Source organism: Lemur catta, chromosome 5 (assembly GCF_020740605.2).
Source record: "Lemur catta isolate mLemCat1 chromosome 5, mLemCat1.pri, whole genome shotgun sequence".
NCBI classification, from domain to species: domain Eukaryota; kingdom Metazoa; phylum Chordata; class Mammalia; order Primates; family Lemuridae; genus Lemur; species Lemur catta.
The window spans coordinates 53,692,425-53,764,176 of record NC_059132.1 but is presented as its reverse complement, the minus strand read 5'-3'; the positions used below and the strand labels follow the sequence as shown (position 1 = coordinate 53,764,176).

General features: G+C 45.3%; 2 long non-coding RNA genes across 5 annotated transcripts; one reads left to right on the top strand and one right to left on the bottom strand.

Moving 5' to 3' along the window:
* The first annotated feature begins 11,348 nt into the window (after positions 1-11,348).
* LOC123638290 lies at positions 11,349-60,600 on the top strand. 4 transcript variants are annotated; one of them, XR_006735295.1, is made up of 4 exons: positions 11,349-11,430; positions 38,640-38,747; positions 45,320-45,428; positions 59,592-60,600. It is a non-coding gene; the product is annotated as an uncharacterized LOC123638290 (long non-coding RNA). The 4 variants fall into 4 exon arrangements; XR_006735294.1 differs by lacking the exon at positions 11,349-11,430 and adding an exon at positions 13,929-14,195; XR_006735293.1 differs by lacking the exon at positions 11,349-11,430 and adding an exon at positions 14,447-14,593.
* LOC123638291 lies at positions 56,062-66,177 on the bottom strand. Its single transcript, XR_006735297.1, has 4 exons — positions 66,125-66,177; positions 62,964-63,083; positions 57,157-57,214; positions 56,062-56,217 (listed from the first exon to the last, which is right to left on the bottom strand). It is a non-coding gene; the product is annotated as an uncharacterized LOC123638291 (long non-coding RNA).
* Between the last annotated feature and the right edge of the window lie 5,575 nt (positions 66,178-71,752).

Genomic DNA, 71,752 nt, shown 5'->3' with positions numbered 1-71,752 from the left:
TTACAGAGTGAAGACAAAGCCTCCTGTGGCCACAGTGGTCTCCTCTGCCCAATCCCTGTTGCTCTTTCTAGCTTTACACCCGGAGTGACAACCCTAAACTGCTTGTCTTCCCCAGTACCCACTGCACCTTCGGTCACGTGGCCTGGAGTACCGACCATGAACCTGACTTCTATTAAGAGGCAGGGGAGCTTACATGAGAAACAGAAGACACTCTTTCCCTACTCCGAAGGCCCAAAATGTGTGCATTTTTGTACAGGTGGAAAGACAGTTGAGTAAACAGGAAGAAGGCTTTTTGACCACTGGGTCTGTGTTTGAAATCTCCAAAGTTGTCCTAGTGGATGTATTCTTTAGGGGGAGAAAGTGTTGACCAGTAGGCAGCTTGGAATTTAGCCCCGTTGTGTCCGTAGGGCATTACTTCAAACCTTGACGTCTGGTCAGAATAACCCATTCCTTCTCTCTTGACTGTGGATATTACCTGAACACTCTGCAGGTTCTTGTCTTCAGTGGGGAAAAGGCAGAGCTGCCGGTTGATTTGTGTCAGTATTCTTCCTCCAACATTTCAGTGTCTTCACGTGGTGGATTTGGTGAGAAATCTAACAGTGAACAGTTAGTTACAATTCTAGACATCTAGGAGTTAGGGCCAAAGCGTTTGAGGGCTAGATGAGACCGTTTGCATGATTTCTGGTTCCTGATGGCCATATGAGTCTCTGTTTTGGGTGTTGGGAAACTTTGATACTACAAGAGAGAGGCGCTTTGTCCATTTGTTTCAATTTCTTCTCTTTGCTCACTCCCCAGCCCAGTGCTAGTGGTCTCATGCTCCTGATCTAGTGAAGAATATTCCCGAATGTCTCGCCCATCACCTTGACTCTCTCTCCTTCCTAGCTTGCAGCTGTCGAACCTCCTGAGTTCTCCCTTTTGGTCTGTCTTCATCTCTGGTTAATTCCCACGTTAGAAACACACTCTGTCTTTTCCTTCCTTCACCTGTGGACAATTTCATGGACCTTCCATTATGCTGTGTGGTAGGTATGAAGACAAGTGAGACAAGGTTCTCGTTCCTGAATTAACAGCAGTAAAACCAAAAACCAAGCAAAGGAGATAATAGGAGTATGAATGAAATAGGCAGAGGAGGGAACAATTCTCTTATGCCTGTGGGATCTAGGGGAAGGAGCCGTCCCAGAGGAGGCAACTTTGAGCCTGTGCTTTCTGATTCAGGATCATCCCGACATAGACACCGAGAGGTTAATTCACCCCACCCCGATCCCGAGTAAGATTCTAGAAGCATCTGTGCCTATCTAGAAGCATCCATACCAGGCAGTTATTGGCACTGCCTGGATGAGTCATTCACACTGTTTCTCTAACTCTGAGGGTGGTGACAGTAAGAAGGTGAAGCTCAGACACAGTGGTGTTGAGGTCTTCTTCTTCACCTTGTGATCTTAAGCAGGGAGAGCAAATGGTTCAGCTTCAAGCTTGAAGCCTGCAGATCCTCAGGGCCTCACGGCCCGGCCTCTTCCCGGGACCACTCTGCCCTCTCCCGGGTGGGCTCCTGTTGCATTAGATGGGACCCCTCTCCTGTTCTCGGCTCCTGGCATCCATGGACCCTTGTGCTTCTCCGATGTGGAGACCCAAGGTCTGTGTTATTTGGCTTAAGGGCTGGTCAGGAGACTTTTCCGAGGAGCCATTCCATTTCTGCCCCTTAGGCTTATGGTCTCCCTACCTAGGAAGACCTGTAAAATGCAACCAATGCCTCATTAATTTTAAATGAATCTCCCCATGTAACCACTCATCTCTGATGGCCACAATTAACCTCTGCTCCATACTCCTTTCCCTTTGTGTTTGGCTGGCTGGTTCTTTACCCATTTGCCCTCTCTTAACTTGCACCCTGGAGTGTTGCAGGCGGTTCAGTAAAACTCCAGGAGGGAATCTCAAGTTTATAGCCTCTCCTTTCTCTACAGCTCCTTGGGCCCCCTCCCCCTCTCCTTCTGTGCCTACGACTTCCAGACCGTCTAATAATGCCTTAAACATGTTGAGTAATCAGACTTCCCCAGGCGGTCACTTTGACCCTGCAATTTCCTCTCTTACTTTCCTCCTTTGACTTTCAGATTTGCATTTTCCGCTGCCTGATGTGTGTGGGTCGTGGGTGATGGAGTGGGCTTCATCGGCTATGCATTCCCCACAGCAGGAAGGAGGAAATTCAAGAGTTGGTGTTTTCTTCACGGCTAACAAACCCCTGTTTTGCTTGCTGCTGGGGCCACGGGATTCCTTTGTCCTGCACATACCCCGAGTCCAGCTCCCTCTATGTTTATTGAGTGGATAAGGTCTGAAAATGTCACAAATTGCTGAACTTTCCCAATGGCCTAGAGGAACTGAAGGCTGTGGGTTTTTCAGATCTACTCTGTCTATCTTGTATTCATTTGCACTTTGCTCTTTGAAGGTTTCAGGCCGCCTTCTGCAGGTCCATTCAGCCCGTGACCGTGGACTCCCGAGGGAAGATCCCATTGCTTCGATGCTATTTTCTGCACCACACACACCCTCCCTGGCTTAGCCCACAGCACAGGCTTTGGGGAAAGGGAAATCACTGCTGACAGCTTGCAGGTGTGATTTACATCTTGGATGACGGGAAGACCGGCCTAGGACCCGATGAGGTGGGAGGAGGTGGTGGTGGACTTATTTCCCCAGGTGGGGAGAGACACTGCAATTGTGGTAAATGCAATGAGGTGTCTGGAGAGGTGCAACCACCTGGGTGCAGAAAGCCCAGCCTCTTGTTTTGGAGCTTGAGCAGGCCCAGTGCCCTGAGAGGCTTAGCGGCTGCTGCAATGATGATGAAACCTTGCTCCTTAACTCCCTGAGTCCTGGAAAGAAAACAGACTTTCCCCCCAGCACCTGATAGCAAGAAATCGGTTTCTCATCCATTCTTAACTTATAAGAAAATCGTCTATGGTGCATTGCAAACTCAGATTATCTTTTCAGACTAGCTAAGGAATTCTCCATGTCTGTCTGTCTGTTCTCCTTCCATCCTGCTGTTCCTCTTTCTCTCTCTCTCTTGCTTGCTTTCCCTTTACCTTCTTTCCTCGCTTGCTGCCTCCATGCCAAACTCGTCTCTATTCTTCCCTGTACTCAGGTTCCTTTCGATTCTCTCTTCCCCACCCACTTGATCCTGTCTCTAGTAGAAATGGGAATGGGAGGACACTCCGGGGTCAGTGTGGGCAAAGTAGATGACGGGCTCCCTAAATTTCTCTTTGCTAACTTTTCAAACAATGTTCTGGGTCTCTCCACATTGCTTTTGGTGAACCAAAGCCATGATGAGCAGGTTTGCAGGATTTGGCAAATGAAAATACGAGATGCTCAGTTATGTTTGGATTTCAGAGGAACAACAAATGAAATTTCTAGTACAAGGATGCTCATGCAATTTGGGGAACATACGTATACTAAAAAAAAAAATATTCCTTGCTTACTTAAAAGTCAAAGGTAATCGTGTGTCCTGACCTGTATCTGACAACCCACTCCATGATCCAAGGCCTCTGGTTGGTGGGCGGATGGGCTGATAGTTGTTGTCTGTCTCCTTTTCTCCTGTATAATCGGGTCTTCTTGATAGGGGACGATCTATTTCTTTTCCTTAGATAGTTTATTTTCTTCTCATTCTCAGTGTCAGCATAGGCAATATAGCCAGCTGCTCCTCGGCTCTGTCTAACCTGGAGGGTCACATGTCTGGGTTTAGGGCAATTGACTCTGGCATTGCAGCACTGGAGGGGCCCCCTGAATTGAGCACCAACTTGGTGGAGGCCTTGTGCCAGGCACCTCATGTCACATCCATAGCAAGTCCTCAATGCAGTTATTTCAACCCCACTGAACAGATCAGACTAAGAGTTTAAGTTTCTTTCTTTTTTTTTATATTTCAATGTATAAAGGGGGTACAAATGTTTTTGGTTACATGGATCACTTTTGTAATGCTTGAGTCATGGCTATAAGTGTGCCCATCACCCAACTAGCATCCATTATAGCAGAGTTTAAGTTTCTTGCTCAAAGACAGACTGGGTTTGAAGCCTAGGTTTCAGTTTGTTCCAAATTCCATAGTTTTCCCAATCTATGGGCACACACAATCACATCTTCGAAGGAAAACTCAGTGCAGAAGATTGTAAGGCACTCTCATTTATACCTTAATGTACAGTCATTTCCCAGGAGTCATAAAATAGACTAATTCCCAGTGTCCTGGTGGGAATTTCCAAAGTTTACTTCTATTTGGAGACCATGTCTGTCGTGGGAGGAAATCGAGTTCTGTGTTTCTGCACTAGGGACACCTGCTTGGATTGGAAAAATTAAGATAATCCTACAAGAAGCTCTTCAGGTTTGGGGGAAGGCTTAGCGGGTCCCTGACCCGGTACCCTCTGGAAGTCTGCTGCCCGGGGTGGGGACTCTAGGAAAGAAGGGTCCCCACTGGCAGGCGGAGCTCCGTTCTAGGTAGTTCCTCTGAAGCTCTGGTCACTGGGCTTGTTTCTCCTCCCTAGGGACTCCTCTACCTTCCCCTGCCCTTACATTTCCCGAATCTTCTGCAATCTCTTTCCCAGCCTGTCCTCCTGGCAGTGTCAGGAGAGAGCATCTACTCTTAGACCCCTGCTTATCTCACAGTGTTGCCTTAGCTTGAGCGTTTGACAGTTTTCTCTGATACGGGAATTTAATACTACTTTAAATCGTCTATCTCTGGCAAGGTTAGGTCCATGCTGTTCTATAACTTAAAATTGTATTAACATTTTCCTCATTTGTGTGAGTGCTGTCTTCCCATAAGCCATAAATACTCACCAGGAGATTTCCATGAACTTGGAACTGTTTAAAAGAAAAGAAAAAAAAGGGCTCCGTCTTTGTCCTTAGCATGGCGCAAGTTTGTTTTTCTAATGGAGAATTTTCCAAGCGCGGTGACTTTATGGAGTGAATGCATGGAAAGGGGCACACTTCCCATGCAGGCTGTCCTTGTCCTCTCTTCTGCTCCTCTGAGCTTTGCTTCTGAATACACAAAACCTGTGTTTGTGACTGCCCAGAGGCCCTCTACTGTGAGGGAGAATGCATTGTAAATCACTCTTTCACAGCCAGTTAACAGGGAGTGTCTGTCTTACCCATAATTATGGTTTTGCTTTGAGTTGAGAAGGTTGTTTTTGGGGCAATAAATTGTGATGTCAGTTATCCTTCACTCCCTCGCATGTGATTCCTCGGTCGGAAATTGGTGTTCTTAACAGTTGGACCTCTGGGGTCTCCAAGGCTTTGCAGCTGAAAATCTTGGAGTCCTCTGCTTTGGAAAGAGGAGAGAGAGAGAGAGAGAGAGAGAGAGACAGAGAGAGAGAGAGAGAGAGAGAGAGAGAGAGAGAGAGAGAAAGAGAGAGAGAGAGAAAGAGATTCATAGAAGGTCCTTTTGTTTTCAACTTTGGTGACAGGAAATTTGAAAGTGGGGGAAGGGACCTTGGCTCGTATTAAAAATATTTTGTTAGAGATTTTTAATGAGGTTTTACACTAATAAAAATTCCTTTAAAAAATTTCAAAACTGGGTGCATCAGGGTCATGACCATGACTTTTTTGTGTGTGAGGGCCTTTGTACACCGCGCACGTCTTCTAAGAAGCACCCACACAGATGCACTTGCAAACGTACCCACACAAACGTGCCATTGTGTCACCCTGTGAACGCTCACCAGGAGAAAATTCCAAGTAGAATGAGAGAATCAGAGCTCTTCAATTCATGGAAATTGTTAGTGGAAAACTTCTTTCCCAATCTCAAATTTAATGTTACTGAGTGGCAGGCTATGATAAGAATAATTTTGACAATTAAAAACGTACTGTTTCTTAAGTCATCTCTACGAACGGTTTTCCTTATCCCTTTAGGTAATCGGTTATGAGGAATTGTTTGGCAACCTCCGCAAGAGAGAAAAGCCATTCACCCAGTTTTTAGGCAATCCCTGGTAATTGGTACAGCCTGCTGTGGCCAAGGCCAAGTACTTGTCGACGTCCAAGAGTGCGGCTTTGGGTCTTGCATTTCCCATGCAGGGGAGGGCTTATTCAAGTCACAAGGGCACGGTCCGGATGCAGCAATCTGCTGAACTGACGCAGGGTGTTGGCTTATTTCTATTTTATGCGTGGATGGGGCAGAGTGGAGCTGGGACAGCTTGACCCACAGAATTTCCAATGTTGGCATCTCAGAGGTTTTAAAGTGAGACAGTTGGGCAGCATGGTGAGGAGGATGAGCTCTTGAATCCAATCGATCCTGATTTGAGTGGGGGCTCTGCATTTATTTGCTGTATCATCTTGGGCAAGTTACTCTACCTTTTGCTTTCAAATTTATAAAACAGACGCATAATGATGCTAACATAATAGAGCTCTCTCTCTTCCCCTACCCCATATGCCAAATACCCCAAATCTGGGCAGCCCTGCTGCCTTCCACGTATGTCTGGAAGCTTGCTGCTTCTCCCACTCCTGTGCTTAGCCCAAGTCACCCGCATATTTCACCTGGATTATGACATCAGACTCTGAACTGGTTCCCCTTCCCCCCCTATATAGTAGCCAGAGCGATTCTTTAAAAAGGTAAGCCCTGAAAACTCTCCCATGCCTTCCCAGCTCATTCAGAATAAAGCCCAAGTCTTTGCCATGGGTTGGAAGACTCTACTTAATTTGTTTCCTTGTTACTTCTCTGACCTCACCTTTGAATACTTTATTTATTTATTTTTTTTGAGACAGAGTCTTGCTCTGTTGCCCAGACTAGAGTGCCGTGGTGTCAGCCTAGCTCACAGCAACCTCAAACTACTGGGCTCAAGCAATCCTACTGCCTCAGCCTCCCAAGTAGCTAGGACTACAGGCATGCACCACCATGCCCGGCTAATATTTTCTATATATTTTTAGTTGTCCGGTTAATTTCTTTCTATTTTTTAGTAGAGATGGGGTCTCGCTCTTGCTCAGGCTGGTCGTGAACTTCTAACTTCGAATGATCCTCCTGCCTTGGCCTCCCAGAGTGCTAGGATTACAGGCATGCGCCACCATGCCCGGCTAATATTTTCTATATATTTTTAGTTGTCCGGTTAATTTCTTTCTATTTTTTAGTAGAGATGGGGTCTCGCTCTTGCTCAGGCTGGTCGTGAACTTCTAACTTCGAATGATCCTCCTGCCTTGGCCTCCCAGAGTGCTAGGATTACAGGCATGAGCCACCATGCCCCGCCTAAATACTCTATTTTTGATCCAGCCATTTGGAACTCTTGGCTATCCCCAGGACACAAGAACCCCGTTCCTGGCTCTGGGAATTGTACTCGCCTGGAATATTCTTCCCACATATCCATCGCCAGGGCTGATGCCCCCACTTCCTGCCCAACCATCACCTGATCTGGGAGGCTGTTATTCTGCTTTATTTTTTCCATAGTTCGAATAGTTCTCACCATCCTACACACTACGTGTTTATTGTCTCTCTCCAACGTGGAATGCAAGCTCCATAAGTGCAGGGTCCCCGTCAATCTTGTTATTTCCCCAGTACCTGGAACAGTGCCTGGTTGATTAATATTTGATAAATGAATGAGTAGAATCTGCTTCATTTAGTTGTTTAAAAAAATCAAATGATATAATACTTCTGAAATGCTTGGCACTGTGCCCTACACATGTTAAGAATGTAATAAATGTCAGCTATTATTATTTTTACTACAGATTTTAGTAATGAGAAGTCCACTTAGGAGTGGAAAATGGGCATTTAACTGTAGTGAAATTGATGTGAGGAACTGTAGTGAAACTGATGGTGAGGAACTATCCAGACTCCCTATTGGGGCCTGGGTTAGCTTCATGGTTCTTCCCTGTAAGTGATTTCTTATTTGCCATCTTAATGGTAACACATGAGATAGAAAAGAATAATGAAAATGAGTTCAAAGGACACGCTAAAGCGGTTACCTCAAAGAGGATGGGTAAGCAGGGATAAGTAAGTATGTTTAAGCTGAGGTGGCTGAAATGACAGGTAAGTATCTTCTCTGACTGAGGTCACAGGCTTGGGCATTTCCTGGAAGGAGGCGTTGAGATGGTGGATCCTGTGTCCTGTCTAAGAACCATGGAGGTGACTCTTTTGTATCAGTTACTTAGTGCTGTGTAACAAATCATCCCCAAACTTAGTAACTTATTATTTCTCACAGTTTTGGAGGGCAGCTATGATGCTGTGCTCCTCCTATGTCTGCTGCAGTGGTTTATTCATCTAGGAGTTGCCTGGGGCTGGAGCATCAGGAGGGTTGTTGTCTGGGGCCTTGGTGCTGGCTGTTGACTGGAGGCTTCGGTTTTCTTCCATGTCACCATCTTCCAGAGTTCTCTCATCGTTCCATAAGTCATCTAGCGTAAGCTTCTTTACTTGGTGGCTGGCTTCACAGAGAACCAGCAAGGCCTTTTACCTAGGCCTGCAAGTCACACTGCTACTCTGCTGCTTTCTATTGGTCAAAGCAAGTCCCAAGGGCACGGGAATGGTCCCCCTCTCACTGTGAGGAGTGGCATGCTCATGTGTGTACAAAGTTGGGAGGATTGTCGGTGGCTGTCTTGGCCATACCCTTTAACTCGCACCAGAGGATAGCTCTTGTCTTGGGCTCCTCTTGGGTCTTCACTGCCTGGTGGGGAGCTGATGGCCTCAGTATTCAGGCCTGTGCAAAAGACCATCATACCTGGTGGGAGGGGCACAGTTCCTCTCTCTGCTTCAGAAAGGAAATGGTTTATTACTTGATTAGAAGTTAATCACTTGAGAGCTGTGTGTTCTGTGGTTGAGATTCTTTCCTTCTAGATTTCACAAGCATTTATTGCACCTGCTCTATGTGTCAGACACTGGCCAGACTCTTTACCATATTTATGTCACTTAATTCTCACAGCAACCCCAACAGGGTTTTGATGATTAAAATGGAAATTACTCACCCCATCTTTTGAATACAAGATGTCATTTACTCAGGGTCACATGGCTCATCAAGGGCAGAGATGAGAATTGACTTATGCCTCTCTTATTCCACGCTGCCTGTGTGTTCCACGACTCCACTCAGCCTCCCTTTCCTCTGGGCAGAGAAACTCACAAAAGAAGAACAAAGTTGGGGAATGACAATAATAGCAATTTTAGTCTGTTCTGTTGAAAAGAGCCATGGATCCACTAAATATACAAAGAGAGGAATGGACGTACACATGGACCTTTGAAGCCAAGCTGGATACATAGATATTGGCAGGATTTTGTTATAGAGTTTCTGGAAGTTCTAAGTTTTGACTCTCAGGCAGGTAATCAGGTAAGATTAGGTTTAGTCATGCATAATGAAAACTCTTAATAACAATGACTTAAATAGGTAGATATTTATTTATGTCTCATGAAATGAGCTCTGGAGGCAGGTGTTACAGGGCTAGCGTGGCTACCCTGTAAAATTCAAGGACCAGGCTCCTTCTCTTTGGTTCTTCTACCTCCCTTCAGATGTGCTTCCACTCATGGCCCAGTGGGCTCACAGGGTCCGATCCATTTGTATTTGGCCCTCAGGAAGGAGGAAGGGGTAAAGGAGGCAGCGCTCCTTCCCTGCAGGTGCTTCCCAGAAGCTGCCCAAGGCCTTTCTGCTTCTCTCCTCTTGGTTGGTCGCAGTTACAGGCCATATATAGCTGGAAGGTAGCTGGACCATGGCCTGCTAAAAATTGAGGGCTCTGTTACTAAAGAAGAGAGTGGATACAGGGACGATAGCAGCTGTGGTTTGCAGAGTGAGATTTTAATCAATGTGTGAAATAAGGCAAGTTTGGATTAAGTTATTAAGAAACATGAGTAAGAAAGATACTAAGTTTTTTCTTAGATTCTTGCTTTCTCTAACAGTAAGCTACACCACTGTTGTCTTTTTGACAGTGTTTGGGGTAATGTTATTGGGTGTGTAAACTTAGATGCTTTAACAAAGTGCTCTATTTTTGTAAACAAAGGAAAAGCCTGTTAATCACCATCTCAGATAAGCCATGATGCAAGCATAGGCCACTGCCACTGGCTATGACAGTTTCCCCCAATCCCTGCCAATAAGTAGGAGGAAACAAATGGGTCTATGTAGTACTGAATCTGTCCACCTAAACCTGTGAAATGAAAACCATAATGTATGACAATAGACATTATGATTACCAATGTTTGCGAAGTAAGCAATGTTTGAACAAAACTGTATGTCACATTTTGTTTGTTGCTGTCATGGTCAAGACAATGGGATGTATGGATTAAGCTGATATTTGGTAGATGAGTTTGTGTAATGCCTTTTGTATGTTTGGCTTCCATATATACACCTTGTGTTTGAGGGGATATACAAGAGTGTAAGATGCCTTCTCTGTTTTCTGTGTATTAGTAACGCAAGTGGGGACAAGATGAGAGTTTATCTGGACTTTGAAATAGGAGTAGGATTTGGGTAGAGAAGAGTTGGGTAGAAGAGACATCTTTGAGGTAGAGCCTTGGAGTTGATGAAAGTGTTCACAGCTGTGGTGCAGGGTGGCAGCGAGCAGCCTGGCTGGAGTACGGGGAGAGAGTGGGGGACTAAGTCGGCTGCTGGGGTCATATGGAAGACCTCAATGGCTGGGTGGGATAACAGATTGGTACTTTGTTCTAGCAGCAGCAAGGACTAGTGGGATATTTCAGAGCAGGTGATTGACGAGAAAAGCATGAGGATGAGGGATAATGTGAGTCCCAGGGATGGCTCACCCTCCTGCTCCTACCCTTGGGAGAGGACCAGCAAAGGAGACAGAAGGGAAATGCCCAGGTAGAAATAAACCCAGGAGGACAGAGTACCACAGACATCAAAATGGGGACATCAGGGGATGGGGGTGGGGTGGGTGTTACCAAATTGTGAAATGTTTCATAGAGTTAAAGGTGAATGAGAAATGAGAACAGGTTATTATCAGATGTGGTCAAAGATTACTGCTGACATCTGAGAGCTCCCAGTTCCAGAGACAGGGAGGTGTAGGCCAGATGGCTTGGGGGAAAGAAGGAATGAGTGCGTTTGAACCATGGCCATGGAGAGGACTTGGCCCTGGCTGGCTGAGCAGGAAGGAGGAAAGGCAGCTGGAAGGGGACTCCCCTCGTGCCCACACCCATGAGGAGTGCACATTTTAAGGGCCAGAATAGAGATGCAGGGAAGGAATGGTCAGGGAAAGCAGGTCCCTGGGGTGTTGGGGATCTAACGCCTAGGATGAGGGCTGGCTGTCCTGAGAGAATCTTCCTGGTCTCTTGGAAGAGCAAGACAAGAAGGGCGTGGCCAGCAGAGGGAGGCGCTGGGGCTGAAGCAGGAGGAAGGGTGAGAGGGCACAGGGCACTGGAAGTCCAGGGCCGCGTGCTGGGTTGGGCAGGAGTCCAGGGACCAGAGTGGAGCAGAGTGGCTTCTGCTGGACCCATGTCCTGGATCTGGAGCACAGCTGTGGGCCACTGTTTCTTCTCTGGGCCCTTCCACCTGTGCGAGGGTGGGGAAGGTAAGTGTGGGGGTGGCCTCCGTGGGAGACTGGCAGAGTTGAAGAGGCCTCTAGGAGGCACAGGAGTCCCTTGGCAATGTCCCTCTGGGGTGAAGGGGGTGAGAACCGAGTGGAACGGTTCCACCCCATTTCTCCTGAGAAAGGACCCCATAATGCATGTTGAGTCATCATTCTGTAAATGCCTCCAGGTGACTTTTTTTTTTGAGACAGGGTCTGGCTCTGTCACCCTTGCTAAAGTGCAGTGGTGCCATCGTAGCTCACAGCAACCTCAAACTCCTGGGCTCATACGATCCTCCTGCCTCAGCCTCTCCAGTAGCTGGGACTACAGGCGTGAGCCCCCACATCCGGCTAATATTTCTATTTTTAGTAGAGATGGGGTCTTGCTCTTGCTCAGGCTGGTCTCAAACTCCTGAGCTCAAGCGACCCTCCTGCCTCGGCCTCCCAGAGTGCTAGGATTACAGGTGTGAGCCACCGCCCCAGACCATTTTATTTCACAATAGCAGATGGTGAAAATAAGAGTTGGTTCCCTCTGGCCGCTTCCATTCTATGGTGCGTGCTACGTACAGTCATGAGTCGCTTAACAATGAGGATATGTTCTGAGAAGTGTGTCGCTGGGTAATTTGTTGCTGTGTGGCCATCGCGGAGTGCACTGACACACACCTAGCTGGTGTAGCCCACTATACACCTAGGCTGGGTGGTATCACGTGCTGTTCCCAGGCTACAAACCTGTACCGTGTGTTACTGTGCTGAATACCGCAGGCAACTGTAATACAGTGGTGAGTATTTGTGTATCTAAACACAGAAAAGGTGCAGTAAAAATATGTATTATAGTATTATGTGATCACTGTAGTCTGTGTGGTCCCTCGTTGCCCAAAATGTCATTATTTGGGGCACGACTGAACTAAACCGACTGTGAGGGAGGGCTGGCCATAAATAGCCTGCTCCAACCTGCAGCTGACCTCAGCCGTGCACCTTGTAATCTGTATGTTTGGGCAGTAGCTAGCATCTCTTTTTGTTCTTTATTTTAATTCCATTTGAGACCTTAGCCCATAGGACCTCATGGACATTTTTATATAATCAAAATGGCATTGGCTTCAGGCAAAAGCAGAGCCCGTAGATACTGCCTTTGAAAAGCAGTGTGGCTGTTAGTGCTTGCGCGTCCTGGGCAGACGACACGGGTCCACAGGCAGCCCGATGGCAGAGGTATTAAATCCTCCAGGCACCCTGGCTTCTGGGTGACTTTCAGAGAAAATGAGCAGAGACAAGGGAGAAAACAATGGCAGGTGGAACCTCCAGGTGAGGACACCTGTCCTCGCCTCCTGCCCCTTTCCTCCCACATTCAGCTGTCCTTTCACTGGGAGAGACTCTAACAGCTATGTTTGTTTCTCGGGCTCTCATTAAATTGGTACTCTGCCCCACAGAGCAAATTTGCTGCGGGCAGGTGAGTCAGAGTTCACAGCTGCAGGACGGGAACCCTCAGTTCTGGGCACAAAGCATCTGTGCCAAGCCGGAGCAAAGTCCTCCCGAAATCCTCGCCTGACAGCTGGCTGGCCTCATCTCCCCTTCCCTGAGCTGGGCTCTTAAGAGCAGGAGCTTCACTTGTTTGTGCTTCTGCAGGACACACTGATTACTAAATGGAGCGGAGAGTGCTGAATGAGGGTGCTATTAATCTCCCAAGTGAGCTGTGAATCCCAGCGAGGTTCTGCGGAGCTCTTGGGAGCAAAGTACCCCTGTGCTTTGCTGGGGACTTGATCCTTGAGATCTGGAGTTACCTGAAAGCTGAGGGTTGACAGAGTCTCCTGTTCCTTAGGAGCATGTAATTCTCCAGTTTACACATGGTGTTCAATCCACATTGTCTCCAGGAATCCAGAGTTGGTTTATTCTGTGCAGCTGGAGGGTGGGGTGTTAGAAACCTGAGCTGTTAGGTTTGGAGTGTGTGATCTTTTTTCTTAACCCCTGTGTTAGATCCTCTGAGATTTCCAGGAAGGTCTCATAGGGGATCACCTTGAATACTCTTGGAAAAAGAGCTGCTTTTATGCAATTTCCCTGAAACTCACAGTTTGAGATAAACAGCACCGCGAACGAGAAGACACAAGGTTGGGCGTTCGTGTTACCCAGGGCTCGGCCTCCGTCTGCTGGGTGACCTTGAATAAATCCCTCTACTCACTCACCCTTGAGTTGGAATGCGGGCTGATAGTACGGTCTGGCTGCCGGCGGGGGGAGCGCAGAGGTGCGGAGAGGCTGGTGGAGGTCCCTTGTGCAAAGGGCTTTAAACTTGCACAGAGAAGCATCATAAACAATGCTCAATTATCAATGTTCAGTTATGGTGTAATTGTTCCTTTAGGCTCCACTAGAGCCCAGAGACCTCAGATGAGTTCCAGCCTCAGAGTATAAAGCGTTGCTCAAGAATTCCAGCTTCCCCACCCCCCCTACTCTGTGTTGGTCATGCCCAGTGTCACACGAGCTCTGGTTTTTGTGTCAGTGGACGTTTAATTGGATTTATCTTGGTCCGGGTTAGGCCGGATGAAGTCAACTAGCCAACAAATCTGCCATTGTTTCTGAGGGGAAGAGGAGGCGCAACAGCAGTTCTCTAACCGCTTAATTACCTTCAGTTTTGGGAAAACGAAGGCTGGATTTGAATAGGGCATTTGCATATCTACACAGCTTTGCTTCTCCCCACTTCCTCCCAAAACTCGCAGGAAACTCCTGCTGCTCTGTCCGATATCAGGAACCTTTTTTTCTTTTTGGTCTTTGGCTAGAAAAGGGTGGGTATTAAGAGCCCTCAACTTTCTCTATTTTTGTTTTGCTTGTTGTTAATAACTGTTGGTCTGCTGGGCTGTGTTCTTGAATTTTGTATCTGTCTCCTTTATGCAAGTGTTTTTTTTTTTCTGGGATCTGATGCCTCAGAAATCAACTGCTGTTGCTAGTTTTCATTCTTGACCCGGGAAAACATTAGGTTAAATAACTTTTGTTGGCCTTTGACTGTGTGTTTTCTGTACAAGAAAGGCTGTATCGGAGGCAGGTGTTTGGGAGACTCCGTCTTTCCCGTAGACTGGAAGAATTCTTTTTATGGACCTTTCTACAATCAGCATGACATGGACGGTGGAAATCTCAGACTGACACCAAAATCGACCCATTGTCTGTCCTCTTCCAAACAACAACAGTGAGTTACGTTTCAGAGAAAAAGAATCCTGTGGTATCAATTGTCTTTTCTTTCCTGCAATTCTGACTCTGAGGCTATGCAGATCATTGCAATCTCCCTGCGTTGCTAAAAACGGTTCTAATAACTCCCCGGCCTGATCCATTGCCCTCTGTGCACGATGCGGGAACTACTTCCAACAGTGATTTAGCCTCGTTCCTGACATTACTTTTTGGGTCACAAGGAGATGGCATGTTCTATTTCTATATCCCCTTGACATTTCTTCTCCTTCAAGCTACTCCAAGCCGTTTCATGTATTTGGCCACAAAAATGTCTGCAAAAAGGAGCCTATAATCAAGGGCTCCCCTTCCTCTCCTCTCATTCGTTTCGCTCAGGCTCCTGCCTCCGTCACTTGCTTGCGATTGCTCTGGCAAGAGTCAGTGAGGACCTCATTGCCAGTCTGAGGATTGGGTAGGGGTTCCTAACCCGGGGGCTCTGAATCTGGATGGGGAAAATACTTTGTTTTCATTAACCTATCACTGAAATTTCACATTCCTTCAATTATGAGCCGGGCAACAAACCCTGGTAGCGTTAATAGTACCCACAGATATTTCAGTATCACGTTACGGTTACTGCAGACACCTTGAAGAATTGCTTTCTTTTATCACTACTGAGAAATTACCTCAGTTTATGGACCTACTGCTAGATCTTGTTACTTAATGCGTTAATAAAGAAGCACATTTATGGCTAGAGTGTGTTTTAATATTTTGATAATGATATTTCAGTATAAGTAGTGTTATTTAGTACCATGTGTGTCTTTTATATATTTAACAGTAGTATTTGGAGAAAAGATTCATAAGCTTCCTCAGACTGCTAAAGAGGTCCATGGTCAAAAAAAAGGCGGTGGGTGCAAAGAAACTCAGCTTTAACCATTGCCGATCTGATTTCTCTGGAGCGTCACTCACAGCGAGAGGAGCCCCTACTTCAAGCCCTCTCTGCTTTGCTGGAATGATACAACTTTCCCCCCATAGTTTTCATTTCTCTTTCCAAGCTCTTTTACTAGTTCTTCCTTAGTTCATTTCTTACAGTTAAGGGTTCTGAGGATTCCATTCTTCCTGCCTCCCTCCCTTCCACAGATATTTACTGAGTCCCTATTCATGTGTCCCCAACAGTCCTGTGGGGCACAGACAAGTAAGTAGGCCGTTACCATGCAGCCTGCTGTGTGCTGCAGGACACTTAGGGGACACTTAGGGGAAACACCTAACCCGGCCTTGGGAGTCAGGAAAAACTTCCCACTGGAGGCGACCCCAGGCTAAGTCCTGGAGGACCAAAGGCGTGGCGATGGGAACAGAGTGGCGGCTGCAGAGCATTGGTTGAATAGTCGAGGCAGGAGGGCGGGGGGTGTGGACAGGCTGTCTCGTGCTTTCCAAACCAAGCGAAGACTAGCTTCCAAAGGGTTTTAGGAGAACCGAATTTTAGAGAGATTGCTCTGGCTTGGAGTAAAGAAAGGATTGAAGGGGGAAGCCTAGAGCCAGGAGACAAACTAAGAGGCTGAGAAATGCTGCCCTTTGCTCATCCTTGGATGCGTCACACGTGTCCACTGTGCTCACGCTTTCCTCAGCTAGAGGTGTCTTCCCACTGCGTCCCGTGCTCCTGGACGGCCGCGGTCACCCTGCCAGGAACGGCCTCTCTTTAGAGTTCCCTGACTTTTTTGCTACATCCCTGGACAACACTTAGAGTTATTTTTCATGGATCTGTTTCTTACCCCTTCTTTGAGCTCCTTGGGGACAAGAACTGGGCCTTGCTTGTGTTTCTGGCCATGGCACCTAGAATATTGCTGGGCCCACAGTGGGTTCCCTGTGTCGAACCAGATGGAGGGTGGGGAAGTGCAAGGGGGTTGCAGAATTTGTCCACAGTCACACAGCAGAGAGAACCTAAGAAACCTGCCAGAGCTGCCTATAGAATCGTTGAATCTCAGAGTGAGAAGGTCATCCGGTTGCCCTTTCATTTTTAAAGTATAAGGACTTTGTTTCTGTACAGGAGAAATCTCTATACCTCCCCTACCACCCTCGGCCGCCACCAGTCCATCAGTGGATATTGCTAGAATTCTGAGGTGTTTTAATAGGACTGGAGGTTTTTACCTCTAGTAAAAAGGATGTTGTGGTCTTTTGTTTTTAGTGGCAAAGAGAGATATCCCCCCAGGATGATACAGAAGAGGCTAAGAAAAGTGGGTTGAGTCTCAGCCAAGAAAAACCAGTTTAAAAGTAGAACCTCAGAAAACCTGACCTGGTGGTGCAATGTGTCTCTCTGTGGCCCAGGCTCTACGGGGCGAGGACGCAATGGCAGCCCCATCATAGAGGTTTCACTGCAAGCCCGACAAAGCCCTTGAGCTGCTTTGAAAATTGGCAGAGGGATGGACAAGGTGGCCCGCACAGAGCCCCCAGCTTGGATGGCAGGTTGCAGATGACACAGGGGAAAAACAAGACACAAACTCTATGCATTGTTCCCTACAGCACTTACTCTCCTTCCCAGCTTTTCCCCGTGATCAAAATGGAAAAAATGCTAACATTTCAGGTTCAATATTCTTTACGCAGACAGCAGCCAAACAGGAGAGAACTCTGGGAGCTGAAAAGAATATTGTAAAGATGGCAGGTCATGCCTTAAGCTCTCTGTGACTGCAGGGACAGTGAGAAAGGGCTCCTGGCTGGCTGGGAGGGATGATCAGATAGATATGACAGACTGTCACTCCCTAGTAGGAAGGCCGTTGGCCAGAGTTCAGAACCAGGTTTCTTCCCATTTTTTTCAAAAAGCTGGAATAAAGGGCACTGGTCAGCTGTGGGGTGGGGTGGGGTGGAGTTAATCATCGAAGACACAAACAAAACAAAAACTTCTTCTAAAGGTCCTGAAAATAAAACAAACAAAGACCCTCCTGCCGGGGAGGAGGGAACCAGGGGAACCTGGTTTACATTCGATAAGTACTTCAACAGGGTTTTCTCATAATCTTGCCTCCGCCAGATTTGGCACAGAAACTTTGCTTGGTTCTCATCGGGACTAACTGGTGTTGCAAATTTTGTAAAGCACCTTGTTGAACTCTGTGGATTAGAGAAATAGAGAGGCACAATTTTAGAGGGAGTGAGAAGGAAAGGGGAAAAAGTCATGCTCTAAGGGAACTTTGAAATCAGATTGGACACCACCATCCTCGTCTTTTGTCCTGTGTTGATTCTTAGGCAGTTCTTGCTTTTTATCGCTGCGAGTGTTGAAAATCCGGCTTTGCAAAGATAGGATGTCATTGAAAGAAGCAGCACTGATGATAAAGCTGTGACCCAGCAGCGGTACTACATGAACTGTTGCATCCATGCTAAGCTGGTAGCCTTAGAGTTTGAGCTTGTAGTCCGTGCACCATCTGATAATGCTGAATAGCAAGTGTTTTCTTCACATTGCAAATACTCCAGAGCACCCGTCTGAGTTTGTTGTGGCTCCACGGCATGCCGCCCTGCACAGTTGGGAATTCAGTGTTAGAATGAGTCAGGCAGACCAGGAACACTGTAGAAAACCAGAGACGAGAAAGTCAGTGCAGGCCAAAGGAATCGCAAGAACAAAATCACCAAATCCTGTCCACCTTTGCCGATTTCATAAGACAGAAGCTCTTGAAGGCAGTGAACTGTAGAACCGTAAAATATTAGGGCCCGAAGACATGGACAGAAGGTTTAAAGCTGTGCTTAGCGCTAGCCACATGCACTTATTTCGATGTAAATTAATTGAAATGAAATTAAACTAAAAATTCGGTTCCTCAGTCACACAAAGCATATTTCAAGAGCTCCATAGCCACGGTGCAGATGTAAACATTTCCATCATTGCAGAAAGTTCCACTGGGCAGCGCTGAGCTGCGTTGAGGCCGGATGGGCAGACCACATCCCACGAGTCAAATCCGGCCGCTGCCTCCTCCTTTTGTACAGCCCAGGAGCTAACAATTGCTTTTCTGTTTTTAAATAGTTGAAAAAAATGCATGGAAATCTTTTTTGTTTCTTGTCATATAAGGACCTACAACTATGCTTGGTTTTGGCTCTTAGTCCATGAAGCCTAAAATACTATCTGGACCTTTCCAGGAAATATTTGGTAACCCCTGGTCTAAAGCATCTTCAAACTGCAGGTGAGGAAAGTGGGGCTTGGAGACAGAACGTGACTCATAGTCAATCACACAGCCCAGGGTCTCAACTCAGGCTTCTGTTGAACCGGCTTCTTTCCTGTGCCCTGATCTCTTCCCTTCTGAGGATCTCTGTGTCTGTCCATTCCTCCAGCAGGTAAAACAATGGGTTCTTTTAACTGCACCGTGAACTGGAGAAGGAATAAGCAACTCCTCGAGGAGACCTTGCTCGTCATTCATTTACAAGTCTCTGCAGGGGGCACCTGGGAGGCTCGTATGGCCAGAGCCCCATGTTCACGAAGGGCCTCCAATGTAGACACTGGGATTCCGTTCACTGGCGATTGCAGACACAGAAAGGCCCGGATGGAGTCAGAATGTAACTTAAAACTCGTGCTTTTTCTTCATCAGACCACACTGTCTGTGATGATCTATGAATTAATATTTTTAAAATCCTTTAGTTGTCTTATGACCAGCACCCATTATGTTGCATCATATTCGTGTTGTGAGTTAAAAATATTAATGTGTCAAATATAAACACTTAACATATACTGCATTTTAAACTTTTTGTTTTGTAACATATACTAACATCCCCCCAAATGAAAGTGGCTTGAGTGACCTTGAAGACTCACTGCCTTAAAGGATGTTGTATTTAGGCATCCAGCCTCGATTCCCTGCAGGAAATAGCTGGGCTACAGGAAGGAGTTCCAGCACAACCTATAGCTGACTCTCATTATTTGTAGGTCATGTGTGTGCAGATTTGCCTACTTGCTAATATTTATTTGTAACCCCCAAATCAATACTCTCAGTGCCCTCAGTCATTTGTGGATGTGAGCAGAGTGGGCACATTCCCAGCTGAGGGGGAGCAAGGTGACTCTCTGCTTTCTGGTTTCAGCTCATCCTGTAAACAAGTGTTTTTGTTTGAGACAGAGTCTTGCTCTGTCCCCCCTGCTAGAGTGCTGTGGCATCATCATAGCCCACTGCAACCTCAAACTCCTGGGCTCAAGTGATCCTCCTGCCTCAGCCTCCTGAGTAACTGGGATTATAGGCTCACACCACCACGCCTGGCTAATGTTTCTATTTTTTGTAGAGATGAAGTCTCGCTCTTGCTCAGGCTGGTCTCGAACTCCTGAGGTCAAGCAATCCCCCCCACCTCAGCCTCCCAGAGTGCTAGGATTATAGGTATGAGCCACTGTTCCCAGCCAAGTGTCCTCTTTGTGATCTATTGAGTGCCATGTTTTTCACATTTTTATGCTTTTTGTTAGTGAGTTCACTGTTTAAAATGGTCCCAATGCATAGTGCTGAAGTATTGTCTAGTGTCCCTAAAAGCCAGAAGGCCATGATGTGCCTTTCCGAGAAAATATGTGTGTTAGATAAGCTTCATTCAGCCATGAATTATGGTGCTGTTGGCCATGAGTTCAACACTAATGAATCAACAGTATATATTACATAAAGTGTCTTTTAAGAGAAACACACATAAAACAAGGTTATAGATTGATCAGTTGATAAAAACATTGTGATCAGAGACTCACAGAACCCTAAACCTGTACTTCCCCTAGGAGCAATGGTTCAGCATTCACTAAGTCAGAGTTCTGAGTGGCTTTATAGAAGAGAACTACCTCGAACGAGTATCAGCTATATTTGTAACACACATGATCTCGCTGAGCTAAGGACCCTGTGACCCTCACAGTGTCTGTGCTTCTTCTGGGGCAGTTCACTTGGGCTGGCCTTGGTGTCCAGCCTATATTTGAACTGGAGGGAGTTTAGTAGTTGGCACAGTGATGCACATGCAGATGTCCCCCTTCACAAGGATGGTGAGAACTCATTTCTCTAAATGGCAGGGATTCCTGACCATCCTAACTGGGAACACCTATCCTAAGGCTGAGCTCTTACAGCCAATTTGCTGCAGTGTCTCATGCAAGTTGCCAATTCTCTCCATGCCCCTGCCAGGGAGTAAAATGAGACTAATAGGACTGACTTAATTCCCAGGCAGGTCAGGTGGGAGATCTAGTTGACCATGAAGATCTCTTTGGCTATGCTACAACAATACAGGCTTGGATATTTGGCAGGGACTTTATTCCCCACCTGGAAATTACAGTGTGTACCAGATAGGAGTGTCACTGGATCCAGGGTAGGTTGATAGATGGGAAGGTTTAGTAAGAATTGCTTGGCCCTTGGGGAAGCCAGGACCACAAGAAAAGTATCTGAAGGGAAGGAGATAACAAGGTGACCTGTCTTTTGATTGTTCAGGATTTCATGTTTGGAATCCAACAGGTAGATAGATGTCTGGTCGGACCATCTCTGTGTTTCAGAAGCCTGCTGGTGGTTTAGACTGCACCACTGAGCATAGACAGAGGCTTTGATGATGTGTTCTAAGGAGGTTTCTTTTTAAATTTCTTTTCTTCTTTAAAAGGGGAAAAGGTTCCTTGAGGTTATTGAGAACACCAGGGTTTCTTTCTGAGCTCTTTGGAACATACACGAGAAATGAAGCTTGAGCATTTCTCCCTATTTGGCAGTGTTCCTGGAGCTGGCTTTATCATAACTTCAACTCATCAGTGTCATCGCCGCCTTCTAATTGTGCACTGTTTTCCGTGGCGTCTTCTGAATTAGCATCAGGTTTTCGTCAAACATGGAAATGTTCTTATCAGGGGGATGCCGCATCCTGAAGTCTCTGGAGTGTGTGTGTGAGTGAGTGTGTGTGTGTGTGTGTGTGTGTGTGTGTGTGTGTGTATTTGTGAGACAGTGGATGAACACCCCATGGGAATCCCAGATGAAGAGAGGTCGCCCTGTCTAGGACAGATCTGCCTGAGCTCTGGAAGAGCTAGAACCCACACTGGTGGCTCCATCTGTCATGGCAAAAGCAGCAAGTGCCATGGAACACCTAGCACTTCTCCTGCCCCAACCCACCTGGGCTGCTTTCCTATCATATTAGGGGAGCCCCCACCTCCCAGTTGCCCGAGCTGTCTTCTCTCATCTTCCATGTCCCATAGGTTCCTCCATCTTGCGTGAGGAGAGCCCACTTCCCAAATACTCCCATATCCGTGCATCCCCTCCAACAGCTGCCAGCGCCTGACTGCTCACCTCTCACATTGTCCCACTGCCCCTTTCTAAAGCCTTCCAACATGACTCCTTTCCCAGATCTGTCTCTTTCTCCATCGAGGTGGTCGGGTCCCTTTCTGATGAAGGCCTTCTGGTGACTCTTCATCACCCCAGGTTAGGGGCTGAACAGCCGTGCACAGGCGAGGCTCTGGGGGATGAGGCCCCTGTGTGTCAGCCCAGCCTCCCTCTTCGTAACTCCCCACCTTGTCTGGCAAAGCCCAGGGCTCCGTGCTTTCGCCTGTGCTGGTCTCCGTGTCCAGCACCCTTCCTAGCTCTTCCGTTTGAGGGACTCTCATTTGGTCTTGGAGATCCGTTTGAGATTTCCACCTTTCTCCCAGCGGGCAATCATAAAAATATTGAACAACTGTGGGTTCTGAGCAGTTGGGACAGACACCATGGAGGGCTGCTGGTGCAGTCAGGCCTCAGAGGGCCAGGAAATGGCATCTGGGTTTCACTCATCCTAGCAGCGTGGATCATGCCCTGCTTTGCACACGTCATTCACCTGTCATCATTCAACAAACATTTAACAACTGCCTACTCTGCTTAGACCCTGGCTGGGCGGTGGGAGCACGAGAATGAATGAAATGGTGTTTCTGCCTTTGAGTTGCTTGTGGTCTACTCAGACGGCACTTTTTTCCCCTTATGTGATTATCTTGATACGACTATGAGTTCCTTGGAGGGTGGGGACCAACTCTTTCATCTTGGTGTCCTTGGTACTTGCCTGGTGCCTGGCATGTAACATGCTCAGTGGGCATGTGTGGAATGACTGGGATCCCCAGTGTTTGGTCCACATTTCAGGGTGTCAAGGTGTTAAAATGGTTCAGGGAGTTGACTGGTTATAGGCTGAAGGGCTTCCAGTGAGAGGTGTAGGTAACAGTGTTTATTTATAAAGGTCTAACTTAGTTCATCTATACGGGCAGAAACAGTTCATTTGCCTTCCCTGTTCCTCCTAATTCAGCTCCCTCCCATCTTCTTCTAGTTCTTTTTTGAATGGAACAATGTCACCCACTCACTGGTTTTATATAGCTCCTATTGAAGTAGAATGCAGTGGAAATTGTGCCTATTAATTAAAAACTCAGAATGTGGGCAGTTTTTGAACTGCTAATTAAAGCTCTTACCAATCACGTTACATTTGCAGTTTTAAATCTTTTCCTTTTCCTAAATCTAGAACTTTGCTTACCAGAGAAGATGACTTTAAAAAAGGCAATTGCCAAGAATGATAGCATCATGTTTTAAAAACTGTTCCATGTACTTCCAGTGAAATCTTAGGATCGGTGTCTCCCTAGTACTTTGCAGGTTGTTGCTCGGGGCTGGAAAGGACACAAGTGACCTCCAGGTCCCCTCCCCTCCGCCCTCAAACGATTGTGGCCAGCTGCCGCTCTGTAGCTAGCACGGCTGGTGGCTAAGGGCCTGCAAACGCCTGCCTGCTCGGGCAGGTCAAGAGGAGAACATCTCATCAGTTTCTAGGAGCTTCTGGGCAGCGGTGGCCTCTGAAGTTTCAGCTCCTGCTCAGCCCATCGCCATAGCTGCCTGTGGTGAACTGAATGAATCCACGAGGAGAGATGACAGAAGGGTCTGAAGACTCTGGAGCTGCTTCCTGTTCTGCCTTCTTTCAGGGCCTGGAATTCTCCGCCAAGCCATCGATGCTGGTGTGGCTTTCTGGGCGCGGTGCCAAGGACTCACACAGGACTCCCTATTCAGCCCCAGACTGCACCCCGCCCTGGCTTTGGGGTGGGGCGGCCCAGCAGGGCTCCCCTCATGACTGCAGCCAGAGCTTGCGTGGGCTCCCCCGAGGCAGGCTGGGCCGGGGTCGTGAGGCTGCTCCAACAAGCGGCCCCATTGTTTCCTGGCCCGGGAGGGCACAGAGAGCGGCTCTGGCCATGGGAGAGCCCCGGAACCTCTGTAGGGTTTGATTCCACCGAGCCAGGCGAGGCCATGTGGTGAGCATGTGCTTGGGGCTGCCTGCGGTCAGGGCCACGGGCTGGCCATGTGCTTTGAGTTTGGGTTTCCTTTCTTTTTCAGAAGGTGTTGGATTCATGCAAAAATGCTTAACGATGCCTGCAATGCACCTCATGGGGGATTGGATCCCCTTTGATGTTCAGGGTCTTTTTGGAGGTTCCAAAAAAACAGTTCAAAAGGTTTACTTTGGACACCACACCTCCAGCACATGTCAAAGCCAAGGCCGGGCTCACCAGGCAGCACACTGGAGAAAACATTCTGTGCCGGTTTCTTCCTCTCTGTTTTGTCTTGTGCTGAGCACAGGTTTTCAGACTTCACGCTGTCCTGGTGGTGAAAAGCGAAGATTAAGTAAAGGAAAATAAATGGCTCTGAGCTTTTCGTGTGTCCAGGGAATCAAGAGTGCACCGTGCGCTGTGACTTCCAGTCCTGCTGCAAGTGGGTGGTGAGAGCGAGGCTGGTGATTTGCCTGCAGCGACAGACCTTCCCTCTCGGTGCCTCCTAAGGAAACACAGGCAGAAACGGGCCATCTGGCCGCCCCGTGGGGGTCAAACTGCAGCTCTGCCTGGGTTTGCTGTCCCTGCTGTCTCCCCTCCTCCAGGGACGGCTGGGGGAGGACGGGGTGTGGCTGCTGTGCGGGATGCAGGACTGGAGGCGCGTGAAAGGGAAGGTCGGGACCTGCAGAGAAATCACTGCCCTGAGAGGTTCCTTGTCCTGCCCTGTTCCCCGGGCGTGGGCTTGCGGGAGGCAGGCCCAGCTCTGCTCTCAAGCTGGAGGCTAGTGTGGTGGGATGGGGTGGGATTTCTGCCTGATTCTCTAGAGAAAGCAAAGCAAAAACACCTTTATCATAGATGTGGCCATGGCCTTGAAGTCAGGGGCTCAGGGAAGGAATTTCTTCCCTCTCTTCTTCTCTAACTATCAGGAGCTCCCGAGTCCCTGGGAGGAAGTCATCTTTCTGTTCTGTGGGCTGTTTACCCACTGGCCAGGGTGGATATTTCCACCGTGGCAAAACTGCTATATCCAAGTGAGGGGAGGCCTAGTAAAACCCAGGTGCCCTGACCCTTTATATAATTAGGAAAAAGGTTTTAAAGTCTACAAGTCCAGGGATGACACAGGCTCAGAATGGGCCCAGAGAGCCAAATCTGGAGTGTTTGCTAGCACAGGTATGCGGGAGTGTCCCTGGAAAAGGGATGACATAAGGAGACTCCCAGGGCTCTGCTATCTGTGCCTTTGGAGTTCTAGTTCTTTTCCGTCCGCATACAATGTAGGTCACTGCCCCCAGCGGTCCCCCACCCCTCGCCAAAGCTGGCATGTCTGAAACACTGCAAATGCTCAGTCAGCCTTCAAAGTGATTTCATGCAACATACGGAAGTTTCCTGGGGCCAACTCCGCAACTCTTCAGCAAGTGACAGGTATACAGAATTGCATACTCCTTTTTATGCAATTAACTCTGGCTTTTGCACCGCTTTCCAGTCCCCCTTCATAGGCTTTCCTCGTGGTGCTCCTCAACCTTGGTCACCAACCAAGTTCCACAAGGCCCCTCCCTCATCTGCGGATGAAAGTAATCCCTGCCGCCCATCAAGTCTGTTAGGCCAAGGCTGCCCCACTGTCCTGCTCCTAGAAGAACTCAGTGAATTATTCTTATCCTTTCCTGGGTTCGTGTCCTCGGAGATCGCCTCTGGTTTCAGAGCATCCTACACCTTTCTCTGTCACTTCGTGCTGAGGCTCTGCCCGTTTTCTCATGTTTTCTGAAATCTGTCCTTTTCAGAGGAGGTAGGTTTCTACCCAGGAATCATTTTCTTTTCTTTTCTTTTCTCCTTCTCCTTCTCCTTCTCCTTCTTCTCTTCCGCCTCCTCCTCCTCCTCCTCCTCCTCCTCCTCCTCCTCCCTCCTCCTCCTCCTCCTCCTCCTTCTCCTTCTTCTTCTTTTTCTTCTTCTTCTTGACATAGTCTTGCTCTGTTTGTTGCCCTGGGCTAGAGTGCGGTGGCGTCATCATAGCTCAGAGCAACCTCAGACTCCTCGACTCAGCGATCCTCCTGCCTCAGCCTCCTAAGTAGCTGGGACTACAGGCACACGCCACCATGCCTGGCTAATTCTATTTTTTTGTTGAGACAGGGTCTAACTCTTGCTCAGGCTGGTCTTGAACTCCTGGCCTCAATCGATCCTCCTGCCTTGGCCTCCCAAATTGCTGGGATTGCAGGGGTGAGCCACCACACCCAGTAGGAATCATGTTTTTAGTTTATACATCATATTCTGTGTTACTTTAGGTTCTTATTTTCATTTTAGAACAAATGTTAGCATTTTTAAGATGTCCATTGCTGATTGAGTTAGCAACTCCGGATCAGTTACTCTGGGTCAAACAGTGTGCTAGGCACTGTCATTGAATGAGGAACTTACAGAGAACCCCTCCATTGCTGTTCCATTTTTATTTTTATTTATTTATTTTTTTTTTTGAGACAGAGTCTCACTTTGTTGCCCAGGCTAGAGTGAGTGCCGTGGCGTCAGCCTAGCTCACAGCAACCTCACACTCCTAGGCTTAAGCGATCCTACTGCCTCAGCCTCCCGAGTAGCTGGGACTACAGGCATGAGCCACCATGCCCGGCTAATTTTTTTTTGCTATATATATTTTTAGTTGGCCAGATAATTTCTTTCTATTTTTAGTAGAGACGGGGTCTCACTCAGACTGGTCTCGAACTCCTGACCTCGAGCCATCCACCCGCCTCGGCCTCCCAGAGTGCTAGGATTACAGGCGTGAGCCACCGCGCCCGGCCAACTGTTCCATTTTTAGACATGAAAATACTGTCACTTGATAACTTAGATTTGTAGTAAGTAGTCGAGCAGCTCCTCTAACATGAAATCAAATTCTCTTTTCTCTGCATCACACATGGCTCCCTCAGAGCTAGATGGAGACCACTCTGAAATTCACGTATCATTTAGAAATGCCTCCAGTTCCCCCACATAACTGGCTTGGAGATGTAATAATCCAAAGGGATAAATGTAACTCCATTTTACGTCTGTGTGTGTTTTATTTAATGTTGGCCGATATTGTGGACAGACATTACCCTCTGCTTTAGTGAACAATGAAACAACCGATTAGTTTTAAAATCCAGCTCCAGATTCACTTGCCGGTGACATACGATGAAAATCAATCTGTATTCCTCCTCATTTCATCCACCTGACTCCTGATTTTGTTCAGTCCCGCCTATCTGTTCCTTTTCTAGTTTTGCTGCCCAGCTGATTCACACAGCCACTTTTCTCTGGCTCCTAGAAGCATCCATTGAGCATGAGGCACAGCACGGGCCAATAGGACAACACAGGAAGATTTGCTATTTGGGTGGCAGGAACAGAAGTGCTGAGAGATTATCTGCAACATTGGTAATGCATGACTTAAAAACAAAATATGCAATGGGTTGGGCCCATTTTTGTGTACTCTAGGAACAGAGAGGGGAAGATATTTAACATTTTGGAGAGGCTGGGAAGCCCAAGTCGTAAAGTCAAAGGGATGAGGACATTGATAGTCACATTGGGACCATTTCATAATTGGAGAATTTGAAGTAGAGGGTGAACGAGTGATAGAAAAAGTCAAAATGGATTCAAATGTCACACCATCTTGCTGGGAGGCCCCTTGGGCCTAGAAGAGTGTTAGTGATGAAAGTTTAAGTTGCATGGCTCTATGCTCACCATCAGTGTCACTTGTGTAGAGGTTAACAATGTGTAGCACTGCTTCTTGGTATTTTTGTGTCTGTTTGGTCTTCGTGGCTAAAGGATAAACTTTGAGGGCCGGATAATGTTATATACAGATGCTCCTCAACTTACTATGGGGCAATGTCCCAATAAACCCATTGTGAGTCAAAAATATGTTAAATTGTAAATGCATTTAATACACCTAACCTGCCAAACATCATAGCTTAATCCAGCTTGCCTTAAACGTGCTCAGAATTCTTACAATAACCTATAGTTGGGCAAACTCATTTAACACAAAGTCTATTTCATAATAAAGTGTTGAATATCTTATGTAATTTATTGAATATTGTACTGTAGGTGAAAAACAGAATGATTGTGTGGGTACTCAAAATATGGTTCCTACTGAATAACTGTTGCTTTTGCTCCATGGTAAAGCCGAAAATAATGAGTTGGACCATTGTAAGTTGGGGACCTATGTTTATCTTAGGGGCAAGGGCAATGTCTTTAATGGAGCAGATACCCAGAAATATTAACTGATTGGTAAGTCGACTGACATATAATTAAAAACTCAGGCCAGGTCCAGTGGCTCACACCCATAATCCCAGCACTTTGGGAGGCCAAAAAGGCAGGGTCACTTGAGGCCAGGAATTTGAGACCAGCCTGGGCAACACAGTGAGACTCTTTCTCTAAAAAAGAAAAAACCAAACCAAACCAAAATACCCCACATCAATTGGACAAGAGACTTGAATAAGTCACAATTTAAGTGTATGCCCTGAGTCCTGCCAGCAGTACTGTCAGCTGAAAGTCCTGAGCCCCTGTATTGTTAGGGCACAGGCTAAGGTATTAAAACAGAAAGATCCCAAACAACAGTGATGTAAACAGGATTGAAGTTTCTTTTTCTCTTATGTAACAGTCCAGAGGTCAGCAGGCTAGGGCTGGGTCCAAGGCAGCAGCCACAGCTGCAGCCAGCAGGAAAGAGGAAAAGAGCCAGGTGGGTGGGCTTGGGTTCTTTCCCTGGGGATGACCTGGAAATGGTACTCAGCCTTCTGCTCATATCCCATTGGCTACAACTTGATCACATGGCCACATCAACCTGCAAGGGAGCCTGGGAAATGTAGTCTACAGCTGAGGGGCTGTGCCCAGGTACAACTTAGGAGGTCCATTATTAAAAATGGGGAGAATGAGTATTAGTGGATGAGTGGCCTCTGGTATAGTCCTTAAGCTAAATTTTCTCTGCACTTAATCTGAATCAGTTGCAAAATAAATCTTCAGTGGGCCAGCTTTTGCTTTTTATTACCTGTGGGTATAGTACTTTTGCTTATTTTGATAAGATGGCTCTCATTTATGATGTCCAATTCCATGAAAAAATGGAGTTTTTTCAATTGTCAATGGACTAAACATTTATATTTTATTTTCTTACATGAAAAATACTCCTTCTCCATAAAGCCAATAGGAGCAGAAAAATTATACCCTCTAGCAAATTCCTATATGTTCTAGAATGGTAGATACCATAGTACAGGGATTAAGAAATTAATCTAGGTGGGAAATGTAGTCCTGTGCTAAGAATAAGACTTCTAGAGTTTGGAGTATCAGCTCTGCCATTTATTAGCTAGCTGTGTGGCCACAACCACATTATCTGTCTTCTCTGAGTCTCAGTTTTCTCATCTGTAAAATATGTATAATAATATCCACCCATTATAAGATTGCTCCCAAGAATAAAAGAAGTAGTAGACCTAAAGCACCTTGTGCAGGGTCTAGTTTGTAGAAGTTGCTTAATAAAACAAACCAACTAACTTACTTTCTTTCTTTCTTTCTTTCTTTCTTTCTTTCTTTCTTTCTTTCTTTCTTTCTTTCTTTCTTTCTTTCTTTCTTTCTTTCTTTCCTTCCTTCCTTCCTTCTTTCTTTCCTTCTTTTCTTCTTTCCTTTTTTCCTTCTTTCTTTCTTTTCTTTTTTCCCTTCCCTCCCTCCCTCCTTCCCTCCTTCCTTCCTTCCTAAGAAAAGGAATTGGCATTATCCTTGCAAGCAAGTGGAAGGAACCTCCTAAGAAGGCAATTCCTATGATTACCCAGTAATACTCCCAACCTGGGAGCAGTCCTTCACAAATAACTAAAGGAAATAAAATTTTAGCTGTGCTGATCTAACGCAGGGAAGTAACCAGAGGAGGTGGGAACAAGGCTCAGGCAACCAATGGCACAGGAGAGATTTCCCTCTCTGCAATGAATACCTCTTTAAGTGGTACCGATTCTGCTGAATTGGGAAATCAGGAGTTGAGGGCAATCACCAGGTGTCCAAGGAGCTGGAGAACATGATACCCAAGCTATTTAGAAGCTGTATGAGGAGGCTGAGAATGTCAGGGAGGGAGCCCATTATAAGCTGGAAACAGAACCCACCTGATGAAGGGTGGGGACACGAGATGGAAAACATATGGCCTCAGGAGGGAGCAGGCTTGGTGTTCTGGGCTGGCTCATCCATTGGCTGGTGGAGCACAAGCAAAGCAAAGGCCAGAGAGACTAGCCAAGCCTGGGCTCCAGAGTGCAGCTAGGAGGCAGGACAGAAAGGCTGGACGCCCCAGGAAGCTGGAAGGCCTCCCTCAGGGCTGCAGGCCCAAAGCTGTGTGGGCTCCCAGGGCCAAGGGAGGAAACCTGGAGGAAGTTAGACACAGTGGGAGATGGTGGATTTCTTCCATGATGAAGACATTCCTTCCCAGTGGCAGATGCTCTTGTTTATAGTGTAGATGGAGATACTTGCTTCTAGGCTCGATGTGCTGACTCTGTGGGGGAGGGAGGTGGGGAAAAAAATCCCCAGGAAGCAGCACATTGTGACAAAACTGGTTTTAAAAGCTTACAAACTTGAACCTATAATATTTATTCCTGATCTGTTTCCTTGGAGGCAGCCTTAGAAAAATAAGCACTGATTTGTCCCTCTTTCCTTCCTTCCTTCCTCCCTCCCTCCCTCCCTCCCTCCCTCCCTCCCTTCCTTCCTTCCTTCCTTCCTTCCTTCCTTCCTTCCTTCCTTCCTTCCTTCCTTCCTTCCTTCCTTCCTTCCTTCTTTCCCTCTCTCCATTTTTTTCCTTCTAGTATCCCTCTTTCTATGTTTCTGTCCTTCCCTTCCCTTCTAACAGACATTCATTAACCCTGATTACTTGCCAGATACTGTCCTAGGAGTTGGAAAACAACCAGTGAAGAAAGATTAAAATTCTAATTGAGGAGACAAACACTTAATGTCAATTGCTGCCTGAACATCTCTGCCTTTGTTGTCTCTAGGTCAAGTCTATACCTGGCCTTCCCTTGCTACATCCATAACAGGGCAGCTTGGAGTGGCATTCTTGTGGTAGTCCGTGGGGCGAGTTGTTCTTTTGCAAGGAGGTCTCAGGACATAGAGCAGTGACTGTTGAACACCATTAGCAAACCACCTGTATCCTACAGCTGTTGGCAGTGTAGAGCTATACCCAGAATCTGGAGTCTCCTTCCCTGGAGGCACATTAGAGACAGAGATGAAGTGAGATGATGAAATCTCCTGAAATACAGAGGCAAACCGTGGGAGAGCCAAAAGATTTCTGCCCCAGAGAACTGGAGTGATGTTGGTTGGTTGTTGGGAAAGCATTATAAGATGGGCACAGAATTGTGCAAGTTCTCAAAGCTCAGGGAGAACAGCCAAGTAGTCATGTTCAGCACTTAATTCTCTTGATTTGTATGGTGATGTTTTACCCATTTTAAAAATGAGTTCATAGACAATTTCACAAATGTAAAGTTACTCTTTTTTTTTTTGACTTAGGATTCCCCAGTATATATTGTAAATAGACCTGGAGCTGCTGAGATTTATCTTTGGTGCAGCGAAAGGAGCTTTAGACTTTGATTCAGAAGACTGGGATGAATCCTGTTTTTGGTCACAGCTGTTAATCTACAAAATGAGGATGACAGAAGCCAATTTAGACAGATTGTGGGGATTCAGTGTGACAAATCTGAAAGTACCTGGTCAACTCCCAAGCATTGTACAGAGCTAGGTTGTATTAAGACTATTACTACTCGAGCGTCAGCTTATCTTAAACAACTTTGAAGGGCTTGGTATCATCTTGGGCATTTTGACAATCAGCTACAAAACTAATTGTGGTGGTTGGATTGGGACTATAAAACTCTGTGCCTGGGCTCCTTCTGATGTAACAGATGTTCTGTAAAAGTATTTGGGATTGTCTTTTGAGATGTCTTCATGGTTCGTTTTCTTTCCCAAGGCATAAGACTTATACAGTTGTTTTGGGAATAAAGTACATTTTATAACTGGGAAAAAAAAATCTCTGCCCAGTAATGGTGAAAATACCAGGGGAAATTTTTGGATAACCATACTCATGTGTGACTTTTTCCTTCTCCCTCCATGAGAAGCCAACTTTAGAAATCTTGTGTCTAGGTGCCAAAGTTTTAAAAAGGGTTAACATGTTATCAAGGTTTACTTGCTTGGGGGAACCACCAGGGCGTTACTGTGTTACCTACAGAATGCTGAAAATAATGTCAAGATCAAAGGAAATCCATGATCAGTGCAAATGGGCGGTTTTTAAGGCTGTCGACCCAGAGTTGGTGATATAAAGCAAAGAGTCTGAAACCCACGAGTGTGTTCTTGGACAAAGAGCTCATCTCTTCTCTGTGTCAGAGCCTTCATCCGTCAAATAGGAAGTCCGTAGCTGGATTCTTATCTTGCAAGGTTGCTCTGTGGAGATGCTGCAAGGCATTTGAATGACTAAAGATGGAGGTTGTTTTCAAAACGACCTGGTCTTGGTTTAGATACTGCTTGGTTTCGTATGCTCCTCTGTGGGCTGAAAGAGATGTATTTCCAGCATTGGAATACGTAAAGAATAACTCCTTTGCAGCCCACACCTTCTAGGAAGTAATATGGACTGGAAACCAATGATCCATATCCTGCCAGGTAGAAAGCTGTGCCTTGGGAGCCAGCTGAGAATTCTTCCTGCCACTAACGTCCCATTTATTACCTTATAGAATATCCAGTCTGTTTCCAAAGAGCCAGCCCATTAAGTAAAATAAAACAAAATTAGCTCTATGATCTTGTAAATTGGTCTGTTTTGATGACAACAGATGATGATAGAGAGAAATTGCTACAAGCTATATAGATGTTCTAGTTATTGTAAACACAGGGCTGTGGTTTTCATGGGATTGCTAAATGAAGGAATCTCATTGCAGTGTCTGGATATCAATCCAGTCCTACTGCTATTGAATGCCACAGACTACAGTTTAAACAGCCAGGACCTTTAATACCCTCTGACAATCTGCCAATGGAGACCTGCTGTGTTCTGAGTTGCAAAATGGGGGAGGGAGGAGAGTAAGCTATTGGCTGGGATGTGAGATTTGTCCCTGCCTGTGGCATGGGTCCAGTTGGTAGAGAGGAGAGGCAGGAGGAATCTGGAGAGAGACACTGCAACGGGCTTAGTTCATCAGGCTAGGATAAGGGTAGATATTTGGTTTCTGACCTTTTTGGTGAAGCAAAACCACATTCTCTCGGTTCTGAGAAAATCAACCAATAATCTGAGAACCAAGCCCAGGGGAGACCCACTGAGAGTCGTACAGAGGCCAGTGAGTCTAACCTTACTTCTCTCTGCCCTTTGACTTGCCTGCATGGGGTTCAGTTCTGTCTGTCACCCCGGTACAAGGTCAAATGCCCTCTGGCTCTGAGCTCACTACACCTGCAGCTTGACACGCATGTTCCTATTTCTTTAAAATGCAATGTGCTCATGGCAAAATGTGCCTAAGGGGCAGGGCACTGTCCGCCCAAGTCTTGCAAGCACATTTCCCAATCAATACAGCTCATCCTACCACCTCCACCCAGAGGACCCATGTAGAAGGTCAAATCGTAAGGGACCTTAGGGTTCATTTATAGCCCAGACTTTTCACTTTTAAACATGAGAAAAGGAGGTCCAAAAGTTAAAGTGACTTGCCAAGATCACAGCAGGTCAGTGGCTGAGCTGACAGAAGAACCCTGTTTCCCGTGTCTTCTGTGTGAACATCCCTGTGGGAGCTGTGCTAGGATGCAATGTGAGTGGTGCTCTGGAGTTGTGTTATGACTCCTACTGCCGTTTCCAGGCTACGCCCCTGGGATTGTGGCCTTTGTCTCCTTTGTCCTTTTAGGGCTTGTCACTGCTATGGTTTGAATGTAGAGTTGTCCCTTGAACAATGGGGGAGTTAGGAGCATCAACCCCACTGTGCAGTCAAAAGTCCAAGTATAACTTTTGGCTCCTTTAAAAGTTAACTGTGAATAAGCCTATCATTGATTAGAAGTCTTACCGGTAACATAAACAATTGATTAACACACATTTTATCTGTTGTATGTATTATGTACTGTATTCTTACCATAAAGTAAGCTGGAGAAAAGAAAATGTTTTTAAGAAAATCATGAAAAAGAGAAAACATATTTACCATTTGTCTTAGTCTGTTTTGTGTTGCTGGAAAGGAATACCTGAGGCTGTGTAATTTATAAAGAAAAGAGGCTCATTTGGCTCAGAGTTCTGCAGGCTGTTTGAGAAGCATGGCCCCAGCATCTGCTAGGCTTCTGGTGAGCACCTCAGGCTGCTCCCTCTCAAGGCAGAAGGTGAAGGGGTACCAAAGTGTGCGGAGATCACATGGTGAGAGAGGAAGCAAGAGGGAGGGAGGGAGGTGCCAGGCGCTTTTGAACAACCAACTCTCAAGGGAACAAAGAGTGAGAGCTTACTCACCCCCTTTTAGGGAGGGCATGAATCTATTCGTGAGGGATCCACCCCCATGACCCAAAAACCTCCCATTATGCCCCACCTCCAGCACTGGGGATCAAATTTCAACATGAGGTTTGGGAGGACAAATGTCCAAACTATAGCACTATTTATTAAGTGAAAGTGGATAATCATAAAGGTCTCCATCCTCATCTTCTTCACATTAAGTAGGCTGAGGAAGAGGAGAAAGAGAAGCAGGTGGTCTTGGCGTGGCAGAGGTAGAAGAAAATCTGTGTGTGAGTGGACCCATGCAGTTCAAACCCATGTTGTTCCAGGGTCAGCTGTATATGTGCCTCCAGAATTCATATGGTGGAGCTTAAACCCCAAGGTGATGGTAGTAAGAGGTGGGGCCATTGGGAGGTGACTAGACCATGAAGGTTCTACTAATCTCAAGGGTGACATTAGTGTCCTTATAGAAGGTCCTGAGGGAGTGAGTTTGTCTCTTTTTAACCTATAGCTCCTTCTACTGTGTGAGGACACTGAGAGAAAGTGCCATCTTGGAAATATTAATAGAAAGTGGGGCCGGGCACGGTGGCTCACGCCTGTAATCCTAGCACTCTGGGAGGCCGAGGTGGGTGGATCCTTTGAGCTCAGGAGTTTGAGACCAGCCTGAGCAAGAGCAAGACCCTGTCTCTACTAAAAATAGAGAGAAATTATATGGACAACTAAAAATATATAGAAAAAATTAGCCAGGCACAGTGGCACATGCCTGTAGTCCCACCTACTTGGGAGGCTGAGGCAGGAGGATCACTTGAGCCCAGGAGTTTGAGGTTGCTGTGAGCTAGGCTGACGCCATGGCACTCTAGCCCAGGCAACAGAGTGAGACTCTGTCTCAAAAAAAAAAAAAAAAAAAAAAGAAAGTGAGCTCTTACCAGACACTGAATTTGCTGGTGCTTTAATCTGGGACTTCCCAGCTTCCAGAACTGTGAAAAATAAACTACTCTTATTCATATATTACCCAGTCAGAGGCATTTTGTTGTAGCAGCAGGAATGAACTAACCCTGTCACCTAATATCACAGAGCCTCTGTTTCCACAAAATAAGAATTTTTCACAAACTTATAAGGCTGGCTTGAGGTTCATATGAAATAATGAATGGAAAGTGTCATTTGTAATTTTAAAGCATTCTGCTGGTATAGGACGTGATGATATAAATATTTACCACATAACATCATCCATCATCATTCTACTTTTTTTTTTTTTTTTGGCCTAGAGTACCTTAATCCCCAGGTTAGCTTTAATTAATTTCAGGTATACGATTAATATGTTAATGATGCCCTCACTCAGTCTTGGGCACTTGATTGTCCTACAATGTCTCAAGCACCAGCTGTGCTCTGCAGACTGAAGGTTGACAGGGCTTTTGTAAAGACAGTCCATCTTTACTACATTTTGAAAATCCCCATTCCAACCAAAGATGCACCAAAGGATTGATCATTATTGTTGCAAATCGATTCCAGAGAACCTTTAACAGGAAGCTCTGCTGGTGCATAGAGAATGGCTCAAATTACAAAAATTCAGAGAAACATGTGACTTCCCGGGAACCTGACTATTGTTTAAAATCAGGAGAAACATGGTTTTAGCCTAAAATCATGGGGAATCTTAGGAATAGATAAGGGTGAATGGTGATCCTTGGCAGGGGTGAGGAAAGAGTTTAGAGTGATGTTAGTGACCAAGGACAAGTGTGATCCTTGACAAACAGACAAATTTTAAATCGATTCACATAGCTTGGTTTATGTTGCTTCAGTTCAACCTTTCGCTTTCCTCCAAATCTCCTCTTCCTGGCAACTCCGTGGATGAGTTGGGGTGACAGTTGTCTCTGCAGCCATCTGCTAGGACATCTACAGGCAAAAACAAAGAAGGAAATAAATAAAAGTTCTTGTTTCAAGAGATTCTTTCAGAATGCCGCTCCAAATGTCTGCTGTTGTCTTTGTTATTTTGCTCTGTAAGGATTTTCTCAGTCTCTGCATGTCTGGTTTGATGGATAATGTCTCCACTGTGGAGGAATACTTCAGACTGCAAACAGCAGTATCTCGGGCATTAGAAAAGCTTGAAGAATTCATTTTTCATACCCGCTGCAATGTGTTAATGACCAAGGGTTACACAAAACACGAAGTATCTGGATCTCCTGATACGGAAAGTTAGAGAAAATGCTTCATGCCATTTTCCATTGCTGTTCCAAGCTCACATCTGTTTGGAGCTGAACCGTAGCATGTGTGCTGGGGAACCTGTATGAAATTAACTTTTATAGCTGCCTTTACAAGCAGGATCTTTTATTGTCTACAACTTGGCTGGGATTCAGGAAGTTCCCAAAATGATTTATTGTCATATGTGCCTTTTCTATGGCGGTTTCTATGAAACTGATATATTATTGAATATATGCAGTCATTCTGGCTAGAGACAACAGATCATCTAAGCCTTTCATCCAAAAAGGGTCAAAGAATTCACATTGTGGAAAGAAAAAAAAAAAGTTGAGCATTTTGTTTTAAGTGAAATAATTACTTGCAGGAACAAAACATTTGTTACTAGTCCTGTAATTCTTTTCTGTTTGCCAACATAGTAAAAACTTATTAGAATGTAGAATACAGTCTTCAAATAAATATTTATGGTAATATTTCCCCAATAAATACTTGATTACATTCCTATAATATCTGAGATGGTTAGTTCAGTTTATTAGACCATGATAAGAAGAATCAAAGATCATGAATTTAAATTTCTTTCATGTTACTTAATGCAAACCCTCCCCCCAAACTTCTTCCAGTTTAACAGAGGGGCCCCTTTAATCCAACCAGGCATCTTCCATATGGTCACAAGAGGAATTTGGTGAAATGATGGGTAATGCAGTGGAGTTTCTAGTAGGAGAAAGCTTCAAGACCATGTATTTCTACTGATGAATCAAGAGAATTTTCATACATAAAAGACAACACATTCAACAACATAGCATTTGATTAAATTAGAATACAGAAAAGAAAATGATTAAATATAATTCTAGCATGTGCATTTATAGCATCTAAAACATTTAATCCCATGGTGAAATCTGGAGCTTCAGGATTCAATGTGTCCTTTCTCAGCCAGTTAGCTAACTGACACATTCGTATTTCGGTTGGAAATGGGTAGTCAGAGACCTGAGAGTTTCATTTGGAAAAGAAGCTATAAGACTCCAGCTCTTATAAGGCTATGTTAACCAGCGACAAGATTTAGATCCTATTTTCTAGTTACAGTGTCAATGGAAAATATTTGACTTATAGTGTCGATGGAAAACAAACAAACATAAATCCCTGGGTATTATGTACACATTGTCTATAGGGTCATTTATAAAGCTAAGGTGGGAGTGGTTACTTCAAAGGGAATTAGATCCAGTTGTTTTTTTTCCCTTTTAACAATGTAGTCACTCACGTTTTTGGAACAGAATTTGAAGCCTGGTTTTGGAATCCTGCCTAATCTACACTAATCCTTTTTATTCCAGAAGCATTTTCTTTTTAAACGAAAGTAATTCTTGTAATTGCCACTTCATTCATTTTCATAAGAAATTTAGGTAAAAACAGATATCATTAGCTTTCTACAAATAGAAAAACAGAGACTGAATTTAAGGGACTTAGCATTGATTACAAAACTATTTAATATTATACCCCAAATTCTGGCATGTTATTTCTGTCCATGAGCTGACTGTGGAACAAGATTGAGTCCTAGTAGAGTAAGTGCTTTGGTTCGAGTTAGAATTTGCTTTCACTCACCGTAATCTGTTAGTTAGGCTGATGGTTTGACAGAGTTACATATTGATAAGTTTATTTCCCAAACTGGTGAGTTATCTTCAAATAGTGAAATAACTTTTCATAACGGTGGATGAAACGCCTTAACTTCAGCTAATAATGTCAGAACAGAAGGATCCTGTACCACGATGGGTCAGGTGGAAATGGATGTCTCTACACACATTTAACTCAAGGCTGGAAGCCACTGAAACAATTCGAATGCACGTCTTCTCAGGCGAATCGTCTTTGTGTGTAAAGAAGGATAACACATTTTCAAAGGGCTTTGAAATACTTGAATGTGGGTAATGTTAATTTGGTGTAAAACTTCAAGTGGCATATTACTAATGCCAAAGAACAACGCAGTTGAGGATCTGGTAACTAATTACTAACAGCACTGTCACTATTTTATGTAAGTGTGAACAAGAATCATATGTTTCTTATAGTGCATCCTTGTCGATGTACTTAGGGTTACTGGTGAAAGTGTGATAATGAGCAGCTAGTTGATTATTGAGAGCTTCTGTGGACTCCTGTTGATAGCAGCATTTTGTGCCTGTGCCCAGAGGCCCTGGGGGCAGTGGACACTCTTTAAATAAATGAAACAACTTAATAGATGTTGTGATTTAAAAGCACTGTCACGGGCTTAAATTAGGAGACCTTGTCATAACAATCTGAGGCTAATGACACTGTGATTTTGTGTTGCAGGAAGCCGCTGAGACTACCAAGTGGAAGAGTGTAGATTTCACGTGCAACGTGGCTCGGCCTTCCCTGAGAGCGCTGGCCTTGCTGTAGAGAGAGAATGAATGGATATGGGTGAGTATAGGGGAGCTATTTAGTGCTGAGATTCCAGGAGGAGATGAGGGCTTTGATATCTGTTCAAGATCAAATCAGCCCCTGTGGATACCTGGTTTACTTTATTTTACTTTTCTAAAAGCACTTTGTTCAAGAATCTTGAGAAAATTTATCTAATGCCCATGATAGGACAAAAAGGACTCCGTTCTAAAACTGGATAATTATGGATTGAAAGGGCCCCAAGCCATGGGCTAGAGGTTTGTGTGTTAAAACATAACGAGGGATGTTGAAGATACAAGGACAGAGCAATTCCAAAGAAAAAACACAAAATCATAAATGAATCACCAAATCCTAAAATGTGGAGCTAAAAGGGACCTGAAGGTCATTGTCTCATCTGTTGCCATCTAGCTGATGAGGCGCAGTGACTGGGGGATCTTGTGGCCGGTTAGTGGGAGAATTAGGATTAGAATCAGCCTCCTAACTCTCAGCTGGTGCTCTTTCAGTACCTCAATTCCTTAAGAAAGTCTAACTGCTCATCTCTGAGCCCATCTTTTTCAAGAAAGCATCTGAGTGTGATTTGAGGTTTGGGTAGATTGATGGGTAGCTAACTGGTGTTGTGTCAGATGCAGCTCACTCTTCATGTGCCTCTGGGACGCTGGAACCACTTCCTAGGACCACCGGACTGACAATCAACAAATCTGAGCTCCAGCCTTGTTTGTGTCAAGTCTCTTAACCTCTCGGGTCTGTCCTCTTTATGTTCTCTTTATGAAGTCAGAAGAATGATGGGGTGATCCCTCAGAGTCCTCCCAGCTCCCAGTCGCTGAGATTCTATTTAAACACATTTGAAGGGGAGACAATGGGGCTATTTCTTGGACAGGATGGTGACTGTCTTTTTATATGCAAATGTGCATTGTCAGTTCCAAAAGGGCATGTGGCTATGAACTGCTGGTGGAGGAAAATGGACCCAGGTGGCTTGACAACACCAGTGAGCAAAGCTGGGAAAGGCCTAAGAGGTCTTTGAACAAAATGATGTTTAGACGAAAGGAATGACAAACGAACCCTGTAAACAGAGGATCTAGGTTAAGCTTGTTGAGAGTCCTTAGCTGCAGACATGGTAGAAAACAGATCTCTGAGTGTCTCTAAGTCTACTCTAATAATGTGATAGAAAATATTATTCTATGATCACATAAATTTTTATAACATTGGGTAAAACAAAGTTAAATTGGTTTCCTTATGAAGGACTTCTCAGAACCTTTAATATGATAAAATGCTTTGAGAATTTCCAAGGTGCAGAAATTCCCAGATTCATTTGGCCATGCAACGCAGTTTTGGGGTACATTCCGTGAGAAATGCTGTCCTAGAACTGACCTGGAGAGAGGGGAGAGGAGAGCTCAGGATGACACTTTAAACTTCTGGACACATGTGGATCAAAAGCTGAAAGGTGAAAACCAAGCACCCAACCTGGGGTCTTCCTCTAGATAACAAAGCAGGTTATGAGCATGTCTGAGCCTGGGACAGGAAACTGTAAGGTCGTGCAAATCTATGGGACAGACTGTGACCTTGAACGGAAGGCCCATGAGAAAATGCATGCCTTAAAAGGAGTGAGTGGGCCAACGAGAACTCCTTGACTGTCTCATGCTTTCCATGATTTCAAACTGGTCGTGTTACTTGAATGGTTTCTAGTTATTTCCTGGGCTGTCAATGCCATACACAGCAGAATACCCGCATCCTGCAGCAAAGATTCATTTTTATATGATTTTTTTTTTGGAACAGATTAACTTTGCAATGTGCAGTGTGTAGGTAGAAAGGGGGCAGGTTAGAGCACAGAACAAGATCTTGGATGAAGGCACATGGAATGTCTATGCTGGTAGGGACCTGGCGTTCTAACTTGAGGTCAATGGACATGCATCAGAGGATGCATCAGAGGATTCATGTGTGAAATTTTGTGGAGATGTGCCCATCTGCTGTTTCTTAGGAGCAGTGTCAATGGCTTCCATCAAATTCTCCAACGGGTCTCTAATCTCAAAAGCAGTTAACAACACCCTGCTGAGGCTCGTTTGAGAGGGGAAGAAACTGGGGCTCAGAGAGATGAAATAGTTGCTGGATGTCAGCCTAATTGTTTTTATCCTTGGTTGCTGGCAGTGAAGTTCCCCTGAGAGCTGAGAAGCCACAGGTGCAATAGGGAACTCACTGGATGAGCCTTCATCATTGGTTTGGAGGTTGCTCTTGCCCCTAGACCGAAGTAGGCTTTAGGAAGTACATTATATTAATACCTTCCACTTTATAGGTAGAACACAGACAATACAAATTATTCAGAGTTACCTAAAACTTGAACATTTGCACTAGAAACCCTGAGTCTTCATTCTCACAAGAAATTACTCACAATTAATATGTTACACATTCCATAGGTAACAAGCAAACAAACCCAGAAATGAATTTTGGTTTTAAACGTGCAATCATTGTGAAAGGGTTTCTTTGTGTTCAGGATCACACTCTGCTTTTTGCCTTGGATAGCGCAAAGATTTTGAAATCAAAAAGGTTTTCATTTTACCTTTTAGGAACATGGTATAATTTATCTGCATGATTGCATTTTAATTAGCACTCCCATTGCCTATTTAAACATGCAAAGATATAAAACAAGCCAACCAAATAGGAAGACATATAGCCAAGGTGTTTGCTACTGTGCTGTTATTGAGCACTGCCTTGGGAAGAAGCTCGTACCAGACTCAAGTTTAATAGTGTGAACTGGTTCAAAATAAACCCATTTGTATGCATAATATTTTACGTAAGGGTTAAGCTGTCTTAGCAATTTTTGATAATTATGGAATCTTTGCACAGCTCTGAGGATCTTCCAACATTCTTTGGGAGTAAATCAGCCATTCCCACAATTAAAAAAAAATGTGTAAAGAGTTATATAGAGGGCATTTTAACACAAGTTTTAGGTGGTTAGGCGATGACCCTGGGAACCCTAAAAACCACATCTAAGTTCTGCTTGTGTGCATGAGGCTGGGGGCTGGGGGAGCAGAGGGAAGGATGCAAACCACAAGCACAGACTTAATTTGGGAGGGAGGTTTTAATTCTCTTTATAGCACAGCACGAGGTGATAGCTCAGCGTGGTGTGTGCTGCTGTTCTCGGAGCCTCCACTTTTCAAAAATCTGAACTGGGCTATTAAGATAAAAAATAAAAGCAAAGCAAAGAGCTTTTGCCCTTCTGGAACCAACCTTGGAAGCCCCAGCCTGCAACACCTCTCTAAGGAAGACCTTTGTGGGTTTAGCAGATGGGGTCCCGGCTGATTGCTTCAGCCTTTTCAGTCGTGGCCACAGGGGGTCAAGTGAGCTATAGCTCAGGCTGGTGGTCAGATGGCTACAATTATCCACTAGCGATCAGCTCCCAACATTAAGTTGATAATTGATTTAAATAATAGTCTATGAATATTTTATAAAATATCTGCCATAGGATGAAACAAAATAATTATTATATGGCCTGCTCAGCTACCAGCTACTCAACTAAAACCAGGATTTGTTGGAATGAAATACATAAACCCAGTCACACCATGACTAAAATCTCTGGAGAAAAAATATCACATACCTATGTAGCCCCAAAGCGAATGGGAACAAACCTATGGCTGGTAACACAAGTTGTTCAGCAGCTCTGGTGTAACTGTGACATCTCATTGAACAGAACTGTTCAATGGACAGGACTAGGATCTTTTTGGTGTCATTCAGAATCGTGCTTCTTGCAAAGCGGGATATTTCCGTCTTTGTAATAATACATCATGGTACGGTCCATACAAAAATAATCTTGTAATGATTAGATTGCTCTAAACAACAAATATCAGTTAATAGTGTGCGATGCCCACAGTATTCTGGGCCCCAGGTATGATAAATAGTCAGAGACTTGGCCTCTGAACTCTTAATGCCTAAACAATGCACCCTCAACTCAATAACTGACATTGATGATGGCCAGGGCCCCAACTGATGACTTACTTGTCTTCCCCCATCAAACTCCTCATAAAAAAGAGGAAGGGGTGGACAACAAAGCGAGGGTGGCACGCCAGAATCTCTGTCCACTGTAGGCTCTTCACCGCTGAGCTGACAAATCAGAGTGAAAGCACGGACTTCCTGCTCTTTCTCTTGCAGCCCATTAAGCCTTCTCTCCGGTAAACACGCCTGTGGTTGCTTTTGTTTAGTTTTGTTTCTTTCTCCTCCTTTTCCCCATTTGTTTAAAGCATTGAAAGTCCCACAAGTGCTGTGGCCATCATTCTCCCGGAATACAACCTGCACAATGGCAGGGGTACAATGGCAGAGCGGGGCTGGCAGCATTGCTTTGGGTCTCCAAGGGTTTCAGTGGGTTTGTCAGGCTAAAACAGCCATCCCTGTGTAGGTACTGGGGACTGACGGGGGAGCAGGCTCTGTCGGGTTGATTTGCAGGAACACGTTTTTGCCTTTTCAATATGTCATGAGCACGAGGAAGAAAGCTGTCACTGAGTCCTCACCAGTTCCCACAGTTCTGAGTTAGGCCCTGAGCACCGTGCAGTGTTTGGAGGTAGAGCACTAGGTAACACCAGCATGCGGCTTGCAAGGATGTGCAGGGCTTTGTTGGTGCCTAGTATCCACCTCCACCTCCTTTGCTGCTGCTGCAGCCCCACCCAGTTGGTGGTGGTACTTCTCAGGCTTGCAGGAAAGGGCAGGAAGATAGTTGTGAGAACAAGGTAAGATGTCTCACATGCACCTATGAAGCCACTAATAGTGAGGGCTTTAGTTCAAAAATCTTCATAGTTTTTTATTTCCCATCCACTAGATTCTCCTAAGGCCTGGGTTTGGTTGCCAGGAATTTGTGTGATCTTGTATACATCACTCACATTCTCTGGGTTTTTGTACCTTCATCGATAAAATGAAAGATGTTCAGTGGTTCTCAAAGTGTGGTCCCTGGACCAGCAGCAGCAAAGCATCCTAAGGGAATTTGTTACAAATGCAGATTCTTAAACCCCGGCGGAGATATACTGAATCAGACACGCTGGGTGGGGCCCGGCCATCTGTATAGTTATAACGAGCCCTGCAGGGGAAGCTGAGGCAGACTCAAATTTGAGACCCTCTGAACTAGATGGTCTTGTATGTTCTTTCCAGCAATGGTATTTCTAATGACTCTTAGTTTCAGTGCATCAAGCTGCTTCAAACCCAAAGCCCTACACACACGATAACATTTTCTAGAGTGAGACTTGTAAGTGTAGCAGCCGTGAGCACCTGTGTTGATACACACTGAAGAATTAGAATCATGGGATGCAAGGAAAACTGTAGAAATGTGAACTGCCTTGGCGGGCTAATAGCCTGTCCGTTCCGAATTCTATATGGCTCTTAAGTCGAATTGAAATGGTTTCGCAGGACGATGATAAGTACTGACTTCTGTTGGACGCTCTAGGTGATGTCTGCTTGGATGTGCATAGTTGCTTGCTCTGAAAAGAGAACTGGAGGGCGGTTTTCCTTCTGACTCCAGGATTAGTTCTTTGTTTGATGACGAGGACTGGGTAACACTAACTAATAATGCCGCGCGGCTCTGCCTGTTAAAGTAACTGCTATGTTGCATCTCAAGGCCGGAGTGACAGGCCTGTCTGCAGCAGGCACTAGTGCCATAAGGCCCCTGCCTGTGCCATCTCCCCTGATCCTCATGCTCTGCTTCCTCCATGCTTTTGGCTTGTGTAACTTCCACTTATCTTTTGGGACTCAGCACAGGCGTCAGTCTCTTCTGGGATGCTCTTCCAGAACTTCCACAGCTGGATTAGGAGCCCCTCTTCAGCGTCCCCAGGGCCCCTGATCTTATCTGTGTTGCTGCTGTCAACATAGAATGTGTCACGGTTGCTACTTGGCTCAGGCATTTCCCTGGCGTGGTGTAGCTCCACGAGGGGAGGGACTGTCCCTCTTCACTTGCCCTAGTCCCAGGGTCTACCATGGTGCTTGGCACAGAAGAGGGCAACAGTGATTCTTTATTTCTAGAGAATGGCTCCTTGTCTGCTGGCCACCCTCTATTACATTAAGAGTCCCTTTTGTTCACACATTTGTTAATATATTGATCAATCAAATACCTATTGTCCAAAGAATAGACATTGCCTGAAGATGGGACATAGTGCTGTGTGCTCTCAGGGGCTCAGAAAGGAGTTCATTGAACCCTCTCCTCAAGGACCTTCCAGCCAGTGGCTTCTTCTGTCCTGTGTTGTTTTGGCTCCTCAGGTGCAGAAGTCCTGGCATGGCACACGGTGGCCTTTAATCTCTCGGAGGCCCTTCTTTGACTGATTGCTCACTTTCCTTTTGTTCCCATTCCCCACCTCTCTTTTTGTCTTTTCTGTAGGCAACCAGTATAGTACGTTTGTGTGTATTATTTTCTTTGCCTATTTTCTTGTAAAACATATATTTCTGTTTTGTAAACATGCGTCTTAAATGTACATACATGGTATAGAAACAACTTCATTCTGCTTCTGACTTTTTCTGCTCAGCGTGTTACCATCATCGTGTTGCTCTGTGTGGGGAGAAGTCGCATCTTCTCACTGCTGTGCACATTCCAGCTCGTGCATCTTTGTTTTCCTCATCTGTTCCCACAGGGACAAGCACCTAGACTGCCTCCAACTCCCCACTGCCACTAATGCTGCCATGAGCATCTTCACACGTGCCCCCTGGACCTATGGGAGAATCCCTAGGAATCAGTAGCACGTACGTATGCCCTGTGACTCAGGTGGGCTTGCTGGGTCATAACATATGCATACCTTATGCTGGAGGTGTACTGCCAGATTTCCTTCGGAATGGCTGCTCCAGCCTTGCAGGCTGGCGAGAGTTTCTATAAAGTTTAGATGGCAGTCCTCTGTCCGTTTTGACTTTGCTAACATCTTCTTCCAGTATGTTATTCGTTAGCTTTGTTCATGGTGTCCTTTGCTAATAAGAAAACAAATTTCAATTTCTTTTTTTTTCCCCTTCTTTAAAATACATTACAGAGATTGGTTTTGAATGGCTCTAAATGATCCTTTGATTATGAGCAAAAGTGAGCAGCTTTGCACTAACTAATGTAAATGTTGCTATGTTCTGAGACATAGGCATAAATAGCACCACATGTACGTGGACCTTAGCATGCCTAAATGAGTTAACTAGTTGAGTCTAAATGCAGGGAAACCTTTAAGTATTAACCGTAAAACTACCTAAAAGTCAGTCTATTTGGGAGATAAGGCTACAAGTGTTGCGAATAGGAAGTCATGCACATGTGTGATAAGCCCTATAAATAACCAAAATGACAGAAAAGAAAGACAAACTCATAAGAAAGTATTTGTGACCTTGGGGCTTAGGGCCCAGGACTCAGGAAGGCTGAGAGAAAGAGCTACATTGGGTTTCCCTTGGGAGGCCTCTGTTTACAGTCCTTGTGAGATTCAGAAGCAAACTCTTCATGGTTCCTCCTGGTTCCACGTATTCTACTTTGGCTGGCAGATAGCCTGTTAGAGTTAGCAAAGCTTCCAGGGGCTGCATGTAGTTAAAAAAAAAAAAAAAAGCCAAATTTCTTGGTATGTGTCAAGAGCCTGTCTTAGTTCATTTTCTGTTGCTATGACAGAATACCTGAGACTGGGTAATGTGTAAAGAAAAGAGGTTTATTTCTTGCAGTCTGGAGGCTGGGGAGTCCAAGACCGGGCGGCTGCGTCTGGCTGGTGTCTGGTGAAGGCCTCGTGCTGTGTCATAACAAGATGGAAGGCATCACAGGGCAAGAGGAGCGCACTGAGAGCCAAGCTGGCTTTTATAACGGGCCCACTCTCGTGATAACTAACCCTCTCCCATGATAACCTGTTAATCACTGAATGAATTGATCTGTCCATGAACACAGAGCCCTCAAGACCCGATACCTCTTAAAGTCTTTATCTTTTAATACCATTACATTGGGGATTAAGTTTCAGTATAAGTTTTAGAGAGGACAAATATTCAGACCATAGCAGAGCCTTTCCGATCCAGCCCCTATGACAATCTCATCCCTTCCTTCCAGGCCCTCCCCCCTCCTATTTGATGGAAAGCTACATCAAATCCCATACCACAGTCCTCCTTAGCACAGACTGGTGTCTCTGTCTGGAAGGAACATGTGCCTCATGGGCTTTGACCCATGCTGAAGACCAGCCCAAGCTGCATATCATCTATGAAATGCTTTCTCTGTGCCCCCACCGCATCCCAGGTACCACTGCTGTATCAGGTACACAGCTCAATTAGTGCACATACTCCAGTGTATTGCGGCTGTTAAGCATCTGCCTGCCCCAGTCCCAATTAGCTTCCAGCTTCCTGAGGGAGCAACAGAATTATGTGTCCCCACTAGAATCTTGGACATATAGTGGAGACACAACAATTCTCTCCAACGTGAGGGAAATCTTGTTTTCTTGCCCATTAAAGATTACCGTCTGATAGCCCTGATCCTCAACTTTTAAAAATATCAAGTAACTAATCTGATGAGTGAATTCATGCTCTCATGTTACTGGTTTAGTGTGTAAAATCTTCTACACGATATTTGCATCTTAAACAGAAATTTCTGAAAACAGAAGAATCATAATAACATAGAGGAATAACTGTGATAATGGAACTTAATAAATAGAAACACAGTGGCTAGGAAGAGCAGGGGATTTGGGGAAGCAGACAGCTCTTTTAATACCACTCACATTACCTCACCTCTGTAAAATATCGATATTTAGGGATACCTTGAATGTGTTCACAAACAGAGTTAGCCTTTCGCCTCCAGGCCTTCTACTGACAGGTTTCCGGTTTCTCAGTACCATGGGTAGATAAGTATGTAGAGCATGGAGTCTTTGAGGACCTATTTTGATATGGGTCAAATTTCATCATGATGACAATACACTGATACTTGTCATGTGTTTGATGATATGTTTTGTTGCTAGAAGTTTACTGTTGGAGGAGGTAGACATAACGTAGGAGGCTCAGGAATATTTCTCGTCAAGGTGAAGAATCTCTTCTTAGGATCCTCAGTGGGGTTTTCTTTCTTGAGTTTTCTTCCTTGGCCCTGAACGTAAGTGAAGGGCCCTTGCTCCATAGATGCAGAAGTCAGTCGGACAGGTCAGTTCTAGAGACAGGATGCTCCTTTGTTAGGCCACTGGGTAGCCAGGCAGCAATCTCTCTCCATCTCTCCTTTCTGTCTCTTTTTGTACACTTGTTTCATTTTCCTTTCTTCTCTCACTTGGATGACTTTGTTTTTGCTGCAGTTACCTGGTAGAACACACGGTCACACCCTAGTGTCTACCTCTTAATTCCTATTCCAAAGTCCTGGGGGCTGGAATTTGGGATTGTCAGTGGTCTGGAACAGGTCTGGTGCCCCCTCTTATCCCAGGCAACTTGTCTGGGGATCCAGGATCACACTGAACAGACTTGGCCACTGGGAGCTTCTTAGGGTCGTGGTAGGATGGAGGGAAGCTCCACAAAGGAGCCTTGTGCGTGCAGTCTGATCAGCATCTGCTATAACAGCAGTCTTACATAAGAAAAGGTTTCCTAGGCACTAATATAATCATTTTTGAGAAACATACAATTCTTTTTCATTCCAATACCAAAAAAAAAAAAAAAGGAAAAAACTTGGAATGTGTTTTAATAAGAGTCCCTATTCTGTTGTAACACCCGAATCTCTGTATCACAATATATGTACGTGTGCACCCGCCCAGAATTGCACATTGTCAGAGACATAGCCGTGCAAACATATACTCTCTTGGGGATCCGGCATATGAGTTTCCCAATACACACCTCACACAAACATCTCCCCAGGAAAGCAAATAATTTCAGGTTTCAGGAGAGAACAGAGATTTACTATGATAACAGCATTCAACAAGTGTAGCATTCTGGACTCAAAGCAAATGCCTTGTGGGAAAAAACATGCTCAAATGGCTTGATTGGGGTTTTAATGAGAGATTTTTCTCCTCTACTCCACCCTCCATCCTCCCCCACCCTCGATTATTTTCTCCAGCGGGCCAGTCAAGAGCCCTACTTGGGCACACTGAGAGAATGTTAACAATTCCACTCCATCAATTAATTGCCCTCACTCTCTCCACACCGCTCAGCAGGGTCCCTCTTGCAGGCTGCTGTAAACATAACAATGCGCCTCACTGTTGTGAATTTGTAATGATATATTCATCAGGGGGCTTAAAAATCCTTGGGGCTAAAATATCCGCTCCTTGGGCACCCATTATGGGGGCTAGAGTATGTCTTAAGTGACAGTAAAATGTGAAACAGGAATGCCTTTTTCAAAGAGAAAAGGCAAGACCAAGGGGATATAGGAAATGTGTAGATAAACTGACTTAAAATGCACATGTAAACACTCTCTCTGCCCTTGGTAACCTGTCCATGAATAAACAGCTTGCTCAGGAAACCAGGTTTGAATTGCAGGGTTGCTATCACACCCCAGATCTGCATGGAAGTTTTAGAAATGGAGTTGGCCTAGTTAGCTCATCTCAGTATATACTGAGAATTATTAAGTCTGTACCACCGCATTGGGAGAGACCAGGAGGAATCAACCAGGTACAGGTCCTCCCGCACAGGTGCAGGTCTTCCAGCTTCCAGACTGGAGCTCACAGTCTGGTTTTGGAGACAAAGCCCAGTGGGAAAGGGTGAACAGATTTAAGGAAAGACATAAGGCTGAGGACAATTAAGTACCAAATAAGTATCACTAATAGTGAGTGCTGCTTTAAGCCACAATTCGGTATAAGGGAGAGAGGAAGGAGGAGAGAATTGGATTTCCTTGAGATTCTTCTCCTGTTGCCTAATTGAATATGATGGATGTGTTTGCCTGAGTGTGGCACACACTGATTTAGGAGAGGAAGTGGTAAATTCCGTTGTAAAAACAGGGTCATATATAAGGTCCTGAAGGAGTTGGGTTTTTAAAATCCAGCTAAATTTCACTATAAACTTTACAGTTGGATGTTGTGTCTCTAACCTAGTGATTCCCAACCAGGAGTGTTTTGAATATTGAAGTTTGGGTGGGTTACCGATTGAAGGAAGGGAGAAAAGTCTGATTGAAGGCACAGAAGCATGAAACAGCTGTGAATGAATGGGGGAGTGTCCTCCGAGTGTTCTTCAGGTTTAGGGTGGGCCCACTCTACGTGTAAATGGCTAGGAATTTAGTAGTACTGTGAACAATCCAGTTCTTTTGCAACTAAGCCTCATTTTGATAACTGGGACCCTCGAGTGTTTTGTATTCCCTTCACTGGCCCCTCTCAGCATGTAGAAGTTTATCTATTGGACAGGTAGTCTTTCTAGGTTGATCTTGGAATGGTAGGGAGAAAGGAAGTTTTGGATCACTGCTGTGGGTGGAATGTCCCTGGCCAAACTCATTTTGGAATTTCATTGCCAATGTAATGGTATTGGGAGGTGGAATCTTTCAGAGATGATTAGAACATGAGGGCTCTGCCTTCACGAATGGATTAATGCTGTTATCACAAGAGTGGGTTGGTTACTGTGGGAGTGCACTCCTGATAAAAAGGATGAGTTTGGCTTGATTTCCTCTCTGTCTTCTGGCTCACTCACCATGTGATGCCTGCCACTATGAGATGAGCCTAACCAGATGCTGGCGCCATGCTCTTGGACTTCCCAGTCTTTAGAACTGTGAGAAATAAATTTCTTTCATTCATACATTACCCAGTCTGTGGTATTTTGTGATACCTGCAGAAAATGGACTAAGACAATCAAGGATTTCAACAGTGTTCCTAGGGTGAGGAGAGAGATTCTGGTAAACTCTCCTTGCTCCTTTCATTTTCATCCTACCTGTTAAAAGATTCTTTGACATCCATACAAAACAAACTGTAGAAACTTAATCAGAACTGGTGCTTCCCATTGGGGATGATGGAAAGAGAGTCATTTAGGGCTAGTGTTATGACTGTCGCAATATATATCAGGTCCAGGAAAGAGTAAAAGGCTCCATTACACAACCAGGCCGGAGCTCATTATTGTGAAAGGGGCAAGGTCAAAGTCACATAGACTGTAGGGACGTTCTTTCTTCACATGAGATTACATTGTGAGGTCCCTGAGGAAAATTAATGCTCCACTTGACAAGGTGTTCTTTGCAATTACTAAAGAAACCAGTTGGGGTTAGCCAGTGTGCTCCTTGGTGGAGATGAAGAAATTAAACTGGACCAGGTGCCTGATTTTGTTCTTATTCATAGAACTGGAGCTCATCCCCCACCCTACCCATGCTCCGAACCTCCAATCAGACCAACTGAAGTTTGGGCATTTGCAAGAAGCAAGCAGGAATCCAAGAGGTAGAACTCCTCTTCTGGTTAGGAGGGGTAGAATTTGCAGAGGAAAGGAGTGGGTACTCCATGTTGAAAAAGAGGACTGTATGACAAAAAAGGGGAATTGAAGAGAGATTGAGAAATACGAGAGAAAGAGCTTCTCAGCTGGCCATTCTCCCAGCCAAGCTCAGCTCAGGAAGACCTCCTCTTGTTAACAGGAAGGAGTAATTAAGTTAGACAAAGTGACAATTTTATCTCCTGCTCTGCTATACTGGTCTTTGCACATTGAACTCATCCAGAAAATGTGATAAAAAGTAAGACACTATTCCAATAGTAACAAAGACAATATAATATTTAGGAATTGATTTAACCAAGAGTATATCAACCCTGGAAAAAAGATTTAAGAAAGCCCTAAAACTCTTATAAGAGACATAGAAAATGATATCAATATATAACATGTTCTTTAAGAGTATAAAGATTGCAACCCTTCCCAAATTAATTTATACTCTCAATGGACTGTGAATCAAAATTCTAGTTGGATTGCTTTTTCAGGAACTCCATAAAATTTTGGAAGACAAATGGCTAAGTCCATTTTAAAAAGAAAACAAACTGCTGAGTGTGGTGGTTCACACCTGTCATCCTAGAACTTTGGGAGGCTGAGGTGTCAGGATCACTTGAGGTCAGGATCCTGAGACCAGCCTTAGTAACATAGTAAGACCCTGTCTCTACCAAAAATAGAAAAATGAGCCAGGCATGGTGGTGCACCCCTGTAGTCCCAGCTTCTTGGAAGGCTGACGCAAGAGGATAGTTTAAGCCCTGGAGTTGGAGGCTGCAGTGAGCTGTGATGATGGCACTGCACTCTACTCTATCCCAGGTGATAGAGTGAGACTCTGTTTCAAAAAACAAAACGAAACAAAAAACAAAGGAAAAAAGGGGGACTTATCCAGATAATAAAACATGCAACAAAGCCATAGTAACACAAACTGTATGTAGTAACAGACATATAGGCCAATGGGACAGAATAGAAAGCTCTAAGATAGACCCGAGCATATTAGGAACAATGATGAGGCACCACAAATTACTGGGGAATTGCTTAGATGACTGCGAAAATGGCTAATTGAACAAAAAGGTGAAAATGAGATCCCCACCTTACACTGCATATGAAAGTGGATTCCAGAGAGATTAAAAACTTACTCTAGAGCATGGGTCTGCTGACTGTGAGAGTAAAGTTATGAAGTTAATAGAAGAAAATATTAGGGGAATATCTTTATGAGAGTGGTGAGGAAGGACTTCTTAAATAGAATTTCAGAAGTACAGACCAGAAGGCAAAAGAATTGATAAATTTGTTTACACTGTAGTTAAGAATTTTATTTCATAGAAGAACATTATAGACAAATTTCATAGAGAAATGGCAGGGTGGAAGAAGATATTTGCAATGTCTAAAACTGACAAAGGATTCCGATGTAGAATATGCAAAGAAGGCCTGCAAATCAGTTCTAATAGAAAAATGAACACAAGGTAGGAATAGGCATTTTAGAAAGAAGAAAACCCCGAAGGCAATAAATATAAAGCAATGTTCATATGTATGAATAACCAGAGAAATGCAAATGAGAATGAGATTTTGCTTTATACCAGTTTAGAGAAAAAATTAGAAAGCTTCGTGATGTTGACTGATTGTGGGGAATGGAGTCTGGGTTATCTGGGGTCCCTCACACACTGTGGGTAAGAGTCTAGATTGATGTGTAGCCATTTTTGTGGGTCATCTGGCACTACTTAGGTAAATTAAAAAACTGCATAGATTGTGACCCAGCTATTCCATAGCTAGGTGTATATCCCAAAGAAATGTTCACACCATTCTGTACAAGGAAACATACAAGGCTGTTCATATTAATATATTGTCTCATTATTGTGTTGATGGAGAGTTACAGGCCATCTGTCCTTCACCAGGAGAGTCGCTAGGTGAAACGTGGGTAGATGTATGTCATCGGTATAAATATGCAGCGACAAGAAGCACTGGGCTAAAGTACAATAGCAATGCAGATTCTCTTAAAAACATAATGCTGATTGAAAAAAGTAAGAATCAGGACAAATGTGTAACACAAATCCTTTCTTCAAGTTGAGAATACGTGTACACCAAAGTGCAATAAACATTATGCCAGAAAACTTAAAAAAAGATGGATGTTAAGTACATTGGGGCCGGGCATGGTGGCTCACACCTGTAATCCTAGCACTCTGGGAGGCCGAGGCAGGCGGATCGTTTGAGCTCAGGAGTTCAAGACCAGCCTGAGCAAGAGCGAGACCCCATCTCTACTAAAAAAAAAAAAAAAAACAAAAAACAAAAAAAAACCAATAGAAAGAAATTAGATGGACAACTAAAACTATATAGAAAAAATTAGCCAGGCATGGTGGTGCATGCCTGTAGTCCCAGCTACCCGGGAGGCTGAGGCAGGAGGATTGCTTGAGCCCAGGAGTTTGAGATTGCTGTGAGCTAGGCTGATGCCACAGCACTCTAGTCCAGGCAATGGAGTGAGACTCTGTCTCAAAAAAAAAAAAAAAAATGTACATTGGAATAATTGCTTATGGGGCAGTTAATGGGGGTAATAAATGGGGACAAAGGGGATGGATGAAACAAACACTGAGACAGACAGACAGACAAGGGAAGGGACTCCATATGGGCCAAAGATGACACTGTGCACTGAGCCATCAAGTATGATTATATCCACCAGGGCTCCATGTCTAAGGTTAAAGAAAGGTGGAACCGACCTGCCAGTAAGGAATTCCCTAAATGTCTATGAGAGTTGGGTGATGAAGACCATTAAGTCAGGAATTATCTGGGGACAGATGTTCACCACTCCAGGCATCTTTGGTGGCAAAGAGAGATGGGTCGGCGATGAGGAATGTGGTGGGGTCCCAGCCTCTCATGGATTAGTGGGTGGAGTCACCGTGAGTGGCAGTGGTGGAGCAAAACTGGCTCCAAGCACAAAAGGCCGTCGCAGTAAGTTTCTTCAGCGCCCTCCATGCTGGGCATCTCTTTGCAGCAGAAACAAGGGACCTTGCCACTCTTGCATAATAAGGTCTAAAAAAGTTGCATAATAAGGTTTAAAAAATCAGAATAGAGGGAAGAGGGCAGGAAGTATGAACCCACGGGGAGAGGGGTGTCTTCAGTGGAGACAGTGGGCAGAGGAAACTGGGCAGCCAGGGGAAGGCATGGGAGGGCACCGAGGCGCAGGTGTAGTGTGGAGACCACCATGGGGGGGACACAAACACGGGGAAGAGGAAAATGAGACTCCCAAGGGCCACTGGCTCATGAGGGCCTGGCCAAGATGCAAGTACAGAGCAAGCAGGGCACAGTCGTGCCCTGGAATTCTTTGCCCTCATTTCTCCTTTCTCTCACACCGCACATCAGCAGTTCCTACTGGGTCTGACCTGCCTGGACATGCCTGGACACTTTTTTTTTTTTTTTAAGACAGAGTTTCACTCTGTTGCCCGGGCTAGAGTGAGTGCCGTGGCGTCAGCCTAGCTCACAGCAACCTCAAACTCCTGGGCTCAAGCGATCCTCCTACTTCAGCTTCCGGAGTAGTTGGGACTACAGGCATGCGCCACCATGCCTGGCTAATTTTTTCTATATATATATTTTAGCTGTCCATATAATTTCTTTCTATTTTTAGTAGAGATGGGGTCTCGCTCTTGCTCAGGCTGGTCTTGAACTCCTGAGCTCAAATAATCCGCCCACCTCAGCCTCCCAGAGTGCTAGGATTACAGGCATGAGCCACCGCACCCGGCCCCTGGACACTCTTAAGGCCCGTGTGGACAGCAGGAGATTGCCTGTGGGGCCCTGTGTCCAGACGAATGTAGGAAATGTTCCCATGTGCAAGGAATTACACCTTCTCCCGCATCCTCCCAAGGACGTTCTGGAACCTTCTGATGACCCCATCTACTTAGGGTTGTTTCTCATCTTCCCCTAGGCTCCCCATCTACCCAGAAAGCCTGCTCCTTTCTTTCCCTGGAAGGCATCAGGGCTGGACTACATACACCCACCCCCATTCCCCAGCACTTAACTATTCTCTGGAATTCTCTTCTTTGAACTCCCCTTTCCCACCCACCCCCTTTTTTCTTATACATTCCCATTCTACTGCAGCGGGTGGGGGGGGGAGATGACAACTAGTGGTTTAATTACAATAACATTCTTCATGATGCTTTCGACCTTGGGAAAGCTTGGGAAATCCAGGCTTATCAGCCTGGTGTACTCCCCAGGTGGAGTGGAAATAGGGTACATGAAGGGACAGGTAGAGATGTACACAGTGTGGAAATTGCACCTCAGTTTGGGCCCCGTCTTGCCCGCCCTGCCAACCCTCACACCACATTAACTCCAGCCAAGTGTAGCTGTGTTGTCACGAACAGCAGTTTTGTGTGTCTGGGTGTACCCAGACTTTGTATATTTTTTTGTATCTCTGTGTTTCAAAAACACTTCACATCAATAACAAAGAGGCTTGTTCTTGCTAGGAGGTTAATAAAATATTAATATATCACTGATGGAGACAAGCTCGACTAATGCCCTCTTGCTTTTGCTGATGTGAGTTAGGGTGGCCTTTTCACCTGCTTCAAGAGGACACTTCCAAGAACCAGACATGGCACACGTGTTGGAGAGACCAAGCACAGCTGGGAAGATGCAGACGGAGCACCTCTCTCTGAAAGGCTGTTGGTGAAACCCACCTGGGGCTGTCATATTTCTTCTACTTGGTCTTTGAAAGAAGGCCCAGTGTGTACACAAACACACACATATACATGTTTTGTTTCTGTATCTTCCCCTACCCCCACTTCTAGAAGTCAGAAGCTTAATCTGTAGAAGGAAGGAAGGGCAGAAGTGAAGATCGGTTGGATCTGGCTAAGGCAGGATCACTTTTAGCAGCAGGAGCAAAGTGACCTTGGGAACAAGCTTGCTCACTATGAGGGATGGGACAGAGTTAGATGGGGTGTGCCTTGTGTTTAAGTCAGCACGGGCTGCCACAACAAAATACCACAGATGTGGTGGTTTAAACAACAGAAATTTTATTTCTCTCAGTTCTGAAGGCTGGAAGGCTAAGATCAAGATGCCAGCGTGGTTGGGCTCTGGTGAGGGCTGTCTTTCTAGCTTGCAGATGGCCGCCTTCTCACTGTGTGCTCACATGGCCTTTCACTGGTGTGCGTGTCTGGAGACAGGGAGAGTGTTCTGGCTTCTTCTTACAAGGCCACTGCCTTAGTCCATTCGGCTGCTGTAACTAAATACCTTAGATTAGGTAATTTACAAACAACAGAGATTTATCGTTCACCGGTCTACAGGCTGGGAAGTCCAAAATCAAGGTGTCAACAGATTCAGTGCCTGGTGAGTGCTTCCAAGATGGCAGCTTCTTGCTGCATCCTCACATGGCAGAAGGAGGAAGTGGTCTCTCCATAGCCTGTTTTATAAAGCCACTAATCCTATTTGTGAGGGCTCCACCCCTCTGACTTCCTCACCTTCCAAGGGCCCTACCTCCTAATATCCTCACCTTGGGAGTTAAGTTTCAACATATGAATTTTAGGGGGACACCAACATTCAGACCATAGCAGACACCAATCCCATCATGAAGGTCCCACCCTGCCACCTCCAAACACACTTTGGGGCTTAGGGCCTCAACATAGGAATTTTGATGGGACACAAACATTCTGCCCATAACACCCTGGTGGGCTGGAAAGGTCTTAGTGCACAGCCTGCCCTCAGCGGCTCCTGCCTGGTCAAGTCCAGCCTGATCCCACCACACTCCCTGCCTCATGAATCTCCCCTTCCTGGTGCGGGGCTGATAGTCATGGGAACTGAACAGGGAGGGATGCAGAAGTAAGTTCTAAGAAATCGAGCACAAGGGCTCTACTGTTCTATGTAAATGCACTGGCCTTTGGTTTTGAACCAGACAGCAGGTATTGGAGGTTTCTAGTTGGCAAACAACAACAACAACAAAAATGACCCCCCCAAAATATCCCAACAACCAAGACTCCCCAAATTGTACTTATACTTAAAAAATTTAATATTTTTTATTATATTAATTTAATAATTAGATGTTGCATCTAATTATGACATAACCTCATATGGATTGTTAACAAAATTTTTATATCACTTTCATTTTTAAAATTTGACCTTTTTATTTCATCAACGTATATTTCTTGACACTATCTGGAAAACTTACCTATCCACTTAAGCAAATCCCTATTTCTCTTTTGTATCCATTTCTCCTTCCTCTTTTCCTGGAGGTAAAAGACAGAGTATAGAATTAGTTGTTCTTTCATAAGGGCCATTTTATTGTAGGTTATTTTCAATTTCTCTTTATCACTGTATTTGGAAATGAAATATTGGTCTGTGTTTGTAGTAGGTGGTGCTTTCTGTACCCTTGAATTTTGCAGAAGAGGAGGACGAGGGGGGGATCCTGATGCTGTGGATACAGTCAGGGAGCCTGACATGGTGGCGATAGAGGCAGTATGGCTCACACTCTGGGCAGCCATCACACCATTGGCTTGATTACCTCTCCATTCAGGGAGCTCACTCCACTGAAGACAGGAAGAAGGTGAGGAGCAGGGACAGTTTATTCTTTCAGCAGCTAAGTAAAAAGTCTCTTTGTTTTATATTTTCTCCTCCTTTTTTCTCAGATTCATATAAAAATTTTACATCTTGTGTGACTAAGTGTCCACTGACTCCATGCTGTGTCCCCGGAGTTTGAACACGAGGAGCCAAACCTCACCATTTTAAGAGGCAAAGTGGCCCTGAGGAAGGCTGCCCCGTCTCCTCCCACTTAGGGACATTCTGTACGACAGGCACAATGGTCTCTGTAGCATTAGTGCCTCATTTGCTTCAAGCAAATACAGGGATTTGCAGTTTTTGAAAACAAATTCAATTAACACCCTTTTCTTTAGGGGGTGTCCTGTTTTGCCCTTCAAAAGCTGTTTACCTCCTGTCTATTTTCCGCCCCCCAAAATTCAGCTTGACCCCCCTGTCTATTTATAACAAATCCTCAGGGAGAGGCAGTTGGGGAGTGTTCCCTTCTCTGAGGTGAAAGGGGTCACGAAAGTAAGCCCTTCCCAGTCTACAGATTCATGTTTGTGGGAAGAAAGCGCCAAACTATCCTTCAGAATGTTGGAAGACCCGAGTCGACCCCAAATTGTACGGTGAGAGGAAACAGATGGGGAAATAAAAGATGTCTTTTTAAAAAGAAACCCTTTCCTATAGCAAAAGGCTTCTACAGAGAACTGTCCCTCCATTCCAGAGACCAAGGGAGCCCAAGGAAGCCCTACTGGACGGGTTGGTCTGGGCGCCGTGGCGTAGGAGCAGGTACACTGCTCAATCAGCACACTGTAACTGGCTTTGAAAACACATTTGCAAAATGGCAGGGAGCCAGACACTCCTGTCCCTGCCTTGCTTTCCATTTCCAAGGGCTTAGTCCTTCTTTAAAGTATTTTTTTCCTCTGTGTCCACCAAACTTTTTCTGAAAAGGCAGAATGTCTCCCATCTTTAGGACTGGGTCCTGGCTACACTCAACCTGCCCACGATGGGAAGAAAACAAGCTTATTTATTGCAGGATGGATGAACACCAATTCAGTTGTGTTGCCCAGAGCCGGCTCAAATAGGAAGCAGATTGGAACGTCCTCAGACTTTCAGGGCTGTGGTGCTGGATTCGAAGTCCAATAAAAATAGAGAAAAATATCTTTTGAAGGCCTAGGAAGCATATGTGGGCACGGATGTGCGCATGTGTGTGTTGTTTATGATTGTGTTGCAATGAGTGAAGTGGTAACTTTGGAGTTTTACGGTGACCCAGAAGTCTTTTTCCCCCCCGAGCGTTTTCAGCGCAGAAGCCAAGCTTCACATCCTCCGTCCACATGACGAGGGGAACCCAGGCGGGGGTGAGGCTTGCTTTCTGTCTGGGTGGCTGAGACCTCTGTGCTGAGGCTGTCACTGAGTGACCACATGATGTTACTGTTGTGATGGACACAGGGGAGTCATACTATGGTGGTGCAATGTGTGCATAGATAGAAAGGGGAAAGTGATAGAATTCAGGCCTCCAGGGTAGAAGTTTGGCCTTTGTTTTAGCTTTTGTGTTATGAAGAATTGCATATGGCTATAAATATGAGCATAATTGGCAAAATCTGCGGATTAAGTAAAACCTGTGAAGGGTATGGAAGGCTTTATACACATCACACATCGGCAGTGTCTATTCATAGAATGCACGTTCTAGAATTTGCTCTTTTTTTTTTTTTAAAGCTTACTCATTCTAGATTTATGTGTGCTTTTCTCCTCCTCTCCCCGCTTTCGGAAATCTTATTCTGAGTAGCCTAACTGGAGATGTGTAAGCAGGGATCTCAAGCTCAGATCTGTGTAGATCAAAGGGCAGAGCTATTCCCTGGTGTTGGCAAAGGGATTATATAACAAGAAATCTGCGTCAGTGTCAATGCGACACATGGGATGGCCTGACACTTGGGAAAATAGGGATATAAGTCAACATTCCCACACCAGCTTCAATGTCGGAAATGCTTGTATAGAGGACGCTTTCTATTTCTTGTCTATTACTCCCTCATTGGCACTGACACCTGGAAATTTTCTCCTGCTAATTTTTCATTGTGATTTTGCCACCAGGCTGCTCGTTAGAAAACCTCAGCTGCAAGGTTGCTTTTGGAAGCAGCAGGGCTGTCTGGTCTCCCTGCTCCACACCGTCTTGGTCCCCTTCCCAGCGAGGCCTGGAGGGACGTTTGCTTCGCCTCAAGGTTGGACAAATTCAAAATACTTGACTCTTCCCTGCGGTGTACACTTTTCGGATTCAGGAGTAGCTGGAAATATTGGAAATCTACATCCCTTCAGATTTTGCAAAACCCAACCTGTTATGAGGATTCTTGTGCATTTGTCACGGATGACATCTGCCCGGAGAGGAAAGACCAAACCACAACTGCCGTGGAATGAACTATTTGAAACGGATCTGTCTCATCCCGAGGCACATCACAGGATGGATCTCAGCATTTAAAAGACTGTGTACACCTTACTCAGTATTTAAAATCTCTCACCTGTCTTCCTCCTGGGGCCTGGAAGCAAGTTTGTGACAGAAGGAGGCATATGCATGAGGAACCTTTTCTAATGTTCTCCGCATTGTTGCTTCTCAGACTTTAATGTGGGGACCAGTCGCCTGGGCCTCTTGTTAAAATGCACATTCTGATCCTTCAGGCTCAGGTCGGAGCCCAGGATTCTACATTTTTAACAGTGCTAGGTGGTGCCTATGAACCACACTGGTCAGGCCTCATGTCCTCCCTGGCAGTGGGGGAGTGGGTATGGAGTGGGCATAGTGCAAAGTACTGGAAAGTTGTCCTGGCTGTCCTCAGTCCCACCAACGTTCTGCTCACTGTGGGACCCCTTCAAAAATACAGCTGATTCTTGAACAACGGGTGTGTGTGTGTGTGTGTGTGTATGTGTGTTAGGGGTGATGACCCCTCCACCCCAGCGTGCAGTGGAAAATCCATGTATAACTTCTGACTCCCCCGAAACTTTACTAATAGCCTACTGTTGGCCCGAAGCCTTCCTGATAACATAACCAGTCAGTTAACACATACTTTGTATATGTATTATATACTGTATTCTTACAATATAAAGTAAGCTAGAGAAAAGGAAATGTTTCTGAGAACATCCTAAGGAAGAGAAGTATATTTGCTACTCATCAAGTGGAAGTGGATCATCGTTAAGGTCTTCATCCTCATCTTCACCTTGAGTAGGCCAAGGAGGAGGAGGAGGAGGAGGAGGGGTTGGTCTTGCTGTCCCAGGGGAGGAGGAGACAGAAGAGAACCCACATGTAAAGGGACCCGTGAAGTTCAAAGCCGTGTTGTTCGAGGGCCAACTGTGTTTGGAATAAACTAAATAACGCTGTGCTCTTTCGGAGCCAGCCTGTGGGAGACAGGGTAGGCACAGGTTACAGAATGAGAAGAGCTCGAGCAAGGAAGATAAAGACGGATAGAGGCAGACAGTCTCGCCGGTAATTTCTGCCATTATCTCTTCCATCCTTTCCTCTCTGTTTCAATTTCTTTTTTCTCCATCTTGTTTCCTTCAATTGCTTTTCTGTCTGTTGTAAGATAACAGAATAATTCCACTGAAGTTCAGAGACACTGGAGGGGCTTGGAAAGCCACCTCTGAGCCCCGGCCCTGCCACTGGGTGTGGCTGAGCCAGTAACCTGGGGTCTTTGGGCCTCTGTTTCCTTTTCTGTAACATGAGCAAGCTTGGTGAGACACTTTCCAGACCTTTTGCAGCTCTGCGGGGCTACGATTTATAATCCATGGAAATATGTTTATCTGTTACTCGGGGCAAATCTGTTCCACGTTCAATGTAAATGAGTTAACTGTGATGTCGTCAGGGTTACCAGAGTGCATAATTCCCATTTGCACCAGGCATGTAAACGTGTGCTCAGGAAGCCCTTGAGTGAGAGTCACATCCCGCCCCTACCCCCGGCGTCACCGGAGCATGCCTGTGCCAGGCTGTCTGAGAGAACCGCCCCCCGGATTTCTCGGAATTAAAAATCTGCTCTTCTCCAGGGCTTTTACAGCCTTTGTAGAAGATTACCATTTTATTATTCATATCATTTGAGGGGCAGATTCTTATCACATATCCCCAGAGTCGGAAAACTCACTCGGAAGGCTTCAAAGCTTGTAACTGTGAAACCCATTTTGTAAATAATGCCACGCACTGTTACTGGGAAACGGGAGGGAGGAAGATAAGCGGACCTGTTGGCTCAGGAGATGGGGTGTGGTGGAGGGAAGAGTGGTTGGCCCATTACCTTTCTTTCCTTTTCTCTTTCCATTTGCATTGCAAGTGAAATAAGCAACAAGCCGCCAGATACAAAGGGAGCAGAAAGGGAAAGAAAGAGAAGCCATGAGGCATTGCAGAGGACGGGGCCTGTCCACCAGGGTGTAAAGACAAAAGGGTCTGTCCCCACCAAGCATGGTGTTGGCCAGCTTCTGCTCTTGCTCTGGTGACCCGAGTCTGCAGGGAAAGTGACACTGGTTGGGAGAGAAGTTGCAGGCAGTGTGGCCCATTTGGCAATGATGCAGAGAGACAGGGCAGCACCTAGGGCAGGTAGGGGTGGTTTGAGGTTGCTTCTAAGGGACAGGTGACTAACATGTACACAGCATCTTCATCTGTGTTGTCACAGATTCACAGGGCCCTGGCCACCCGAGATCCCTTAGCTAATAAGGGTGGAGCTAAGATAGCAGCCCTGAATCCCAAGCTTCCCTTCACTGGGCAGCCTCGAACTTGAGAGACCAAGCAGCCCAAACCCTGAACACCTAAAACCAGTTGCCTTTTGATGTACTGACAGCTACCCAGAGCAGACAACATGGCGGCCACCTGTGAGTGATCCAAAGCCTTCCTGTGAAGATCGGTATCAAAACCATCACTTGCCTCGGCTAGACTTCGGCCTTGACCCTTGCACTTCAAATTGCACTCATGAATGAGCAGCTAGCCAAACTAAACATGCCCGTTGGGAAATCAGTTTTCCAGGATTGCTGCTTCAGAGAATTTTAAGTACATTTGTGGAGATAGGAGAGAGGCACAATAAAAGTGAGGGGAGAAAACCGCCCTTGGAGGGCCGGTGACATTGTCCGGGTGTTGTTCTGTTGTGATTTTCTCTTATTTATTTTTCCAGGAGATAAAAGGATTTTTTATGAGCTCTTCTAAGCTAGCTACCCTAGCTGATAGTGCTTCTAATGGTCTCCAAATCGTCATTCAGATGCCATCTATGTTTATTCATCTGATAATACCTTTCTAATAGGAAGACTTGGAAATCTCTTGGTCAAAGACACATTCTTGATTCACTTTCTTCCCTACTGTCCACCAAAGGGAGTGTTGAGTTGCTGTTTGTTTAATACTGATGCTTGACATGTAAAAACGGACAGCGAGTCAGTTTGAGCAAAGGGATGATCCTCTCCACCAGTCACCGTCTCCCCAGTCTCAGCCTCCCCCACCTCTGGCTGCACCTTGACAGTGGCCTCTCGCCTGGGTTCCTCTCGTCTGGGTTCCTCTCGCCTGGGTTCCCTGCTTCCACTCTTGCCTGTTCCAGAGCAGCTCCTCAATGCAGCCAGAGAGATCATTTTCAACTGCAAAGTGAATCATGTCACCCTCTGTTATGGATCGTCATAGCTTCTCATGGCTATTGTCAATTTTTAATGCGTTAAATACCTATGACTCTATTGCCCACAAAAAGTGGCAAAAAGCGACCTGAGTGCTGTGCCCCATCCCGTGACACTGCCAACTCTCTGTTCTGAGCCTCGTGTTGGACTCTTGCCTCACTCTATTGAAAGAGGGTTTTATTACCTAAGTATATTCCTAACGAGTGTCTTGTGAAATTGTAGTTACCTTTATCTCTATGCAAAGTTTGTCACGCTATGCGTTACCTTCTGGTGCTCACTGTTTTCATTTAATAACCGAGATTCATCCCTACTGCTGCGTGTAGTTGTAGTAGATTTGCTTTCACTGCCTTTTCACATTCCATTGTGTGAACAGACCATCATTTCTGAAATATTCTCTTGTGGCTTTTTGGCTGCTTCCATCATGTTCTCATGAAACAGTGCTTTCAAGAATATTTTGTCCAACTTCCCACTGTCTTAGGGTAAAGACAGAATCCTCAAAGTCTCTCGTGGCTTGGCCCCGACCTGGCTCCCCACTCTTGCCTCACTCCTTCGTCCCCTCCCTTTTGTGCTTCATGAAGTGAAGGGTGGAAAAAAGTAAGAAGGGTGTGGGCGAGAAATTGAGATAGGTCACACTCTTTCTCTTCCCCTTCCCTGTGCTAACTTCAGCATTTTCTACAAATCCCAGATCAATCATTAATCTAAACTCTGGCCTATCTTATTTGATATCCCAGAACAGGAGGTCAGTGTACCTATTTTGTGCTTTTATAGCTTCACGTACTTCCCTTTGGGACACTTGCCAAGGTTGTCATTTTTAATGCACAGCATTTGCATGCCTGTGAGGTCAACACCTGCCCTGCTATTGGACTCCAGTTCTGAGAGCAGGGACTGTCCCTTACTGTTCTCAGTTGTACTCCCAGGACCCAGCATGTCACCCGGCACATAGTAGGAGCTCAATACAGATTTTCAAATGAATAAAAGTAACCTACAAGGAGTTAGGAGAGTGAATGAAAATGCGTGGGGACCACATAACAGGATCCAGTGTGCTTCCTCCTCAAACTCTACAGCAGGAGTTATCAAACTTTTTCTCTAGAAATCCAGATAGTCAACATTTTAGACTTTGTAGGCCACACAGTCTCTGACAAAAGTACTCAGCTTTGCTGTTGTATCATGAAAGCAACCATGGATGACATGAAAATAAATGAGCATGGACATGTTTCAACATAACTTCATTTATGGACATTGAAACTTGAATTTCATATAATTTTGATTTTCACTTGTGACGAAATGTGATTTGTTTGTTACAAAATATGGTGCCTTTGATTTTTTTCCAACCATTTAAAAATGTGACAATCATTCTTAGCTCACAGGCTGTACAAAAGCAGGCAGTGGGCTGGCATTGACCGGGGGCTGTAGTTGGAAACCCTGCTCTCTAGAGGCTCTGTAGCCTTGCCTGTCCAGTGACCTCAGACCTGAGGCAGCCCTTCATCATTATTGGTAAACAGGCAGCCAGAGGGGTTGGAGGATGAGAAACTAGGTCCAGAGTTGATGCTCTATTTAAAAAATTAAAATATACTTAAAAAAGCTTTTCCTGAAAAGTTGCAAATAGCTTCTTCTATTGCCATCTTCCTCCTTCAATACTGAAGTTAAAACTCGCCACTTAAAAGTGCATCTTGGCTGGGTGTGGTGGCTCACGCCTGTAATCCCAATACTTTGGGAGGCCAAGGCAGGAGGATCGCTTGAGCTCAGGAGTTTGAGACCAGCCTGAGCAAGAGCGAGACTCTGTCCCTACTAAAAATAGAAAAAATTAGCCAGGAACTACTAAAATAGAAAATATTAGCTGGGCATGGTGGTGCTCGCCTGTAGTCCCAGCTATTCAGGAGGCTGAGGCAGGAGGATTGCTTGAGCTCAGGAGTTTGAGGGTACTGTGGGCAAGGCTGATGCCATGGCACTTTAGCCCTGTGACAGAGCGAGACTCTGTCTCAAAAAAAAAAAAAAAAGTGCATCTTATGACAACCATGTCATCACCTCAAATTGCATAAGAAAGAAACTGCACACCCACTCACTTGCTGTTCTCCTGGCTGATTCATTTGGCAGGAGTCAGCAAGTGACTGGCTGCTGTGTGCGACTCACCAGCACTTTCACATACCAAGGTCCCGGCCGGGCTGACATCACCTGGTCAGTCTACCTTTGCATGAATGCAGGCCTGGGTTCACCAACATTACCAACAAACCAGGAAAGCAAAGCAAAGCAAAACAAACAAAGGCTTCTGCTTTGCAATATTTGTTAATATAAAGCCGTGTTGACATACTTTTTAATCTGTCAGCAGACAAACCCTGGAAGGTAGCCCACACTGTCGGCGTGTTAACTTGTTCTTGTTCACTGGGATGGAAATATTAATTGATTGGAAGGAGTATGTATTGGTACAGTTGTGGAAAGGAAGCAGCAGTGTGGAGCCCTGGCGTGTGCCACTGTTGGCTGGAGAGAGGGAGGCAGCGAGAACGGGGTAAAAGGCCGTTGCCCTCTCATGGCCTGAGCTGTCCAACATGGTGGAGGCAGACCCCTGTCTTGACTTACCGTGGGGAACTTGTTAGCACTATATACCCGTGTCATGCGAAGGGCACTTGGAAGTTCTTATTCTGCCCTCTGTAGGGTATCTGTCCAGGTCATTTTCTGGTCTTGACCTGTGAAGACTGACTGTCTTCAGGTCCCACACTTTGCATTTTGGTGGACTGTCCCCAGACGGCTTTCCCTTGCCAAGCAGAAGTTCTCTGGATTGAGTGTTAGCCCACGTCCTGCTTCAGTTCTCTGAGAGGCCCCACCTGCCTAAATGCTGTATGTACCTGACCACAGGTATCAGGGTGCCTTCTTCCAAGCCACCACCGTCTCTTGCCTGAATTTTTACTCTAACTGGTGTCCCTGCTTCTTTCTGCTCTTGCCCCCAGTAATCCATTCTCCACATAGCAACTTGAGTGATCTTTTAAAAGCAGAAATTAAATCATATCACTCACCTGCGTAAAATCCTCCAGGGGATTACATTTTGAATAAAATCCAAGTCCTTACCCTGTGTTATGGGTTGAGTTGTGTCTTCCCTAAAACATGCTGAAGTCCTAAGTATCTGTGAATATGGCCTTATTTGGAAATAGGTTCTTTGCACATGATTAAGATGAGGTCACTTGGATGGGCCCTAATCCAACATGACTGATGCCCTCCTGAAAAGGGAAATTTAGGCACAGAAACAGACGTGCACAGAGAGAAGACGATGCGAAGGCGCAGGGAGAAAGAACACTGCCTACTCGCCAAAATGCTTGAGGCACAAGCAGATTCTCCCTCACAGCCCTCAGAAGGAACCAGCTCTGCTGACACTTGGATCTCAGACTTCCAGTTTCCAGAACTGTGAGTTAATAATCGTTTGTTATTTAAGCCACATCATGGGTGGCACTTTGTAACAGCAGCCCTGGAAAAATAATACACCTGCTTGAAAATGCTGGTGTGATGCGGCCCAGCTTCCCCTCTGTCCCTCCTGCCGCGCTGCCCCCAATCTTGAACTATGCTTACCCTTGACCTTGTGTGCTCTAAAGCTTCTCCACTGAGGCAGCACTGCAGCTGTCCAAATCGCACTGGGAAGAGTGGGCTGAGGGCATGAATTTGTAGTAGTTAGAACCAGGGATTTTACTGGCATTTAAGGGAGGGGGCGGGGAGCCAGGGATGCTAAATTTCCCCCAATGCGCGGAACAGCCCTGCACTGTATTGCCACGGACAGCCCCATGAGAATTACTGCGCCATGCTGTCCTCCATCCAGTTCTGTGAATGGACTCTCTCCCCCTACCTCAGTGCCTTTGCACGGGCTATTCCTTCTCCCTGGACTGCTGCCCACTTGCTCTTCACACGGTTTGGAGCCCGACTTAAATGCGATTATCTCTGAGAGGCTTTTCCAGACCGTAAAGTAGTCCCTTGTTCACCTCCTTTCACATTTGTCTTTGAAAATTATTCCTGCAGATAGAGGACTGTCATTAATGGATCTTTTTGAACTACGAGTTCCTTTGTTTGTCTTCTCCCACTAGAACACAAGCTTTGTGAGAGCAAGGACCGTGTCTGGGTGCCCAGGATCTGGAGCAGAGATGCGCGTGGAGTTGCTCACTGGGAAATGTTGGGTGAATGAATGAATCGAGAGCTCTGAAGCTAGAAGTCCACCAGTGCCTGGGGGGGGGGTCAGGGACAGAGGAAGGGAAGAAATGGGGACAGAGACAGGGCAGGGACAAAGAAGGGGCGGTGAACAGTGGCAGAGGTGAGAAGGCCCTGGCAGGGCAATGGATTTAATAGCAGCTGCCCCTACTGGACTGAGAGGCCCACATGGCCAGAGCCCCTGGATTGCTGGAAGGGCTCTGGGGGGAGCACCCTCCCCGAGTCCCGCAGTAGGGAATAGGCTTACGGAGTTCATTGTCCCCGGAGACAGTGGAGACTGGGAAGTGGAACTGTCTTCACCGTGGTGTAGAGAGACCCCTGGATAGCAAGTTATTAGGATAATTGGGCGCCAGGTGGAGAAACCCCAGCTATAAGGTTGATGTTGAGAAAGTCAGGCTCACCTTCCAGGGATGCACCTTCGCGTCTTTATGGGGACCGACGTCGTGCTGGGTAGCAGGCGGACTCTGGCATGGCCAACCTTGCTTTTTAGGGACTTACCTTTTTTTTTTTTTTTGAAAAGAGACAGGATATACATTCCACAAGCTTCTACAAGGACCTCAAATTGGGTCATTTCAAAGGACATACTGGAATGACAGCAATATAATGTTTTTCCAAGCCTGCTGCAGCCCTTATTTTCCCTCAGAAGCCCTCTGTTGTATTCCGTTTGCTTCATGGAAAGCTCCATTTTCCATCTTGCTCACAGTTGAAACTTTGGAGGCGAGAGAGGCCCAGTTCTCAGCTGGGTGAGGGGCGGCCGCGAGGTAATTCTATCTCCGCTGCTAATTTGCCGGGTGACCCTTTAGTGTCTTACTTAACCTCGTTAAGGGCCTCAATTATTCTATAGAAAATTCGAGGAGAATACGTTCCACCACGGGGCACTGCCAATGGTGAAAGAAGGAAATAACATATGCGAGCACACACGGAGGAGGGACTCTCTGAGTTGACTTTCTTTTCCTTAGTTTTGTTATTTCAGCTCTCCCCCCAGGCCTGTCCTCCGGCCGCCTCTCACCTCTCGGTTGCCTTTGTCCTCATCTAACACAGGCTTCCCGAACTTTCCTCATTCTCGTACCACGTTCACAATCTGTGGTGTATTTGCACTATTATTTGCTTAATATTTCCTTTAAGTCAACTCACTGTTTAAATTTGCTTATTTAAAAAGAGAACATTTATATCAGTATATATGATGGCAATGAAATCATAAGTTCATCAAGTATACACATTTATATTACTACCTAATCATTAAAAATAAAAAAAAACAAAACTTATATCCAGTATAGCCATTATAGAAAACAGCATTGAGGTTCTTCAAAAAATTAAAATTAGAACTACCAAATGACCCAGCAGTCCTACTTCTGGGTATATATCCAAAGGAAATGAATTTGTGTGTCAGAGAGACATCTGCACTCCTGTGTTCACTGTGGCATTATTTGCAATAGCCAAGATGTCCACTGATGGATGAATGGATAAAGCAAATGTGGGATGTGTGTGTCTACACACATATACATATAAATACACATAATGGAATATTATTCAGCCATAAAATGAAGGAAATCCTGTTATTTGCAGCAATATGAATGGACCTGGAGGACATTGTGCCAAGTGAAATAAACCAGGCACAGAAAGACAAATACTGAATTATCTCACTTATATGTGGACTCTAAAAAAGTCCAACTCAGAGAGTAAAGAGTAGAATGTAGTTACCAGAGGCTGGGGTTGTGGTGGTGGGGGATGTTGGTGAACAGATGCAAAATTTTAGTTAGATACAAGGAATAAGCTCAGGAGATCTACTGTAACAGCCTGGTGACTGTAGTTAATAACAATGTATTGTATACTTGAAAACTGCTAAGATAGTAGATTTTAACTGTTCTCACCATAAAATGTGATAAATATGGGAGGTAATGGATACGTTAATTAGCTTGATTTAGACACTTTATTAAAACATCACGTTGCACACTATAAAAATATACAATTTTAATTTGTCAATTAAAAAAAAATATCTGCAGAGTCCTGGCTTAAGGACTCCTCCCTCAATGACAGCTTCCTGAGCTCCCAGGCCACATCAGTCCCCCTTGCAAACCTGTCCTTCCTCTTCTTTTGTGACACTCCTCACACCCTGTTGAAACTATCGCCTCATATCTGCCTCCTCCGGTAGAATGGGGAGCACTGCAGGAGGGCAGCAGCAGTGCTTGTATGTCCAGGGTCTAGCATGATACCTGGCACATAAAAAGTGTTCAAAAAAATTTGTGGAATTAAACAAAAAGTTCACCTATATGCCCACCTAAGACTCTCTTGAGACCACTAGTGGAAAATCGCAGTGCACAACACCTTCTCTTTTCCTTTCCTTCATTTTGGTGCTTTCCAACCTGCGGACATTTGCAATGCCTGTGAGCAGCTGGGTCAGAGCTTACCTCTAGGAAGCTGTGGGACACATAGAAGTCTAGGGACCTCCTCTGTTGATCCACATTTATGGATTGATATAGAGAGGGAATAAAGAGCTTAGTTAGGGCTATGGAATTCTCAAAGCTATGAATTCTTATGATACATAATTAATGGGTATTTGGCAACTTATGTTTCTACCCCAACAGAACTCATCCCATATAAAGTGTGTTCCCACAGGGAGTGTTTTGCTGTTGTTGATGAGGCTGCCTAGGCAGTACTTAAATCCCTACAGGGTCCCCAGAGGAAGGCCTAAACCTTATTTGTACCTGTTATTCCCTTGACTTTCCACATCTGGCTCTATTAGAACTTTCCACAAGTTTCTGAACACCTGAGAAACAGTGACTGCACAGGCCTGGTAGATATCTTGGCAGGTGTCTGGTTCTGCATGGGTACTGAGTCCTTGACAGTGGTTTTCTAGAAAAATTGATGTGCTCCTTATCTATCTGCTAATTCCTTCCACATACCACAGGACTTTTCTGTAAGTTCCCATCAGTCTTGACAAAGTTATCTTGTAGACTTATGTAGTGATTTTGATGGCTGCACAGAGCTGTTTGTCTTGTTCAGAACTAAATTAATAACACCACGATGGCACCTACTTTAGCACCAAACTTCTTAAACTCTCCTAATATACTAATCAGCATGTCAGTGAAATATTATTTTTTTTTTCTGGATAAAGACAAGCCTGGTGAAATGGATTAGACATTCACATGGCATTGCATAATTCAGCACGCCAGTATGGTGCATATGATTTGCATTAATAGCCTGCAACTGAAAACTGCTGCTCATAGGTTTCTCTCATTAGGTCGAATATGGAAGATTCCAGACTGTCAATCAATTACAGTAATTTCCTTTTCCATATTTATTCCATCACTATCATTGACAGCTACCATTAAGTGACATTAATACAATACAATATCATCTTGCATTTCTACAGAGCATCTCAGGGTGCCTAATAGTTCCTCTCCAGCTAAGAAATCATATTACAAAGGAAAAAGTGCCCTCATTCTCTAAATAGAAAATATACCACCAATTCTCTTGGACACCGTGAGAGTTGCCCAAGGCTCTGGAGATGTTCCTGATCGCTGGGCGATGGGTGTTTGTTTTTCTGTTGTCCAAAATGTCCAAGACTGTGACTCTATGGACTGGGGTGGCTTAATGGGCAGTGATGACTTCCCAGAGAGCGTGCTTGGGCCACACTTCCCGCCTCCACTCAACCTCAATTTGGGACGCCTGTGCAAGGCCGGTAGGGACCTTCTGAAGGGCAGCAGTTGCCACATGCCACTGTTTTGCAATAGCAATAATTTTTCCCTCCATGCCTCTTTGCTTGACTTGCCTTGCACCATCGCTTGAAATGCGATTAGTCACCTTGGCTCAGTGGATGGGGCAAAACCCTCCTTTGCCTGGCAGATGATTCGTATATGCTGAGTCGTCAGAGTTGCCATTTTCTCTTCCCCTTCTTGCCCTGCTTCGTTGGGGATTATTAGAGTTTTGCCACACAGAAGCCATCGCTGTTGCCCAGGTGTCACTGACTGAGTGTAGAGATTAATGCTTTGCTCAGTTTTGGGGGACACACCAGTAAGGGCTTCCAGATAAAATACAGAATCCCAGTTATAGTGGAATTTCAGATAAACAATGATTTTTTTTTCAGATAAATATGCCCCAAATATTATGGGCATGAGCTATATAAAAATTATTCATTGCTTATCTGAAATTCAGCTTTAACCGGGCATCCCGCATTTGTTAAATCTGGCGACCCTCCCCATCAGGTAGCTCAAAGGCCTAAGAATTAAGCCAACCAAGCTGCTGAGATTCTAGGAGAAATCAAACCAAGACAATATGTCCACACCGAACCAAAGCATTTGTAAAGTGCTGTGCTCACAGCTATGGGAGTTGCAAAACAGTGTCACACCTGGTGAGAAAACAGAATAGGAGAAGAATGACCACAGATCAGAGAGAGAGCTGGTGCTCGTGCCAAAAGTCTGGCTCAAGAAGTACAGAAAAGCAAAATGGTATTT